The 52,043-nt window shown below is 37.1% G+C and overlaps 1 protein-coding gene and 6 long non-coding RNA genes across 8 annotated transcripts; 2 read left to right on the top strand and 5 right to left on the bottom strand.

Annotated features, from left to right (window-relative positions):
* Window positions 1-4,447: 4,447 nt before the first annotated feature.
* On the bottom strand, window positions 4,448-5,713 carry LOC116405445. Of its 2 annotated transcripts, none has more exons than XR_004218575.1 (3): window positions 5,619-5,713; window positions 5,359-5,421; window positions 4,448-4,524 (listed from the first exon to the last, which is right to left on the bottom strand). It is a non-coding gene; the product is annotated as an uncharacterized LOC116405445 (long non-coding RNA). The 2 variants fall into 2 exon arrangements; XR_004218574.1 differs by lacking the exon at window positions 4,448-4,524 and adding an exon at window positions 4,811-4,930.
* On the bottom strand, window positions 4,596-4,804 carry LOC116405446. Its single transcript, XR_004218576.1, has 2 exons — window positions 4,773-4,804; window positions 4,596-4,693 (listed from the first exon to the last, which is right to left on the bottom strand). It is a non-coding gene; the product is annotated as an uncharacterized LOC116405446 (long non-coding RNA).
* Window positions 5,714-7,694: 1,981 nt separating the features above from the next.
* On the top strand, window positions 7,695-8,766 carry LOC116405449. Its single transcript, XR_004218579.1, has 3 exons — window positions 7,695-7,837; window positions 8,492-8,561; window positions 8,643-8,766. It is a non-coding gene; the product is annotated as an uncharacterized LOC116405449 (long non-coding RNA).
* Window positions 8,767-11,755: 2,989 nt separating this feature from the next.
* LOC116405447 lies at window positions 11,756-13,977 on the bottom strand. The gene is made up of 2 exons (XR_004218577.1): window positions 13,787-13,977; window positions 11,756-12,307 (listed from the first exon to the last, which is right to left on the bottom strand). It is a non-coding gene; the product is annotated as an uncharacterized LOC116405447 (long non-coding RNA).
* Window positions 13,978-32,773: 18,796 nt separating this feature from the next.
* On the bottom strand, window positions 32,774-34,314 carry LOC116405448. Its single transcript, XR_004218578.1, has 2 exons — window positions 33,255-34,314; window positions 32,774-32,829 (listed from the first exon to the last, which is right to left on the bottom strand). It is a non-coding gene; the product is annotated as an uncharacterized LOC116405448 (long non-coding RNA).
* A 9,642-nt stretch (window positions 34,315-43,956) lies between these two features.
* On the top strand, window positions 43,957-44,475 carry LOC116405443 (pectinesterase inhibitor-like). Its single transcript, XM_031889455.1, has one exon. The coding sequence runs from the start codon at window positions 43,957-43,959 to the stop codon at window positions 44,473-44,475; it is 519 nt and encodes a 172-aa protein (XP_031745315.1).
* A 4,083-nt stretch (window positions 44,476-48,558) lies between these two features.
* Window positions 48,559-50,680, bottom strand: LOC116405441. The gene is made up of 2 exons (XR_004218573.1): window positions 49,155-50,680; window positions 48,559-48,914 (listed from the first exon to the last, which is right to left on the bottom strand). It is a non-coding gene; the product is annotated as an uncharacterized LOC116405441 (long non-coding RNA).
* Window positions 50,681-52,043: the final 1,363 nt, after the last annotated feature.

The following is a 52,043-nucleotide window of genomic DNA, read 5'->3' as shown; positions in this document are numbered from 1 at the left end:
CAAACTTAATTGCTTCATTCTAAAAATCTGCTCATTGGTACAGTATAAAACAATAAAAAGGATCTGAGTCAATGAACAAAAAGAAAATACATGAATAACAAAAGAAAAGAAAAGCCAATTACTTAAAATGAACAACCTTGCGATCTTGTTTAGAAGGCTTCCCAACAAAACACCTATCATCGACTCATTTTCAAGCAACATTAGTTCCCCTCCATTTTCCATGATAAAAAGTGCCAAAGGTGCCAAACCCCAATTCTCTTAATTCTTCAAGGTCACTATTGTTTATTACCCGAAGGAAAGAAGAAAAAGAAAAAGAAAAGGATGTTCGGATGGACAATTTAAACATAAAGTGCAACCTTAAGGTTGAAAATGGAAAACTAAGTATTACCTGCAAGCAGCCAAGGCCTTTTGACAGTGGAAAACCAAGATTTGCTTTACCTGAAAGTCTTGTCCTGCCATCGTGGGCAAACATGAAACAAGAATAATTATGGCAAAAAACGTGACATATTCCCGTTGAATAGCCAAATGAATGATGTGTATGTTGCATCTTGTTTTGGAGAATGTTCAACATTGTATTGGTGTCTTATTTACACTTTGTATAAATTAGTCAGATGTCTTGAATGGTGCTTTTGCATTGTTTTGTTTGCATTCCACTCTCAGATAATGGAAGACAATAAAAATAATCCTCTTGTTTTACTTGTGTTTTAGTATGCTTCCTTTTATCCATTGTTTGGAACTTTCCTTCAAATGGTTGAGCTTCCGGTGTCAAAGTACCATCACATTTGTTGTAATTTATTGAGGCTCTTTAGTTATTTTATTACTCTAGTTGAATGGCATAACTTTCGGTTAAATTTACATTCAAATCTAATCTTACTTTAACCACCAGTATATGTATGTATATGTGTAAACAAAATCTTGTAATATTGTGTTATCTTATTAACTATGTTGCGAAGTTTATGTAACATTTCACTAGATTGTACTTTTTTTAAAAATAGGATTTTTTTTCATAATTTTTCAAACACAACTAATATCTACTTGGACTCCTTGTAAATGGAGTGTATTCTTGATTAACTTAAATACTTAAATTTGTTTACAACACATATCAATTACTAAAATTTCATAATATCAAAATTCAACATATCCATAAGTTAAAAAACATATTTTGTAATAATACTCGAAATTTGGGATGGGTAGTCTGGGTTGTTAGTGTTGTCAGTGTTAGAATACCCCTAGTGGTTTGTGTAAAAAAAGTCTCCTTTTAAAAGTTGAAAGATGCCCTTAAACTTTCGAAAACGGTTCAAAAATACCATTGTCTTTGGTTTTAAATGAAAGTTGCTAAAGTTTTGTTTAAAAAATAATCATCAACTATTGAAAAGTTTTGTTTAAAAAATATTGATGAATTATTGAAAGTTCCATAAGTATCCATTTAAGCTTAAAAAAAATTCAAAAAAATGTTCATCAATCCAATTCATACACCTATTTTTTTACACTTATAATAAAAAGCCCATAAAAAGTAGAGAACTTGTGTAGAGAACTCTTCACTCTTGCCTGAAGCTACAATAGCCCGTAGAAAGTAGGAGAGTTAAGCTTGTTAGGTTAGAATGCGTTGGGTTCGCTTGGGATCAAAACTTGCATCAAAACTTTTCACTCACGGTCGAAGCCACAATAGCTGGTAGAAAGTAGGAGAGTTAAGCCTATTAAGTCATAATGCATCGGGTTCCTTCAGAATCAAACTTTCGTAGGAAACTCTTCACTCTCGACCGAAGCCACAATAACACGTAGAAAGTAGGAAAGATAAGGTGGTTAGGTCGGAATGCATCGGGTTCCTTCCATATTAGTATTTGCGTAGGGAACTCTTCACTCTTGGCGAAAGCAACAATTTTCTGAAGAAAGTAGGTGAGTTGAAGCGATTAGATCAGAATGGGATGGGTTCCTTCGGGATCAATACTTGCGTAGGGAACTTTTAAGTCTTGGGGGAAGCAAAAATAGTTCGTAGAAAGTCGAAGAGTTAAGCCAATTAGGTTAGAATGCATCGAGTTCCTTCAGGATTAAAATTTTCGTAGGGAACTCTTCACTCTTGGCCGAAGCAACAATAGCCCGTTGGAAGTAGAAAAGTTAAGCAAGTTGGGTCAAAATGCGCTTGGTTCTTTTATATATTACATGTTTATACCTTTTCAATTCAACACCTCTTTACTTTTCACTTGTCAATGTGTTATTAGTAGTTTAATTTAGCGATAAGTTATTGATAAGAAGTTCAGTTTATAATTCTCGTCGCATTAGTTAGGCTATGCTCATCGCTTAGCCAACGTCAATCGCCAACTACTCGAGAGGGCAAGTAGCAAGGATAAGGCTAATACGTGCAAGGGGGAGTTTTCACGACGAACTCCACCTTAGTGAGATAACTTCCATCATTTGTATACCGAGAGATGAAAAAGTGTGAACATTAGGCACCGAGAGGTTGTTGTCCTTAATTGCGATGCTCTATACGTTTTATAAGTGAAATCTTCTAGATATATCTCTCCTAAGCACACTTAATCATATGGATTCTGAGAGGTGACCATATGTGACGTTTAATGACTCTGAGAGGAGCACTTCTTAATTATAAGTTAGTTGAGCGAGATATATCCTATTAAAGTTTTCGTGTTACTTAATCGCATTATAACACAAAGACATTCCTTTGCTCTTTCTTGCATACAAGTTAGTTCCCATTTCTATTTTGTCATCCATATTCCCTTTTATAGAATCTCTAAGCGTAGATATCTAGTGGTAGTTTGTTCTTGTATTTCTTTTATACCATTCGTTATTCTTTAATTCTTTTATACTGCCTAGATGATAAGTAATACCTAAAATTAATATCTTGAATCAATTCCTTATGTTCGACCCGGGATCACCCCGGTAAACCTACCATTTCACTTGCACTTGGACAAGTAGTAAGAAAACTTGTACTCAAGAGGACTTAGTTGCCACACGATATGAAGGTCTAGTGAGCAATTCACATGCAGTTAACATGCTTAGTGATATATCGCCTAGATTGAGTATAATTTTCATTCACCATTTACTAACACTAAGTCCTGATTGTTGAAGAGAAACAACACCTCAATAACCGGAGCGATCGACTTCTATCTTTAGTTATTCGATCTTGAACCTTAATTGCACCGAGAGATGGCCTGGGATGAAACAAATTTACCTTTATTTTATTCAGTCTCGAGCATACATTGTCCTAAGATGCTACATTATGAAAGACTTCTGCCTTTAGTTATTCGATCTCAGGCCTTAATTGCACTGAAATGGCTCGGGATGAAAGAATTCTGTCTTTATTTTATTTAATCTTGGGCATACATTACATTGAGATGCTCCGAAATGAAATTTTTTTGCCTTTAGTTATTCGATCTCGACCTTAATTGCATCGAGATGACCCGTTATTAATAAATCACAACGAAGATATAAATCGCAAGGACGTCTATGGAATTTGTGAAAAAATAATCTCGCATCATGGACTTTTCTTATTTTGTTATACGAACCATAAATATTTTGGATTTTTCTACATTTATGTAAATTACTCTTAAATTAATCTAATTAATATTTAATTGGAAATCACCGCCACTTGGATATAGGAATACGGGAGCATCCCACATTCTCTAAATAACACCCACATATGGAAGTTATTATCTTAATTTAAATTAATGATCACAAATAGCAAAAAAGTTAAAACTATTTACAAAATATAGCAAAAAATTGAAACTATTTACAAAAAGACTCAAATGTGCTATAGAGAATTTAATTATTATGCTAATTAGTTTCAATTTAATTAGTATATTTGAAAATTCCACTTAAATTTGATTAACACTAAAATAATTAGTTAATATATATAATAATTATTTAAATCACATTTAATTAATATTTCATTTAAATCACATTTAAATGAACAACAAATACACTCTAAAGTCAACACCTAAAACACTACAATACAACACTTATTCATAAACTACTACAAGCAGAAAACCTCAAAATTAAAGTATGTACAACAAGTAGTACTAGAATCTCGTAGCTTATATATTAAAACAATTAGTATTAGTACTAGTAACTTATATACTACAAAAAAAGTGTAAAAGCTTACACAAATCGGCTAACAAAGCTTGCATATTTTGTTCGAATCTCGTCAATCTCCTCTTGCGTATATGCACTTTTTTGTATTAAACTACGTAAAAAGAAAGGTATGAAAAGAATAAGTTTAGATAATTTATGTAATTTGTAACATATAAAAAGTGAAAGTAGAAACTTACAAGGCTAGTGATGGGAGTACTAGAAATATGCACGATTTCATGTATATACTTTTGGACATAATACCCACACCCAACCGAATCCAATTGACGAGGACACGCATGTATATAAATTACATACAAATTATTCTTATGTTTCATTGAAAATAATTATGTGTCAATGCAAATTACCTTTATAGGTTTCCATTTCGGATTTGACCGATAATGTTGTAAATCATGCTTAGCTTGCCATGTTTTTAATCCTCTATACATTTGGAAACATTAGAATTAGAAGACAATGAAGTCAAATAAGAAGTAAATCATAAGTCACATTTATGACTCCATGGATGTCTTCGTTAACTTTACTTTGAAGAGAGTCCAAAACATAAACACAGTTCTCTCGAAGATCGATGACATGCAACATCCAATGAAAACTACAATAAACATCTTCAATGTGAGTATACATTTAACCTCAATGAAAAACATAATAATGTGTTAATCTTATTTATTTACCCAGTATTATACGGAATTAGAACTATTTGTTCCAAGGTGGCTTCTAACTGGTTGGCAAAATTTCTGGATCGGAGATCACGATCCTTGATATGTGATGTTATTTTTGCTTGGTCATAACAAAAAACTTGCTTCCACAATCACATTCATCCCAAAGATATCTAAGTAAAAGCAACCTTAGTTAAAAAGGAACAAAATAACTATAGCTATAGTATTGGACATAAAGATGAGTAAAAGATGTTTACTTACGTAATGTATGCTAGGATGCACATATAGCCTATTTCTACCATGCCGCAATAATGGAGCAAGTCCTAACGAGCTAAATAAATGAATTTGTTTTTACCGAATATTAGCTCGTTCATTAGGATGCGAACCATATCTACATCCTTCATATTGTTCACGACATGTCCATATAAGAGCTTAATGGTTCCATTAACATTTATGTAATTTGAAGAATACAGAACATCCTTTGGGGTTGAATGCTCCAAGCACAAACAAAATAATATCAAAACCTAAAATACAATCACAAATAAATATCAAAGCTTCAATAGCACATAAACAAGTCAACGAGGTCATTCAACAATATTACCTAATGCTTGATTTAAAGTCTCTATCTTGCCCTTCACTGGAATAGGTAAACTACAATCTCCTCCTATGAGCAAGTCCACCAAGATTTTAACATTGGGACCACCATTGCTATCATCAAGTACGGTTGCTATTGCAACAATATTATTAATTGTTCCTATAGCCAATTTGCACGGTGTTTACTTTACAAGTATTAAAAGCATCATTAAGAACAATTTATCCTATAAACATTAAAATTTTAAAAGTGACAACAAAGTTAATAACCTTCACTTCTTCGTTCATAGGTGTGTTGCCCAAATCCTCATCGGCATAGAGATCTATGTTAACACTTCTGATGGACGATCTCAAGTGATTATGACCCTTTTTCTAACTTTTGCTTTTTGAGTCATCTTCTACAACTTGAGAACTTGCAATTTTCTCTTTCCCTTTCACTGTCTTGAAATATAGTGATTGAGAGACAAAACCATCCATGCCACGTACACGTCCACCATGCTCTTTAGAGCCCAATGACTCAGTCAATATGTCCTCATCTCTATGTGTTTCAGCTAATGCATCTCATAGAACAATACAAGTATTCATCATTAACTAAGTTAACAAAAGATTAAATATTGTATATAAGTAAATCGCAAGCAAACTTACGATTCGAGAGACACAATCTCGAGTAGCATCATCAAAATAATCATTGTTTTTTCCTTTTCTTGCACACGCACACGCACACACCCACACACACACGTGCACACACACGAACACACGCATGAACGCATGCACACATCCACAGACACATGCACGCAAACACGCACGTCCATCCATACGGGCACATGCGCACTCACACACACGCACACCCACCTACACGGGCACATGCGCGTACAAGCACACACACGCGCACAAATGCGCATGCACACACGCGCGCTCACATGCACATGCACACACACGCTCACATGCGCACTTGCACACACGCACCGACACACATGCACGCACGCGCACCCACACGGGCACATGTGCACTCATACACACAAGCACACGTACACCCACCCACATTGGCACACGTGCACTCGCACACGCACATGCATACATCCACACACAAGCACGCCCATGCGCATGCACGCACACGAACACACGCATGAACGCACACACACATCCAGACACGCACGCGCACACACACACACATACATGTACGAACATACGCACACCCACCCACACAAACATATGCGCACTTGCACACATGCCACACACACCCACACACATGCACGCACACGCACATGCACACTCATGCACACGGACACATACGCACTAACACACACGAGCACACACACACCCACACTTTCACACGCACACACAAGCACACGCACGCGCACACGCATACGTACACACCCACATACATGCGCACATGCGCATGCACACACATCTACACACACATACACACATGCACACAAGCACACACACATACGCACACGCACATCAACCCACACGGGCAAACGTGCACTCGCACATATGCGCACACACACGCACACACGTACATATGCACAAAGATGTGAAAATGAATTAAATTTAAAAAACAATTACATTAATTGTGTTGAGAATGACTTTTAAACTATATTCATTTAACTTAATAACATTAATTAAATTATAATTTCTATTAATATTGATTTAAGAGTGTCATTAGTGTAATTATATCAATATAATGCGATCTTATCCAATTTTACCAACAAAAAACAAGTCAAATATGGACTAGTAAATCCACACTCTTTGTCATAAGAGATATAATAACGTTTTTATGGGCCATTTTAAAAAATGACAAAACAACTTTTTCTTTTGAATTTTAGCAAATAGGATTTTTTATCTGAAAAAGATACATCAACCCATAATAACACTACAACAAATCTGGGTTGTAGTGTCAGGTGAAAAAAATGAAAAATTGTCTTTATTGTCGTTTTTGAAAAGGTGGATCAAACCGACATTAATGATAAGGGTTTAATGTCGTTTTTAAATCGACATTAATGATTTTATTTTTTTAATTTTTTGTATTTTGTAAACACTGACATTAATGACCCCTCATTTTTAATTTCTTTTTAAAAAATTGTTAGGTTTTAAAAACTAAAATTTTCCTCTCTTTCTTACTTTTCTCTTTACTTTACTCTTTCTTACTTTTCTCTTTCTTACTCTACTCTTTCCCTATCAATTTTTCTTTTCTTTCTCTCCAAGTTGGTTTCTAATTTTCTTCTCTTCTCAATCTGTGACCCTAGATCGCGAACGGCAACCAATCTTCATCGTGCTTCCGCTGCAAAAATCCTTGGGTTTCTTCATTTGATTGTTAACTTGTGACTGCTAGGTAGCATTATTGATTATTAATTGTCTTTATTTTTTCAAATGTGCAGCCTTATTCATACTATCTTTTGTTAGAAAAATGAAAGAAGAGAAGACATAGAAATGAGCTTGGTAACTACCATTCTTGTAGGTGGATTTGCCAAAATGGAAAATGTAGAGTAAGTAATTTTGGTATAGCTATTTGGAGTGTTATGTGAAGCACAATATCTTCATAATGTAATGCGTTTTGGTTTTCGATTGAGATCAATCTTGGTAATTAATTGTTTTGAATTGTGTTTTATTTTATCTTTTAGTAGTAAATGTTTTTGTTTTCTTTAGTTTAGTTTGAGTATTAGTCTGTTTTGATATATTTGTAGGTTGCATCTATTTATCCATATATTTATCTTTGATCAATACCTAGCTAGTGGAGTCTCTTCTTTTTATGGGCTTCCTTATATTCCATGTTCTTTTACTATATATTTGAGATTTTCACCTTCCATAAATGAAATAAATTAACTATTTTCATTTGAAAAGAAAAACGATCCAATAGGAGTTTGTAAGATTATTTATCATCTCCATTGTTTAACTTTCTCTATAAAAACAATGTTGCTATTGATGGGTAAATTTATACAATTAAGAGTAAGAAGCCTATAGACTAGCATTGCTAAATTGAACATTCAAAATTTGCTTTGAACTAAGAGTCGAGGATGGTATAATTATTCTTTAGTTGTATTCCTCTTTTTCTTATAGATCTTTGAAGAACCAAATTAGGTTATTTTCTTCTTCTTAATGAGTTGTTTGATCAAAGCTTATTTTCTTCTTTATTTTTGCAGCACTTTTGGGTTGCCATTTCAATTGTCTTCTTTGTTGCTGCTACATTATTTACTCTACTGAAACTTTGTGGTAATTTTTAATTTTCCACATTTAGATTGCAGTCTGTTTAGTTTGATTTTAAATAATATGTACTAATTTTGCAAATTCTAGATTTAATCTTCCCCAGGTTGTAAAGTATATTTTGGTCTTAGATAGCCAGCCAAGCTAAGCTAAGTAGATGGAAGCAATTGTTGAAGTTGAAGATTGTGAAAGCGTTTAAGGTTTCTTATTTAAGTCTTGTATTAGGATCTAGTTTCATGTATTATTATAGAATGTATATACAAACGCAATATTAAGATTTCATTTTCTATATACAAATGTAAAAGAAAAATATTGTAGTTCCTAAAATAATATTAATTTTATTGATTTGTTGGTGTGAGAAAAAAATATTTATTTACACGTATCTAATGTCAGTTTATAAAAAATGAACAATAATGCAATAATTATATATATTTTTTTGTAAAAATAGATCCAAAAAACAAGACTTTAATGTCGGTTTAAAAACGATATCAAAGGCAAACCGACACTAAAGGTCAACAATAGCACCATAAAAAATGTCGGTTTTAAACCAACATCAATGACCATACCGACATTACTGATGCATTTGATATCGTTTTTAAACCGACATCAAAGCAAAAACGACATTAAAGGCCTTTAATAACGCTAGCATAGATGTCAGTTCCGAACTGACACCAAAGATCATTAATGTCGTTCCGAACTGACACCAAAGATCATTAATGTCGATTTTAAACCGATATTGAATGGCAAATTTCTTCTAGTGTAACCAAATTTATATAATTTGAGAATCAACATTTTAATAATTTTATTCAATCTTACTAACTTCAAAATAACCAAATTGAATTTGAATTTCAAAATAACAAAATTATAATTTAATAGTATTTGAGAATCTCAACGATAGATTTTGTATCAAAATAACCTTAATTGAATTTCAAAATTAAAAAATATCAACTTGTTCGATATATTTATCTCAAAATAATATTAATGACTTGAATATCAAGATAATTAAATTATTATTTTAAAATTGAAAGAAACTCAACATTAAGAAATATCAACTTGTTCGTATACAAGCACACGCGCACACGAGCACACACAGACACACACACACGTGCACATGCGCACACATGGACACGCTAGCGTACACGCACACTCACCCACACGCACACGCGCACACACACATATGCACAAAGATGTGTAAATGAATTAAGATTAAAAAACAATTACAATAATTATGTTTAGGAGTAAAAATCATGTTCATTTGACTTAAAAACATTAATTAAATTATAATTTCTATCAATATTGGTTTAAGAGTGTCATTATTTCAATATAATGCGGTTTTATGCAATTTTACCAACAAAAAATAAGTCGAATATGGACCTGTAGATCCACACTCTTTGTCCTAAGAGATATAACAACTTTTCTATGGGTTATTTTAAAAAATGGAAAAACTATTTTTTCTTTTGAATTTTAGCAAATAACATTTTTTGCACGTGCATGGTATTTTACAAAATATCCACCTTCTCCAACTGTAATTATTTAGTTTCTACGTTGTAATTAATTTATGTCATTTATCAGCTTTTAATTAATTTTTACTTGAAAAATATACATCAATCCATATTGCAACTTTTTTTTTAATATCTTGGGACTCAACTAATTGATTCAATATTTTAATAACTTTATTCAATCTTACTAATTTCAAAATAACCCAATTGAATTTAAATTTCAAAATAACCAAATTATTATTTTTCAGAATTTGAGAATCTCAACATAGATTTTGTATCAAAATAACCTTAATTGAATTCAAAATTAAAAAATATCAACTTGTTCGCTATTTTTATCTCAAAATAACATTAATGGCTTAAACATCAAGATAACGAAATTATTATTTTAAAATTGGAAGAATCTCATCACTAAAAAAATCAACATGTTCGCACACGCACGAACGATCATCACAACCCATAACTTTAAATTCTTCAAAAACAACAAAATTAAATCAAGACAGAAAAACAGAACAAGAACTCTAACCAACAATCACAAAAAAATCAACCTTAACTCTTGATCCTTGCCATCCATTGGGAGGTTCAACATTGGACATGATAGAGAATAATCGGTTCCCAACCGCAAGTTTCGGCATCGGAAAATATTTTCATAGGGAAATGAAAATTTTGGAAGTGGGTAGTGAAGAAAAATAAGGTTGAAATGATTTTGTTTGTAGAGTGGGCAAAGTTCTGGCCGGTGAGGAGAAAAGGGAACACATGGGGTTCGACTTACGGGGATTTTTCTTAATGATTGTTGGAAGAACAAAAAGATTATGAAGAGATTTAAGGGAAACAAAAAGAATGGAAAAATGTTAAATCCCAAAAGACTAAATGGTCAATTGAATGTTTAGGGAAGTTTGATCCGCCTGTTTTAGCAGTTTTCTTGCTTCTTTATGGAACTGTTGTAGAAAGAGTAGAACGAGGACATAGTTCACTTTTTTTCCTCTTTACAAAGTAACCAATGACTTAAAAGAAAGACATTGCACACTAAATGCCCATTAGAAAACAATATACATCGAAAAGAACAAAAAATATGCAAAAATTCAAAATGAAAGTGCAAGCAGAACAAAACGGACTTGATTCACCATGAACAGATAGAACAAGCTCCAAAACGGATTTTGCGTAGAATTCTGTCTCAGATTTGCAGTTTCCATGTTGACCAAAACTTTCCGAACAAAGGATTCAGCTTCCCATCAACATGCATCACCAACCTATAACTTTAAATTCTTCAAAAACAATGGAATTAAATCAAGGCAGAAAAAAACACAACAAGAATTCTAACCAACGATAACAAAAAAATCCACCTTAACCCTTAATCATTGTCGTCCAATGGGAGGTTCAACATTGGACATGATTGAGAACTATTGGTTCCCAGCCGCAAGTTTCGGCATCGACAAAGATTCTCCGAGGGAAATGATGATTTTGGAAATTGGTAGTGAAGAAAAATAAGGTTGAAAGAATTTTGTTTGGGGAGTTGACAAAATTGTAAACCGAACCCCATGTGTTTCATTTTTCTCCTCATCGGCCAGAATTTTGTCAACTCCCCAAACAAAATCCTGGCCGATGAGGAGAAAAATGAAACACATGGGGTTCGGTTTACAATGATTTTTCTTAATGATTGTTGGAAGAACAAAGAGATTTAAGGGTAACAAAAAGAATGGAAGAATGTTAAATCCCAAAAGACTAAATGGCCAATTGAATGCTTAAGGAAGTTTGATTTGCCTGTTTTAGCAGTTTTTTTGCTTTTTTATGTAAATGTTGTAGAAAGAGTAGAACAAGGACATAATTCACTTTTTTTTCTCTTTACAAAGTAACCAATGACTTAAAAGAAAGACATTGCACACTAAATGCCCATTAGAAAACAATATACATCGAAAAGAATAAAAAATATGCAAAAATTCAAAATGAAAGTGCAAGCAGAACAAAACGGACTTGATTCACCATGAACAGATAGAACAAGCTCCAAAACGGATTTTGAGTAGAATTTCGTCTCAGATTTGCAGTTTCCAGGTTTTCCAAAACGTTCCTAAGAAAGAATCAGCACAACCCACAACTTTAAATTCTTCAAAAACAATGAAATTAACTCAAAGCAGAAAAAAAAAGACAAAAACTCTAACCAACGATAACAAAAAAATAAACCTTAACCTTTGATCCTTGCAATCCATTTGGGGGTTCAGCACTGGACTTGATCGAGAACAATCAGCTCCCAGCCGCAGGTTTCTGCATGGACGAAGATTTTTCGAGGAGGGAAATCAAATTTTTGGAAATGGGTAGTAAAGAAAAATAAGGTTGAAAAGATTTTGTTTGGAGAGTGGGCAAAATTCTAGCTGGTGAGGAGAAAAGAAAAGACATGGGGTTCAGATTCGAGGGATTTTTCTTAATGATTGTTGGAAGAACAAAGAGATTGTGAGGAGATTTAAGGGTCATGACACAAATATTAAATCAAAAATGAAGAAATGGCCAATTGAATTTTAAAGAAAGTTTCACCTCCCTGTTTGCAGTTTTTTGCTTACTTACGGAAATGTTGTAGAAAGAGTACACGATGAAATAATTCACTTTGTATTTCTCTTTATAAAGTAACCAATGACTTAAAACAAACACATTGCACAACGAATCACCAACATAAAATAATATGCAATAGAAAAGAAAGACCCAACTAATGTGAAACTAGAAGACACACATGTCCTCTATTAAGGTAGAGTCGAGGTAATGTAGAAAAATTGATTGCCGAACAACCAATTTTTCTTAAATCACCTCAAAATTACCTTATAAACTATACCATTACTTTTTTCTGATATTCCAAACCACTTGCCAACTGAAATTTGCTTTTGACAGTATACAGTGCATTTCCTGAAATTGAATGCTCAATCAAGAAATTGGAAATGAAATTGGAAGTAGAAAAAAAATGGAAGGAAGAAAAATACCCAAAAAGTTCTTTGTATCATTATGAACCGAACGAACAAGCCCCAAAAAAGATGGGCAGTGGGATTCCCACTCAGATAAACTGCCTCCATGCTCACCAAAACATTCCTAACAAAGGATTCAGCTCCCTATCAACGATCATCACAACCCATATCTTTTAAATTCTTCAAAAACAATGCAATGAAATTAGAGCAGAAAAAAACAGAACAACAACTCTAAACAACGACAACTAAAAAATAAACCTTAACCCTTGATCCTTGCAATCCATTAGAACCGGCACTCGACAAGATCGAGAACAATCGATTCCCAGCTGCAGGTTTCAACATCGACAAAGAATTTCCGAGGGAAATGAAAATTTTGGAAATGGGTAGTGAAGTAAAATAAGGTTGAAACGATTTTGTTTGGAGAGTGAGAAAAATTATGGCCGGTTGGGAGAAAAGGGAAGACATGGAGTTCGATTTCTAGGGATTTTTCTTAATGATTGTTGGAAGAACAAAGAGATTGTGAGGAGATTTAAGGGTATCGTCACGAATGGCAGAATGTTAAATCACAAAAGACTATTGTTTTCTTGCTTCTTTATGGAAATGTTGTAGAAAGAGTAGAACGATGACATGGTTCACTTTGTTTTTCTATTTACAAAATAACCATTGACTTAAAAGGAAAGAATTTGCACCACAAATGACCATTAGAAAACAATATACATAAGAAAGAATAAAAAATACGCAGAAATTGAAAATGAAATTGAAAGTTGAAAATAAATGGAAGGAAGAAAAATACTCCAAAAGTTCCAAATGCATTACGATCAAGAGAAATTTGTATCAACATGAACTGATCGAATAAGCTCCAAAATGATTTTGCAGTGGGATTCCGACTCAGATAAGCAGTCTCCAGTCTTGCCAAAACGTTCCTAACAAAGGATCATCACGCCCATAACTTTAAATTCTTAAAAAACAATGGAATTGACTCAAAGCAGAACAAAACGAAAGAAAAACTCTAACCAACGATAAGAAGAAAATAAACCTTCACCCTTGATCCTTCCAATCCATTTGGGGGTTCAGCACTGGACATGATCGAGAACAATCAGTTTCCAGCTGCAGGTTTAGGCATGGACGAATATCTTCCAAGAAGGGAAACGAATTTTAGCGAAGTTTGATCTACCTGTTAGCAGTGTTCTTGTTTTTGTACGGAAATGTTGTAGAAAGAGTAGAACGATGAAATAAATCACTTTGTTTTTCTCTTTACAAAGTAACCAATGACTTAAGAAGAAGACATTGCACAACAAATGACCAATAGAAAATGATACGCAATAGAAAAGAATAAAAAAGAAAACAATATGCATTTTTGTTTTCAAATTCTTGGTCAAATCGCAATTCAGAAATGAAATTTGGTTCATTATCGACGATAATATGGTGAACTAAATAACATAAGTTTCAGAGTCATGGGAGAATAATAGCCTTGCTAATTGCTCAAACTCTGAATGTGAAGGCTTTTCCCATGTGAAGGAACCCAAAGAACCAGCCAAAGCAGCATGCTTCTTCCCAATGCAAGAACATTCAGTGTATCTTCTGATTATGTCCTGAATGCAGTAGGAAAAATGATATGAAGTTGTAATTCAAGCTAAGGTTTTGTTGCATAAACCAAAAACTTCGATGGATAAAACACAAAATGCATCCTGTTCCTACCTTATGCCTACTACATTGCTAACAATACACTTACTGCACTCTCAGAGAAGGAACCAGAAATGGTTCTTGATGATCTGTTAAAATCTTTTGATGAAAATGTAACTAGTGCAAAGAGCGTTGATGATTCTAAAACAGAGGCACCTCATGCTAACTCGGATGTGCAATGCTTCTCTGAAGATGAAAAAGTAAATGAAGTTTCGAAAGATGATGATTCTGTGGAGATTTCTGCTGAGAAAATCAATGAATCTGACAAATCTTCTCTGCCTACTGAAGACTTGGATGTTACTGAAGTTCACAAATCGAGCATTGCAGAAGAATTTGGTATGGAATTTGAATCTCAACAAAATGAGTCTACCTGTGAATTGAAACATAAAATTGAAGAAGATGTTGAAGAAGAAAACACACGTGAATAACTCTGCTGAAGAACTGTCTCTTCCCCACGAAAATGTGGAAGAAGAAACTGAAGTTGATGGAGATGATGCCTTGAGCAGTGATGAAGAATCTTTGGAAGTGAAAGACGATCAAGATGAAAATGATCAGATCCCACAACCGGAAATGTAGCATCAGATGCTGACATTGAAGGAGACAAGAAGGAAACAAAAATGGAGAAAAGTTCCGTTCAAGCTGAAGAAGATGATACAATTATCAATAAGTCCACGGAGGAGTTCCCCAAGAATGTTTCTGATGATTTGGTTGATGTCAAGATCCAATGGAAAATGGAAGAAGAAACTCTTCCTAAAGACATAAGTGTCGAAGCTATCGACTCACAACCAGAAATCCCAAATGCCATTGTTCAATGTGAGGAAGCTTTGGTGGAAATCACTATCACATCCTCCAACAACAATGCAGTTCAATCATTGGCAAACCAATTCCCTAGGCCAACAATAGAAGCCAAATCTCCCGTTGAAGAACAAACCATTAGTTTGCTAATGGACAACCCAGATGCTGAGGAAGAAGAAGCTGAAAAAGAACAGAACAAAGCAAAGTTCATTCAGTTAGTGGTGAAGAATGATAATACTAGCCTAAGGCAGCTGAGGAAGTTGTTCAAGGAAAAACTCCAACTTAACCATAAGAAGATGGAAAATAATAACATCAACACAAAAGTTGTTGGAGGTGGCGTGAAAGTGAGAACTGCTTTACAACCAGTGCCGGAAAACAGAATGACCGTGCATTAAAAGTCTAGAAAGAGAGAGCATTGTGCATGGTTCAAACTGTGGTTTGCCTCATGTTATTGATTTTGTGTTTGTTTTATTCTTTCCATGATGTATTTTGAGAGGATGGAAAAATGAGGTATATATATGTATACGTGTAAACAAAATCTTGTAATATTGTGTTATCTTATTAACTATGTTGTGAAGTTTATGTAACATTTCACTTGATTGTACTTTTTTTTAAAATAGGTCTTTTTTTTCATAATTTTTCAAACACAACTAATATCTACTTGGACTCCTTGTACTCCTTGTAAACGGAGTGTATTCTTGATTAACTTAAACACTTAAATTTTTTTACCACACATATCAATTACTAAAATTTCATAATATCAAAATTCAACATATCCATAAGTTAAAAAACATATTTGGTAATAATACTCGAAATTTGGGATGGGTAGTCTGGGTTGTTAGTGTTGTTAGTGTTGTCAGTGTTAGAATACCCCTAGTGGTTTGTGTCAAAAATGTCTCCTTTTAAAAGTTGAAAGATGCCCTTAAACTTTCGAAAACGGTTCAAAAATACCATTGTCTTTGGTTTTAGATGAAAGTCGCTAAAGTTTTGTTTAAAAAATAATCATCAACTATTGAAAAGTTCTGTTTAAAAAATATTGATGAATTATTGAAAGTTCCATAAATATCCTTTTAAGCTTAAAAAAAATTCAAAAAAAGTGTTCATCAATCCAATTCATACACCTATTTCTTTACACTTATAATAAAAAGCCCATAGAAAGTAGAGAACTTGTGTAGAGAACTTTTCACTCTTGCCTGAAGCTACAATAGCCCGTAGAAAGTAGGAGAGTTAAGCTTGTTAGGTTAGAATGCGTCGGGTTCGTTTGGGATCAAAACTTGCATCAGAACTCTTCACTCACGGTCGAAGCTACAATAGCTGGTAGAAAGTAGGAGAGGTAAGCCTATTAAGTCATAATGCATTGGGTTCTTTCAGGATCAAACTTTTGTAGGAAACTCTTCACTCTCGACCGAAGCCACAATAACTTGTAGAAAGTAGGAAAGATAAGTTGGTCAGGTCGAAATGCGTCGGGTTCCTTCTGTATTAGTATTTGCGTAGGGAACTCTTCACTCTTGGTGAAAGCAACAATTTCCTGTAGAAAGAAGGTGAGTTGAAGCGATTAAATCATAATGCGATGGGTTCCTTCGGGATCAATACTTGCGTAGGGAACTCTTAACTCTTGGTGGAAGCAAAAATAGCCCGTAGAAAGTCGAAGAGTTAAGCCAATTAGTTTAGAATGTGTCGAGTTCCTTCGGGTTCAAAATTTTCGTAGGGAACTCTTCACTCTTGGTCGAAGCAACAATGGCCGGTTGAAAGTAGAAGAGTTAAGCCAGTTAGGTCAGAATGCATGTTTGGTTCTTTAGATATCCGAACTTGCACAAGGAAATCTTTGGGATCAGAACTTGTGTCGGGAACTCTTGACTCTCGATTGAAGCCACAATAGCTCGTAGAAAGTAGGAGAATTAAGCCGGTTAGGTTAAAATGCATCGGGTTCTTTGGGATCATAACTTCTTCGACAACTCTTCACTCTCGGCCGAAGCCACAATAGCCCGTAGAAAGTACGGGAGTTAAGCCATTTATGTTAGAATGCATCGGGTTCCTCGAGAATCAGAACTTGCGTAGGAAACTCTTAACTCTTAGTCAAAGCAACAATAACGCATAGAAAGTCGGGGAGTTAAGCCGGTTAGGTCGGTATGCATCGGTTTCTTCGGAATCAAAATTTGCTTAGGGAACTCTTCACTTTTGGCTGAAGCAACAATAGCCCGTAGAAAGTAGGAGAGTTAAGCTGGTTAGGTCGGAATGCGTCGGGTTCACTTCGTATCAAAATTTTCGTAGGGAACTCTTCCCTCCTGGCCAAAGAAATAATTTCATATAGAAAGTAGGAGAGTTAAAGCGGTTAGATCAGAATGTGTCGGGTTCCTTCGGGATCCATACTTGCGTAAGGAACCCTTAACTCTTGGCTGAAGCAAAAAGAGCCTGTACAAAGTCGGATAGTTAAGCCAATTAGGTCAGAAATGCGTCGATTTCCTTCAGGATCAAAATTTTCGTAGGGAACTCTTCACTCTTGGCTGAAGCTTCAATAACCCGTTGGAAGTAAAAGAGTTAAGCCAGTTAGGTGAGAATGCGTTTAGATCTTTCGATATAAGAACTTGCGTAGGGAAATCTTCACTTATGGTCGAAGCAACAATAGCCCGTAGGAGGTAGGAGAATTAACTCGGATAGGTCAGACTGCATCAAGTTCCTTTAGGATCAGAACTTGTGTCGGGAACTCTTCACTCTCAGTTGAAGCCACAATAGCCCATAGTAAGTAGGAGAGTTAAGCCGAATATGTTAAAATGCATCGGGTTCCTTCCTGACCAGAAATTTCATGGAACTCTTCACTCTCGGCTAAAGCCACAATAGCCTGTAGAAAGTAGGAGAGTTAAGCCAGTTAGGTCAAAATGCATTTGGTTCCTTCGATATTAGAACTTGCATAAGGAACTCTTAACTCTTGGTCGAAGCAACAATAGCCCATAAAAAGGTTGAGAGTTAAGCCGGTTAGGTCGGAATGCGTCGGGTTCCTTCAGAATCAAAATTTGCGTAGGGAATGCTTTCTTGGCCGAAGCAACAATAACTTGTAGAAAGTAGGAGAGTTAAGCTGGTTAGGTCAAAATGTGTCAGGTTCCTTCAATATCAGAATTTGCATAGGGAACTCTTCCCTCTTGGCCGAAGCAATACTATAGAAAGTATGAGAGTTAAAGTGGTTAAATCATAATTCATTGGGTTCCATCGAGACCAATACTTTCGTAGGGAACCCTTAACTCTTGGTGGAAGCAAAAATAGCCTGTAGAAAGTAAGAGAATTAAGACGGTTAGGTCAGAATGCATCGAGTTCCTTTGAAATCAGAATTTTCGTAGGGAACTCTTTACTATTGGCCGAAGCAACAATAGCCCGTTGGAAGTAGAAAAGTTAAGCCCAGTTGGGTCAGAATGCATTTGGTTCTTTCGATATCAGAACTTGCATAGGAAAATCTTCACTCATGGTCAAAGCAATAATAGCTCGTAGAAAGTAATAGAGTTAAGCTGGTTAGGTTAGAATGCATCGAGTTCCTTTGGTATCATAACTTGTGTCAGGAACTTTTCCCTCTTAGCTGAAGCCACAATAGCCCATAGAAAGTATGAGAGCTAAGCAAAATAGGTTTAAAATGCGTCGGGTTCCTTCCAGATCAGAACTTGTGTTGGGAACTTTTCACCCTCGGTTGAAGCCACAATAGACCATAGAAAGTAGGAGAGTTAAGCCGAATAGGTTAAAATGCATCTAGTTCCCTCGAGATCAGTACTTTCATCAACAACTCTTCACTCTCGACTAAACCCACAATAGCCCGTAGAAAGTAGGAGAGTTAAATCGGTTAGGTCAGAATGCGTCGGGTTCCTTTAGGATCAGAACTTGCTTAGAGAACTCTTCACTCTTTGTCGAAGCCACAATAGCCCGTAGAAAGTAGGGGAGTTAAGACGGTTGGGTCAGAATGCATCGGGTTCCTTCAGAATAAGAACTTGCATATAGAACTCTTAACTCTTGGTCGAGGCAACATATAGGTCGTTGGAAGTAGAAGAGTTAAGCTAGTTCGGTCAAAATGCATTCGGTTCTTTCGATATTAGAACTTGCGTAGGAAAATCTTCACTCATGGTCGAAGCAACAATAGCCCATAAAAAGTAGAAGAGTTAAGCATATTAGGTCAGAATGTATAGAGTTCCTTTGAGATCAGAACTTGTGTCCGGAACTCTTCACTCACGGCCGAAGCCACAATAGCCCATAAAAAGTAAGAGAGTTAAGCCGATCAGGTTAGAATGCGTCTGGTTCCTTCGTGATCAGAACTTGTTGGTGAACTCTTCACTCTCGACCAAGCAACAATAGCCTGTAGAAATGTAGGAGAATTAAGTCGGATAGCTCAGAGTGCGTAGGGTTCCGTCCGGATCAAAACTTTCATAATGAAATCTTCACTTATGGTTGAAGCAACAATAACATGTAGAAAGTAGGAGAGTTAACCGCCGATTAGGTTAGAATGCGTCGAGTTGCTTTGGGATTAGAACTTGTGTGAGGAACTCTTCACTCTCGGCGCGGAAGCCACAGTAGCCCGTAGAAAGTAAAAAGAGTTAAGCTGGTTTGATTAAAATGAATCGGGTTCTTTTAGAATCAGAACTTGTTCGTGAACTCTTCACTCTCGGCTGAACCTACAGTAGCCCGTAAAATGTAGGAGAGTTAAGCCGAAAAGCTCAAAAGTGTGTCAGGTTCCTTCCGAATCAGAACTTTTATCGGGAACTCTTCACTCTCGGCTAAAGCCACAATACCCCATAGAAAGTACGAGAGTTAAGTCGGTTAGGCAAAAATGCATCGGGTTCCTTCGTGATCAAAACTAGCGTAGAGAACTTTTCACTCTTTGGTCGAAGCCATAATAACCCGTAGCATGTAGGAGAGTTAAGCTGGTTAGTTCAGAATGTGTTGGGTTCCTTCGAGATCAGAACTTGTGTGGAGAACTCTTCAATCTTTGTCGAAGCCATAATAACCGCATAGAAAGTAGGAGAGTTAAATCGATTAGGTCAGAGTGCATCGGGTTCCTTCGAGACATGAACGTGCATTAGGTACTCTTCACTCTTGGATGAAGCAATAACAGCCCATAGAAAGTTAGAGAGATAAGTCGATTAGGTCGCAATGCATCGGGTTCCTACGGGATCAAAACTTGCGTAGGGAACTTTTCACTTTTGGTTGTAGTAACTATAGCCGGTAGAAAGTAGGAGAGTTAAGCGGGTTAGGTCAAAATCCATCGGGTTCCTTTGAGTTCAGAACTTGCGTAAAGAACTTTTCACTTCGCCGAAGCCACAATAGGCCGTAGAAAGTAGGAAAGTCAAGCCGGTTAGGTCAGAATGCATCGGGTTCCTAAATTGCATAAGGAACTCTTCACTCTTGGTTGAAGCAACAATAGCCTGTAGAAAGTTGGATAGTTAAGCTAGTTAGGTCAGAATACGTCAGGTTCCTTCAGAATCAAAGCTTGCGTAGAGAACTCTTCTTTACTCTTGGCTGAAGCAACAATAACCGGTAGAAAGTAGGAGAGTTAAGCTGGTTAGGTTGGAATGTATCAAGTTCTTTACGTATCAGAATTCACATAGGGAACTTTTTACTCTTGGCCAAAGCATCAATTTCTGTAGAAAGTAGGAGAGTTAAAGTGGTTAGGTCAGAATGCGTCGGGTTCCTTCGGGATCGATAGTTGTATAGGTAACTCTTCACTCTTGGCCGAAGCAACAATAGCTAGTTGAAAGTAGAAGAGTTAAGCCAATTAGGTCAGAATGCGTTGGGTTCCTTCGATATCAGAACTTGCGTAGGAAAATATTCACTCACGGCCGAAGCAACAATAGCCTGTAGAATGTAGGAGAGTTAAGCCGATTAGGTCAAAATTCGTTGGGTTCTACGATATTCAACTTTTCCTTCCTTACACTTCTTTTTTTCTTGTTCATTTTATTGATATAATTTTTACCACAACTCATCAGATAGGAATTGATAACCATTTTCTTTTTTAGAACTGTTTTCTTTTTATTTTAAAAATTAAACATATATACAATGCTTGCACTTTTAAGATTAGTGGCGATTTAAGAAGAATGATGATGGTTCATTCGTGACTTTCATTTGTGGTTCTAGGCCTCTAAATTTTTTTTCAATTACAATACTATGACGTCAAATAACTGTCGCGAAAAGTATTATCCGAAAAGTTTCGCCTTTTCCCGCGCGTTTTTTTTCCTTTTGTGATAATTTTTTTTCCTCCCTCCATTTTGTGATATAAACAACTGTCGTAGTAGATAATTTTTGTTGTAGTGTTACTACATTTGGAACTTGACAAAAACCTGTGTGCTAGATGATCCCTTATATGACTAAATTTCTTTTTCCTAGTGTTTTTATTCACTTATAAAGTCATTTCAAACACAATACTATACATTTGATTTGTGAACTTTAGTCACTATGGTTTCTTTACCTATGCATTGCCAAATCAAGCACTATACCATAAAACTTCTAGGACTAACTTATGAATTGATCAATTAAAATGACATGATTTGCACTATAGACGCCTTTTGCACACCACTTAGGTTGGTTTAGCACTATAGTTCTTGTCTTATTTACCATTTTTGGTCGTTAATTCCTTCTTTGTTTTTCAATTTTTGGTAGTTTATGAGTTAAGAAAGCTCATACTTAAGCATTGTTTGATAGTCTTTACAGCCTAAGCACCTCTTGGACACTACATAGGTTGGTTGGCACTATAGTTGATGCACTTGCACACTTGGTTTCCATTTAAGGTCCTTAAGTCCTTTTTGGTCACTTTTTGGTAGGTTATGTGTTGGAAATTGATAAGAAACCCCTAGGCATTGGATCTAAGAATCATGTTAAACAACAAGACTCAAAGAACACAACCCCACTAGCCGCAAAACCAATTTGATTTCAACCCCTAAGATAGGCTACATACAAATTGCTTAGATGATCTAAGAAACCAAGGATCGAACAAAATTAGAAACTCCCATCAATCCTTAATCTTCAAAACACTCCACAAGTAAGGTAGATCAACTCTCACTTGAATGCTTCAAATGTTTGTGCATTCTATCACAACAGACAAGAACAAAATTCTACATTCTAGAATTTTCAGATTTCTTTCATCCCAAATTCTTCTTTTTAAATGTGGAAAAATTACAACCCTATTTATACTAATTAAAATATGAAATGAAAGGTCAAAACATTTAATTTGATAACCTTTCAACTAACATAATAACTAAAAACACATAAACATTATTTCTTAAACATTTAAATTTATGACTTTTGAGTTGCCCAAAATAACTCTTCAACTTCCAAGCATTGCATCTCCTTAACTTCTTCATTTGATTCAATCATGATTTCTTGATCCATATCAGGAATGCTCACAGTTAAACATTCTTGGTTTGTCTTTAAACCTTAGGCACCTTTTGGACACTACTTGGGTTGGTCTGGCACTATAGTTGTTGCTTTTGTGCACTTATTTTCATTTTGGGTCGTTAAGTCCTTTTTCTGACATTTTGGTAGATTTTGAGTTGAGAAAGCTCACACTTAAGCATTCTTTGGTTGTGTTTATATAATAGGCACGTTTTTTAAACTACTTAGGTTTGTTTGGCACTATAATTATTGCACATGCGCACTTGGTTGCCATTTCGGGTCGTTAAGTTATTTTTCAGGTATTTTGGTAGGATATGAGTCGACAAAGCTCACACTTACAAGTTCTTGGGTTGCATTTACAGCTTAGGCACTTTTTGGACACTACTTAGGTATGTTTCGCACTATAGTTGTTTCACTTAGGCACTTGGTTGCCAATTGGGGTCGTTAAGTCTTTTTTTTTTACATTTTTGTTTGTTATGAGTCGAGAAAGCTCACACTTAAATATTATTTGGTTGCGTTTATAGCTTACGCAACTTTTGGATACTACTTAGGTATGTTTGACATTTTATTTGTTGCTCTTGGGCACATGCTTGCCATTTCGAGTCGTTAAATCATTTTTTCTGACTTATCGGTAGGTTATGAGTCGGGAAAGCTCACACTTAAGCATTCTTTGGTTGTCTTTAAACCTTAGTCACCTTTTAGACACTAATTAGGTTGTTTTAACAGTATATTTGTTTAACTTACGCACTTGGTTGAAATTTTTGTTCATCAAGCCCTTTTTTGTGATTTTTTGGTAGCTTATGAGTTAAGAAAGCTCACACTTAAGCATTCAATGGTTGCCTTTACAACTTAACACCGTTTGGATAGTAGTTAGGTTGGTTTGACACTATAGTTATTGAATTTGGGCACTTGGTTGCCATTTCGGGTTGTTAAGTCATTTTTTTCTCATTTATTCGTAGCTTATGAGTTGGAAAAGCTCACAGTTAAGCATTGTTTGGTTGATTTTAAGCCTTATGCACCTTTTGGACACTAGTTAGGTTAGTTTGGCACTATATTTGTTGCACTTGGGCACTTGGTTGCAATTCGAGTCGTTAAGTCCTTTTTTCTAACATTTTGGTAGGTTATAAGTAGAGAAAGTTCACACTGAAGCATTCTTTGATTGCATTTACAACGTAGGCACCTTTTGGACACTACCTAGGTTGGTTTGGCATTATAGCTGTTGCACTTGGACACTTGATTTCCACTTCAGGTCGTTAAGTCCTTTTTCTCACATTTTTTAAAGTTATGATTTGGAAAATCTCACACTTAAGCATTTTTTTTGCTGTCTTTAAACCTTAGGAACCTTTTGGACATTAATAAGGTTTCTTTGGCACCATAGTTGTTGCACTTTGGCACTTGGTTGCAATTTCGGGTTGTTAAGTCCTTTTTTCTAACTTTTGTTAGGTTATGAGTCGGGAAAGCTAACACTTAAGCATTCTTTTGTTTCCTTTACAGCTTACGCACCTTGGTTTGGCACTATAGTTGTTGTACCTTGGCATTTGATTGTCATTCCGGGTTGTTAAATTCTTTTTTCTAACTTTTTAGTTGGTTATGAGTCTAGAAAGCTCACATTTAAGCATTCTTTGGTTTTCTTTAAAGCTTAGGCACCTTTTGGACACTACTTAGGTTTATTTGGCACTATAGTAGTTGCATTTGGGCACTTGGTTGCGATTTTAGGTTGTTCAGACCTTTTTTTCTCACTTTTTGGTAGCTTATGCATTGGAAAAGCTCACAGTTAAGCATCGTTTGGTTGTCTTTAAATCTTAGGCACATTTTGGACACTAGTTAGGTTTGTTTGGCACTATAGTGTTGCATCTGGACACTTGGATGCAATTTGTGTCGTTAAGTCCTTTTTTCTAATATTTGAGTAGGTTATGAGTAGAGAAAGCTAACACTTAAACATTCTTTGTGTTGGAATTTATGTCCTAAAACAGAACAAGAATTCTAACCAACGATAACAAAAAAATCCACCTTAACCCTTGATCCATGCCGTCCATTGGGAGGTACAGCACTGGACATGATTGAGAACTATCGGTTCCCAGCCGCAAGTTTCGACATCGACAAAGATTTTCCAAGGGAAATGAAAATTTTGGAAATGGGTAGTGAAGAAAAATAAGGTTGAAAGGATATTGTTTGGAGAGTGGACAAAATTATGACCGATGTGGAGAAAAGGGAACATATGGGGTTCGGTTTACAGGGACTTTTCTTAAGGATTGTTGGAATAACAAAGAGATTGTGAGGAGATTTAAGGGCAACGACAAGAATGGCAGAATGTTAAATCCCAAAAGACTAAATGGCCAATTGAATGTTTAAGTAGATTGATTTGCCTGATAGCTGTTTTCTTGCTTCTTTACGGAAATGGGGTAGAAAGAGTAGAACGATGACATAGTTCACTTTGTTTTTCTCTTTACAAAGTAGCCAATGACTTAAAAGAAAGACATTGCACAACAAGACCATTAGAAAATAATATACATAAGAAAGAATACAACGTAAGCAAAAATTGGAAGTAGAAAAGAAATGGAAGAAAAATACCCCAAAACTTCAAAATGCAATATGATCATAACAAATTTGTATCATCATGAACAGATCGAACAAACTCCAAAACAGATTTTGCAGTGGGCTTCCGACTCAAATAAACAGCCTCCATGCCCTTGGAAAATGAGACTGATGCCAAGCCTTCCTCAGCCAAGGCTATGGAGATTGAATCTGCAAATGTTGCTTCACCTTCACTTAGAGAAAGTGTTCCTGATCGGTGTAACAATAAGTCTGGACAGGGAAATAAGATTGGACAGGCAAAAAGGAAAGGCAACACAGTTAAAGAGGGGGCGGCATCATCTGCAGAAGTTTCAAAAAAATCATTGGATGGAATGGATGACTCAGGAGCAAAGCTCGATTCAGATGCTGAAGAGAAGGTTCCTGCTGGAGTTTCTGATGATGCTAAGGCTGCAGCTGAAGATGCAGGAGAAAGGGAAAGTGACACTACAAGTGATTTTGAAACTAAGACATTGAAGCAGTCTGTTAGGAAGGGTGATGGAACCAGCAAGAGTGGGGGGAGTTCTTTAAAACAATCAGAGGTCAAGAGAAAGAAGGGATCAGCTAAATCTATTTCTGGAAAAAACGTGAAAAGATTGTCAGGTGATGATGATAAAAAGGAAACCACACCTATGCTGAAACCAGCCTCCAAAAATTGGAAGTAAATCAAAGGATCAAGGCACTCTTGAAATTGGAAGTAAACTTGGTAGCACAGGTCCAAAAATCGCTGGCAAGTCGAAGAATGATGATGCCGAATCCAACAAGACTAGCAAATCTAAGGACGATGAGACATCCACACCTGTCGCTGTTGCAAAGTCCAACAAGCAAGATGTATCGAAGACGGGGAAGTCCAAACAAGAAACCCCAAAAACTCCTGTTTCAAAAGGCAAGTCTACCAAAACAGGCGATAAGTCTAATAATACCAATCTTTCCACCAAGGTTAAGTTCACATCTTCAAAAGCAAAAGAAAAAGAAAGTGGAGATGTGAAGCTGTGAGACCCCCAATCATACATACGTATGTTAGGAAGGGTAAGAAGGGAAACTCACCAACATGTAAGGAGAGAGAATGAGTGGGAAATAAAAGAATGTGCAGGTGGGTCCCACTGGGTAGGAATTTGAGGGTGAGTATAAATAGAATGATTGAGAAATAGGGATAGGTATCTTTTTGGTTATCTTTTAGAAAAGGGAGGCGGCAGCAGCCGATAGGAGAGGGGTATCCTTCTTGTGAAGGGTGCAGGTTTGTTCTTATTGTTCATTGTTCTTGTTTTCATTCCTTATTGTAGCTGTAACTTTGGGCTATATATATAAATAAAGGATCACAGGGTGCTGTCTCTGTTTAGCCATAGTTGGGTATTTTATTAAAAAGGGTGTAGAATCCTAACATTTGGTATCAGAGCCCGACAAAAAGAGAAAAAAAAACTGGGGGTGGTGACGCGTCGCATGGCACAAAGACAAATGGTGGAACGAATGGAAGGAACCGAGAAGGAGCTGCTGAGCATGAAAGAAATGCTACTGGAAATGAAGAAATCTATGGAAAGACTGACAGAGGAACTAAGAGAGAATCATAGCTATAAGAAAAGAGATGAATCCGGAACATCTGATGGATCCAGCATGAAGTTGAAAGGAAAAGTAGAAGAATCGGAAGTCTGTAATGAGGTAAATGGAAGCAATGTGGATCGAAGTAAGTACGCAAAGTTAGAAATGCCTATGTTCTTAGGTGAAAATCCAGAATCCTGGGTATATAGAGCAGAACATTTCTTTGAGATGAACAACCTGCCAGAAAACGAGAAGATCAGAGTGGCGGTGGTCAGTTTTGGGCAAGAGGAAGTGGACTGGTACAGGTGGACGCATAATAGGAAGAAAGTAGAGTCATGGGAAGATTTGAAAGGGAGGATGTTTGATTTCTTCAAGGACTCGGGACAAACAAGTCTAGTGGCACGCTTGATTAGGATTCAACAAGATGGATCCTACAGTGAGTATGTGAAGAAATTTGTCACATATTCAGCTCCCCTCCCTCACATGGAGGAAAGTGTGTTACGAGATGCTTTTCTGACCGGTCTGGAACCCAATCTTCAGGCAGAAGTCGTTAGTCGTTTCCCTCGAACATTGGAAGATTGTATGAGGGAGGCTCAACTAGTCAATGATCGGAATGTAGCAATGAAATTGACTAAGACCGAGGGCAGGACAGTGGACCAAAGAAAAAAGAAGAGTATGCAGGAAAAATCCAAGATGGAACAGACAAAGGCTACATGAGGAGGACAGATTTCCCCATAAAACAAGTAACTATACCTATTAAGGGTAGTTATCAAAAAAGTGAACCTCCTATCAAACGACTTTCAGACGCAGAATTCAGGTCCAGATTGGATAAGGGCCTATGTTTTAAATGCAATGAGAAATATACACCAGGGCACAGATGTAGAGTGAAGGAAAAAAGGGAGCTGATGTTATTTATCATGAATGAAGAGGAGAGCAAGGAAGAGGAAGGCAAGATGGAAGAGGAACCAGGGGAAACAGTGGAATTAAACCATCTGGATTTTGCTGAAGGGGAGGAAATAGAATTGAAGACAATCCATGGGATGGCATCGAAGGGAACGATGAAGCTGAAGGGAAATATAAAGGGCAAATGAGTGATAGTGCTGATTGATAGTGGAGCAACCCATAATTTTATACATAACCGGACAGTAAAGGAAAAGAACTTATATCTGGAAAAAGGTAACCCGTTTGCAGTTACAATTGGAGATGGCACCAAGTGTACAGGCAAGGGTGTTTGCAAGAGAGTGGAATTGGAACTACAAGGGGTGGTGGTGGTGGCTGATTTTTTTGCTATTGAGTTGGGAAATGTGGATGTAATATTGGGTATGCAGTGGCTGGATACAACAGGCACCATGAAGATTAGGCAAACAGAAAATTATCTTGAAAGGAGACCCATCCCTCATCCAAGCAGAATGTTCCCTGAAAACCATTGAGAAAACGTGGGAAAATGAAGATCAGGGTTTTCTGTTGGAATTCCAAAAGTATGAAGTAGACACGGAGGTGGAAGCGGAGCAGGAAATGAAAGGGGACGAGGAAGAGATTCCAATGATTAAAAATCTGTTACAACAGTATGCAGACATCTTTGAGGATCCAAAGAAACTACCCCCTAAGAGAGAAATAGATCACCGTATATTGGTTTTACCGAACCAAAGGCCCATCAATGTCAGACCATATAAATATGGTTATGTACAGAAGGAGGAAATTGAGAAATTGGTGGTGGAAATGCTGCAAGCAGGTGTGATACGTCCCAGTCATAGCCCTTACTCCATCCCTGTTTTATTGGTCAAAAAGAAAGATGGAGGGTGGCGCTTTTGTGTAGATTACCGGAAACTCAACCAAGTAACCATATCGGACAAATTTCCTATCCCAGTGATAGAAGAACTGCTGGATGAATTACATGGAGCCACGGTTTTCTCAAAACTAGATCTGAAGTCCGGTTACCATCAAATAAGGATGCAGAAGGAAGATGTTGAGAAGACCGCGTTCAGAACACATGAGGGTCACTATGAATTTCTGGTAATGCCCTTCGGTCTTACAAACGCACCAGCCACCTTCCAGTCCTTGATGAATCAGGTATTCAAACCTTTTTTAAGAAGGTGTGTATTGGTATTCTTCGATGATATACTTGTATATAGCAAGGATATATCAGAACATGAGAAACATCTAGGGATGGTATTTGCAGTGTTGAGGGATAACCATCTATTTGCAAATAAGAAGAAGTGTGTCATAGCTCACTCCAAAATCCAATATTTGGGGCATATAACTTCGAGTAAAGGAGTACAGGCTGATGAGGAGAAGATCAAAGACATGGTGAAATGGCCTCAGCCGAAAGATGTCACGGGTCTGAGAGGATTTCTGGGATTATCGGGCTATTATCGTAGGTTTGTGAAAGGATACGGAGAAATTGCAGCCCCCTTGACCAGATTGTTGCAAAAGAATTCTTTTGCGTGGGATGAACAAGCAACCGAGGCTTTTGAAAAATTAAAGATGGCCATGACTACTATCCCGATGCTAGCACTGCCGAATTGGGATCTACCTTTTTTAATCGAAACAGATGCTTCAGGGACAGGATTGGGAGCTGTACTTTCACAGAATGGTCACCCCATAGCCTTCTTCAGCCAGAAATTGTCGACACGAGCCCAGGCCAAGTCCATTTACGAAAGAGAACTGATGCCTGTAGTATTATCAGTGCAGAAATGGCGTCATTATCTATTAGGAAGGAAGTTTACAATTATCTCAGATCAAAAGGCATTGAAATTTCTCCTTGAGCAGAGGGAAGTACAACCCCAATTTCAGAAATGGCTGACCAAACTGCTGGGATACGATTTTGAAATATTATACCAACCTGGATTACAAAACAAAGCAGCAGATGCCCTTCCTAGGATGGAATATCCGCTGGAAGTAAACTCCTTGACGACAACTGGCATTGTAGACATGGAAGTGATAGACAAGGAAGTCAACCAAGATGAGGAATTACAGAAAACCATTAAAGAATTGAAACAGAATCCAGAGGGAATTAGCAAATTTAGCTGGGAGAATGGGAAACTGTTCTACAAGAAGAGAGTAGTATTATCAAAGAAGTCGTCAGTGATTCCCACATTGCTGCATACATTCCATGACTCCATCTTAGGAGGACACTCGGGATTCTTGAGGACATATAAAAGGATGAGCGGAGAGCTGTACTGGGAGGGAATGAAGGCTGATATTAAGAAATATGTGGAACAGTGTGAGATTTGTCAAAGAAACAAATATGAGGCGACGAAACCAGCAGGGGTATTACATCCACTTCCTGCTCCGGAAGCCATACTAGAAGAATGGTCAATGGATTTCATAGAAGGGTTACCGAAGGCAGGGGGAATGAATGTGATAATGGTGGTGGTAGACAGATTGAGCAAGTATGCTTATTTCATCACTATGAAGCACCCTTTCACAACTAAACAAGTGGCGACGACATTCATTGAAAAGATCATCAGCAAGCATGGGGTTCCAAAATCCATAGTATCCGACAGGGATAAAGTTTTCATTAGTCATTTTTGGAAGGAGTTATTTACAACTATGGGAACTAAACTGAAAAGAAGCACGGCATTCCACCCACAAACAGATGGGCAAACGGAAAGGGTAAACCAATGTCTGGAGACATACTTGAGATGCTTTTGCAATGAGCAACCTCAAAGGTGGCATAAGTTCATTCCATGGGCTGAACTGTGGTATAACACTACTTTCCATTCATCCATACGTTCCAACCCTTTCAAGATCGTATATGGAAGGCAACCACCCCCGATTCTATCCTACGGAACCCGAAAAACTCAGAATGATGAGGTAGAAATAATGCTCAAGGAGAGAGATCTGGCATTGAACGCCTTGAAGGAGAACCTTCAGTTAGCCCAAAACCGCATGAAGAAATGGGCAGACACCAAAAGAAGGGAATTGAAGTTCAAGGTGGGTGATGAAGTATACCTAAAGCTCAGACCTTATAGGCAGAGATCCTTAGCTCGGAAAAGGTGTGAAAAGCTGGCGCCAAAATTCTACGGGCCTTACACAATCATTGAAGAGATAGGAGAGGTGGCCTATAGATTGAAACTTCCACCAGAGGCGAGTATTCATGATGTGTTCCACATCTCACAGTTGAAGCTCAAGTTAGGTAAGCAGAAGGTTGTGCAGCAACAGCAACCTATGTTGACAACAGATTTCGAATTACAACTATGGCCAGAACAGGTATTGGGAATTCGCTGGAACAAAGAATTGGGAGCTAACGAATGGCTAGTCAAGTGGAAGAATTTACCAGAAACTGAAGCCACATGGGAAGCTGTCTATCAAATGAATCAACAGTTTCCCACATTCCACCTTGAGGACAAGGTGAATTTGGAACCGAGGGGTGTTGTGAGACCCCCAATCATACATACGTATGTTAGGAAGGGTAAGAAGGGAAACTCACCAACATGTAAGGAGAGAGAATGAGTGGGAAATAAAAGAATGTGCAGGTGGGTCCCACTGGGTAGGAATTTGAGGGTGAGTATAAATAGAATGATTGAGAAATAGGGATAGGTATCTTTTTGGTTATCTTTTAGAAAAGGGAGGCGGCAGCAGCCGATAGGAGAGGGGTATCCTTCTTGTGAAGGGTGCAGGTTTGTTCTTATTGTTCATTGTTCTTGTTTTCATTCCTTATTGTAGCTGTAACTTTGGGCTATATATATAAATAAAGGATCACAGGGTGCTGTCTCTGTTTAGCCATAGTTGGGTATTTTATTAAAAAGGGTGTAGAATCCTAACAGAAGCATTCATCAACTTCTGGGAAAACAATGGAGAACTCAAAGGGAAAGTCACTAAATTCATCCAATGATCAGGGCAGTGAATCCAAGTCAGGAAAGAAAAGAAGAAGAGAGTCAAAAGGTTGATAACCACGTCTATTCCAAAAAGGTTGGAGTTGTCTATTCTTGGCTCAGTTTGCACCACATATTTGCAAATTCTACTATGAGTAGTTCTTGGCAAACTTGATCTCTGGATCTGATGATGTCTCTCATTGGCACATTTTCGAGATTGTCGTATATTCTTAGTTAGGTAGGTTAGCAGCAATTATAGGAGTGTGGCAGTTCTCTTTGTAGTTGTTTGGCGCTATTCATGTCATCTGTGGGAGGTAAATGACCAATAAAAAATAATACGCAATAAAAGAGAATCAGAAAGAAAACAATATGCATTTTTGTTTTCAAATTCTTGGTGAAATCACAATTCAGAAATGAAATTTGGTTCATTCTCCACGATAATATGGTGACCTAAATAACATAAGTTTCAGAGTCATGGGAGATTAAAAGCCTTGCTAATTGCTCAAACTCTGAATGCAAAGGCTTTTCCCATGTGAAGGAACCCAGAGAACCAACCAAAGCAGCATGCTTAATCCCAATGCAAGAACATTCAGTGTATCTTCTGATTATGTCCTGAATGCAGTAGGAAAAATGATATGAAGTTGTAATTCAAGCTAAGGTTTTGTTGCATAAACCAAAAACTTAAATGGATAAAACACAAAATGCATCCTATTCCCACCTTATGCCTACTACATCGCTAACAATACACTTACTGCAGCACCCAGATACAGCTTGTAGCCAAATTTCAGAAGGAAAAAATATATTCAGATTTCTTCATATCGAGAATTCGGTAAAACGCACCTGAGTTTATTTACTCAACTAATCCACAACAATTTGTGATATGAACACTCTTGGCAGAGGTCCATTGACCCCATCACCATCGGCAGCAGCATTAGAAATGAGCTGTTTCCACCAACATATTACTACATTGAACCAAGCAAGGAAGGACCAAAAACAGTGTAAATGGGACGTATGGTTACTCCATTTTCCCTGTTGTTGGGTCCAAAACTACCCATCGCTCATTCCATTTCCTCAACTGCAAACATTGTAATAGAGAAAATCAGATTTGCTACAATGAAGGCTCATTGCCATAAAAAAATGCTGTCTAAGAACAGAAACGCAGAAAATAGAAGGCTGATCAAATGTGACCACAATTCTGCATATGCGCACTACAAAACAGTCTGAGAATACTATCACATCGACGGCCATATTCATAAACACAAATATGCCGACAGTTAGATCACGAACATGGGCATTTCTCACATTTCTAATCTCCTTGAAATCACAAATCCCGACGTCCTAATCTTAATAAGTACTTCTAGGTGATTTAATTAAGTCTTCAAATATCACTAAAACAGTCAGAACGATTTAAATGGAAGACCTAAAGACAGCGCAATTAAGCAGTAACCATCAATTCAAAACAAAAGGAAAGACAGAAAGAGTTGCAATGCGTTAGTTTACTGTTTCAGATCGCTTTAGAAGGGGACCCTGCAACAAATTCCGACCAGACCCAGAGGCCAGCTGCCGCTTGATCTTCTCCAAGCTGTCCCCGGCATCTTCCGCTCTCTCCACCAACAACAATCATAAATTAAAAACATGTCGAGCCAACAAAGATACACACCAGCAAACTTTTGAACATAGGACCCTCCTAAACCATCTACTCACTTTTGAACATTGGACCTCCTCAACTATCTACTCACTTTTGAACATACAACCTTGATAGAACACTGATGTACTGTTCCCTATTATATTGACATTTGAAACTCAAAGTTACAATAAAAAGAAAATTACAGAGAAATTACAAACAACAAGCAAAGAAACCCTCCTAATCCAAAACACAAATAAACACAATTCAAAATACTACAATTAAAACCAGAACAAGATCGTGAGCCCTCTGCTTCCCCTATCTCTCATGGAGTATTGCAGGCCCTTCCTTTTACTAAAAACTGCCTGCCCTTTCCCACCTCCCTCTCATCCATTTAACTTCCAGTTTTAGATAACTGTCATCTTTTTTAAGTAACTGTTGTTGGTTCCTAACGTGCCTTATTTTTCTTTCTTCTATTATAGGTAAACAACAATGGTGGCCTAACAGCCTCCTAAACTATCCACTCTAGACCATGTTAAATCACCAATTCATCCAAAAACTTACGAGGTAAATGTAATACTATATCTTCAACTTAAATATGCTTTTGACCATAACCAGTGGGTTTGCTGAAATTGAATGATCAATCCATAAAATAAAAATGAAGTTGGAAGTAGAAGAAATGGGAGGAAGAAAAATACCCCAAAAGTTCTAAAAGCGATATGATCTCAACAAATTGTATCATGATGAACAGATCGAACAAGCCCCAAAACAGATTTTGCAGTGGGATTCCGACTCGGTAAACTGACTCCATGCTCACCAAAACATTCCTAATAAAGGATTCAGCTTGCTATCAACATGCATCACAACCCATAACGTTAAATTCTTCAAAACCAATGCAATTAAATCAAAGCAGAAAAAAACAGAACAAGAACTCAAACCAACGATAACAAAAGAATAAACCTTAACCGTTGATCCTTGCAGTCCATTGGGAGGTTCAGCACCGGGGACATGATCGACAACAATCGATTCCCAGCTGCAGGTTTCGGTATCGACAAAGAATTTCCAAGGAAATGAAAATTTTGGAAATGGGTAGTCAAGAAAAATAAGGTTGAGAGGATTTTGTGTGGAGAGTGGGAAAAACTCCGGCTAGTGGGGAGAAAAGGGAAGACATGGGGTTCGGTTTACAGGGATTTTTCTTAATGATTGTTGGAAGAACAAAGAGGTTGTGAGGATATTTAAGGGAACCAAAAGAATGGCAGAATGTTTGATCTGGCTTGCTTCTTTATGGAAATGTCGTAGAAACAGTAGAACGATGACATAGTTCCCTTTGTTTTTCTATTCACCAAAAAACCAATGACTTAAAAGAAAGACATTGCACCACATATGAGCATTAGAAAACAATATACATAAGAAAGAATAAAAAATATGCAGAAATTGAAAACGAAATTGGAAGTAGAAAAAAAAAATGGAACGAAGAACAATACCCCAAAATTTCCAAATGCATTATGATTATAAAAAATTTGTATCAACATGAATTGATCGAATAAGCTCCAAAATGGATATTGCAGTGGGATTCCGACTCAGATAGGCAGTGTACAGTCTTGCCAAAACGTTCCTAAGAAAGGATCATCAAAACCCATAACTTTAAATTCTTCAAAAATAATGGAATTAAGTCAAGGCAGTACAATACAAAACAAAAACTCTAACCAACGATAAGAAAGAAATAAACCTTCACCCGTGATCCTTGCAGTCCATTCGGGGGTTCAGCACTGGACTTGATCGAGAACAATCAGTTCCAAGATGCAGGTTTCGACATAGACGATGATTTTCCAAAAAGCGAAATGAATTTTTTGGAAATAGGTTGTAAAGAAAAATAGGGTTGGAAAGATTTTGTTTCGAGAGTGGGCAAAATTCTGGCCGGCGTGGAGAAAAGGAAAGTCATGGGGCTCCGATTCTAGGGATCTTTTTCAATGATTGTTGGAAGAACAAAGAGTTTGTGAGGAGATTTAAGGGCAACGACAAGAATGGCACAATGTTAAATCCCAAAAGACTAAATGGCCAATTGAATGTTTAAGCAGATTGATATGCCTGTTAGGTGTTTTCTTGCTTCTTTATAGAAATGGGGTAGAAAGAGTAGAACGATAACATAGTTCACTTTGTTCTTCTCTGTACAAAGTAGCCAATGACTTAAAAGAAAGACATTGCTCAACGTGTGACCATTAAAAAATAATATACATACGAAAGAATAAAAAATAAGCAGAAATTGGAAGTAGAAAAGAACCAAAGAAAAATACCCAAAACTTCAAAATGCAATATGATCATAACAGATTGGTATCATCACGAACAGATCGGACAAACTCCAAAACAGATTTTGCAGTGGGCGTCCAACTAAAATAAACAGCATCCATGCTCGCCAAAACGTTCCCAAGAAAGGATTCAGCTCCCTACAAAAAACAATGTAACTAACTCAAGGTAAAAAAAAAAAACAGAACAAGAACACTAACCAACTTTTAAGGAATCAGTTCCCTGCCAACATGCATCACATCCCATAACTTTAATTTCTTCAAATACAAAGGATTTAACTCAAAGTAAAAAAAAAAACAGAACACGAACTCTAACCAACAAAAATAGAAAAACCAACCTTAACCCTTGATCCTTGCAGTCCATCGGGAGGTTCAGCACTGGACATGATCGAGAACGGTTCCCAGCCACAGGTTTGGCCATCAACAAAGATTTTCAGAGGGAAATGAAATTTTTGGAAATGGGTAGTGAACAAAAGTAAGGCTGAAATGATTTTGTTTGGAGAGTGGGCAAAATTCTGGCGAGTGAGGAGAAAAGGGAATACATGGGGTTCGGTTTACAGGGATTTTTCTTAACGATTGTTGGAAGAACAAAGAGATGTGAGGAGATTTAAGGGTAACGACACAAATGCAGAATGTTAAATCCAGAAAGGCGAAATGGCCAATTGAATATTTAAGAAAGTTTGATCTGCCTGCTAGCTGTTTTCTTGCTTCTTTATGGAAATGTTGCAGAAAGAGTAGAACGATGACATAGTGCATAATGTGTTTCTCTTTACAAAGTAACCAATGACTTACAAGAAAGACACCACACAACAAATGACCATTGGAAAACAATATACATATGAAAAACTAAAAAATTTGCAGAAATTGAAAATGAAATTGGAAGTAGAAAAGAAATGGAAGAAAAATACCCTAAAAGTTGCAAGTGCAATAGGATCATAACAGATTGGTATCATCACGAACAGATCGAACAAACTCCAAAACAGATTCTTGGAGGCTGGTTCTTTTCTTTGGGGTCCCTCTCCTTTTCGGTTTTGTAACAGCTGGTTGGTGTCTAGTGATTCTAATCAGATTATTGTTGAAACAGTGAGCAACTCTAACTTCCAGAGATGGGCTGGTTTCATTCTTCATGAGCAGTTGAGATCAGTTAAATTGGCAGTAAAAGCTTGGAATATTGCTGCGCAAGCTAAGGTAAAAAAAAAACAGAGAAATCCTTGATGTCAAAATTAGAAAAATATGATTCTGTGGCTGAGTTGATTGGATTAAATCAAGAAGAGTTGAATTCTAGAGCTGCTTTGCAAGCGGAATTACTTAGTATTTATCAAAACGAAGAGCGTAATTTTATTCAGAAGAGTAAACTCAATTGGCTTTCTTCGGGTGATGAGAATACGGGCTTCTTCCACCGGTTTCTAAATGCGAAAAAAAGAAGGAACCTCATAACTGAATTAAAAAATGATGATGGGGTTGTCTCGACTTCATTCCGCGACATTGAAAGGCTTATGCTGAAATTTTTTGAGTCACTTTATACCAGAATTCCGGGGGACAGATTCATCCCTATTAACAGTAATTGGTCTTGTGTTTCCTCAATTCAGAATGAGGCTCTTGTTACCCAATTTTCAGTGGAGGAGATCTTTAAGGCAGTAAAGGCACTTGGCAACAATAAAGCTCCGAGCCCGGATGGCTTCACAGTGAAGTTCCTAATCACCCAATGGTCTATTTTCAAGGATATCTTCAAATCACTAATGTCTGATTTCCACAGAAATGGAAGATTAAATGCTTGCATCCAAGAAAACTTCATTTGTTTAGTGCAGAAAAAAGACAATGTGACTCTAGTCAAGGATTTCCGTCCAATCAGCCTTACTACGTTAGCATACAAGGTTGTTGCAAAGGTTTTATCTGAACGTCTAAAACAAGTTATGGATGCAATTATAAGCTCCACTCAAAGCGCCTTTATTGAAGGTAGGCAAATTCTTGACCCAATATTAATTGCTAACGAGGCCGTGGAAGATTATAGGGAAAAACGGAAAAAAGGATGAATTTTAAAACTTGACTTGGAAAAAGCCTTCGATAGGGTGAATTGGAACTTTTTAGACAAAAATTTATCTTTGAAAAAGTTTAGTTCAAAATGGATATCATTGATAATGGGCTGCCTAAAAAATCCAAAGTATTCAGTCTTCATCAATGGTAAGCCTAGAGGCCGGATAATAGCATCTAGAGGTATCCGCCAAGGGGACCCCCTCTCCCCCTTTTTATTCCTCCTAGTAAGTGAGGTTTTAGGAGAAATCATAAACAAGCTTCATATTAACAGCCAGTTTGAAGGTTTCCTTGTTGGCAAAGACTTGATCCACCTCCCTTTGCTTCAATTTGTCGATGATACTCTTCTCTTTTTATTCCAGCTTCCGATTATATATTTAGGTCTCCCTTTGGGAGGCTACCCTCGACAAAAGTCTTTTTGGCAACCAGTCATTGATCGAATTCACAAGAAACTTGAAAGGTGGAAAAGATATAACATCTCTAGAGGCGGAGGACAAACCTTATGCAACTCAGTTCTGGTTAGCCTTCCTATATACTACCTACTTTATTTTCTGTACCTGAAAATGTGGCTGCCTCTTTGTTAAAGTGAGTTTTCGGAGTGAAGGAAAAGGTCTGCAATACTCCTTGAAAGACAGGGGAAGCAGAAGATTGGTGTTCTATATTCTGGTTTGCTTATTAGTATTTTGTTGTTCGGAATTTTGGATTAGGAGGTTTTCTTTGTTTGATGTTTGTGAATTATATGTAACGTGACTCATTTTCTGAGGTTCACGGTTTGCTTATGTTGTAAGTTGTGTTTGAATTGTCAATATAATAGAAACACTACATCAGTGTTCTATCGTGATGTCATCCTTGGAATGCAATGGCTGCACACGTTGGGGTAACTGAAGTGGATTGGCGGAAACTCACTTTAACTTTCATACAAAATGAAAAGAATGTTGTTATAAGGGGTGACCCGAGTTTGACAAAGACTAGAGTGAGTCTGTAACACATGATGGAGACATGGACACCATCTGATTACGGTTTCTTGACAAAATGTCGAGCTATGGAGGGAGGAATGACATTTACCGAACTATATGGAATTGATGATGTTCCTACATTTCAAGAGTTACTACCAGCAGACAATTTTGGCTATCCTAAAAATCCAGCAACAAAGAAGTGGGAAGTGCTTGTTAGTTGGAAAGGAATACCACCTCATGAGGCTACATGGGAGAATTGTTATGATTTTACACAAAAGCTTCCTCATTTCCCACCTTGAGAACAAGGTGTCTTTGGAGAGGGAGAGTAATGATAGACCACCAATTGCAATACAATATAGCAGAAGAAAGACAAGTCGAATTGCACGTGCACAGGTGATGGAATTGGAGGAAGTTTTTAAGAATTGGGCTGCCCTGAAAGAACGAATGCTTGTACAGTTTCGATCAATTCGAGAAGGAACTTTGGTTGGAAGATTTTTCTCAATCAAACAGAAAACGAATGTAGAAGAATATCGTAACCGATTTGATCGCTATTTAGCTCTAGTAGAATTTCTTCAAACGGTATAGTGATACCTGGAATTTTTCTAAAAGCTCTGATAGTTAGGGAACTCAACACATTCTACCTGACCGAACCAAGTTGGCTCTTTGTTTTTTTATGGGATTTTTCTAATGTATATTGCATGTGTTGTTTGTTTTTTTATAGCTCTTGATTGTCTCACCTTTTTACGTTTTACATTTGCAAGTCTCTCTTTTGTTTCTTTGGTATGCAATGTGGTAACAAGGTCTTGCTAGAACCGGTGGGCTAACCTTTCTATGGTTCTAAACTTAGTTTCTAAGTTTGACTGCTCCCTTCGGAGTGACAACAAGCCTCGTTTTCCCCCTACTATGGAACGGGGAGGATTCCTCCTCTTTTCAAAGCCCTCGTCAAACTCAATGCTAAGTTTGACTGCTCCCTTCGGAGTGACAACAAGCCTTGTTTTCCCCCTATTGTGGATCGGGGAGGATTCCTCCTCTTTTCAAAGCCCTCATCAAGCTCGATGCTAAGTTTAGAGTGCTAAGAGTAGGTGGTTTGGTTTTGGTTAGGCCAAAAGTAAAGTTTTCTGCTAAAAGCTCTGATAGTTAGGGAACTCAACACATTCTACTTGACCGAACCAAGTTGGCTCTTTGTTTTTTTATGGGATTTTTCTAATGTATATTACATGTGTTGTTTGTTTTTTTATAGCTCTTGATTGTCTCACCTTTTTACGTTTTGCATTTGCAAGTCTCTCTTTTGTTTCTTTGGTATGCAATGTGGTAACAAGGTCTTGCTAGAACCGGTGGGCTAACCTTTCTATGGTTCTAAACTTAGTTTCTAAGTTTGATTGCTCCCTTCGGAGTGACAACAAGCCTCGTTTTCCCCCTACTATGGAACGGGGAGGATTCCTCCTCTTTTCAAAGCCCTCGTCAAACTCAATGCTAGGTTTGACTGCTCGCTTCGGAGTGACAACAAGCCTTGTTTTCCCCCTAATGTGGATCGGGGAGGATTCCTCCTCTTTTCAAAGCCCTCATCAAGCTCGATGCTAAGTTTAGAACGCTAAGAGTAGGTGGTTTGGTTTTGGTTAGGCCAAAAGTAAAGTTTTCTGCTAAAAGCTCTGATAGTTAGGGAACTCAACACATTCTACTTGACCGAACCAAGTTGGCTCTTTGTTTTTTTATGGGATTTTTCTAATGTATATTACATGTGTTGTTTGTTTTTTTATAGCTCTTGATTGTCTCACCTTTTTACGTTTTGCATTTGCAAGTCTCTCTTTTGTTTCTTTGGTATGCAATGTGGTAACAAGGTCTTGCTAGAACCGGTGGGCTAACCTTTCTATGGTTCTAAACTTAGTTTCTAAGTTTGACTGCTCCCTTCGGAGTGACAACAAGCCTCGTTTTCCCCCTAATGTGGATCGGGGAGGATTCCTCCTCTTTTCAAAGCCCTCATCAAACTCGATGCTATGTTTAGAACGCTAAGAGTAGGTAGTCTGGTTTTGGTTAGGCCAAAAGTGAAGTTTTCCCCCATTTTTTATGGGCTTTTTCTAATGTATAATTGATATGTTGTTTGATTTTTTTATAGCTCTTGATTGTCTTACTGTTTTTATGTTTTGCATTGTCAAGTCTCTCTTTTCTTTCTTTGGTATGCAATGTGGTAACTAGGCCTTGCTAGAACCGGTGGGCTAACCTTTCTATGGTTCTACATTTAGTTACTAATTAAGTTTGATTGCTCCCTTCGAAGTGACAATAAGTTTTGTTAATGTCGACCCTTTTCTAAAGGGATTTAGTTCACTGTGGCTAGACAAGAGGCTTCTAACTCATGTTTGACAAGACAAACTTGTTAAAACCATCCCAGTTTCTAAAGAGTGCCTCCTATCCTTTGTTACTCTATCTAGGCTAGGTTTGGACTAAGTGCGTCATAGGTAAGTCACGACAAAGCAACAAAGGAAGACAAAGCTAGAAAAGTATCCATGCACTTATTTATTATACATGCAATCAAGCATTCACAACACACACACCATTTTCTCAATCATGCATTCACATCTCAATAAGAAATAGCTAAAAGGAGCTTAAAACAAAAAAGACAGCAGCTTATGCTCAAATTTCAGCACATATACTCATCAAAATTCAGAATTTCACATCATAAACCCGAGCTCAGTGCTCAAGGGTTGCCAATCATGCTTTTTATGCAAGATCTAATTAAGCTAAGAAGGTATAATGCTCATTATTGTATGGAAAGAATTCTGAAAAATTTTGAAATTTGGGCAAAATTTGAACCCCCAAGTTTACACTAAACATGCAAGCTAAGCAAGCTATTACCCACACCCACTCAAAAAATTGCTTTTTCTGTCCTAAAAGCTTTTGAAAATCAAAGTAAATGGAGAAAAATAAGGGGGGAACTTTGGACTCCCTGGAAGGATCGACATCCTTGACTTTTGTTTGAAGCTTGCATGGATAAACCTTTTCATTCCTTTTTCATGGATAAACATAAAAATTGATTTTTTTCTTTTATAACAGGCTGACTGACCTACAGGCTGGGGTGAACTGGCTGGCAAGGAGGAAGTGACATGCTACCACTAGGTTGTGTTAGGTGTGAACAATGGACAATGGTGGCTAGAAGTGAGGGAAGGGCTTTGTCAAAGGGTCGTGCAGGGCTGAACTCCAACTGTACAATATTAGTTTGTTCGCTTACTTTCTTTGTTTCACCCATATCAATGTCTGCAAAAATTCCCACAATATATAGAAATGGTAATAAAGATCCTTAAGTTCTTTGAGAAAAATCATAAATATAGCCACAAAATTTCTCCAATTATTTGTTACTTAAAAAAGTATAGAAATTGTCAACCAAGCTCAACTAACGCCTGTATGTATGTACTTAGAACCAAGAGGTCTCGGGTTTAAATCCCTCTACCCCGAATTTGTACTCATAAAAAGAAAAATACATAAATTACGTGAATGTGCACCTCATTCATAAATTGTATGAATGAGGTGCACATTCACGTAATTTATACGATGATGTGAGAAATGCTATGATTGTAATGGATGCTCATAGTTTGGCTCGTAGCAATAGAAAAGCTCGAATCTTATTCTCAAGTTGAGTCCTTTCTTCAGTGCAAAAAATGTGGTTTCCTGTCGGCTTGGGGAAAGATCAATTGCTGTCTCCACCTTGTTGACATTTCGCCCTGCATAATTATTGACAACGAGAAATAAATAGAAAGGTTATTCTACCATTTTTTTGGTTTTATGAGAACAAATTCAGAGAGCTAATTGCAAGCAATATTTGAAGTAAAGTTACACCTCCTGCGCCCCCAGATCTTGCAGTAGTCAGTTCAATGTCCTTCGGATCAATCACTACTTCAACTTCATCTGCCTAGATGCAATAATAACATAAGCTCAACAAATCAAGATAAACATAGCTGATCAAGATGCAAATGCAACGGAGAACAAAGTCAAATAAGAGAAATTATCATATCTAAATTGTTAACACTCCTACAGAGAAACAGTACGAACACTATGAATATCAACTATATATAAGGATAACTGTATAGTAATGCACTTGGATTTTCATGTTAAGGCACTGGTGTGATATGACAGAACATTTTAATCGGTCACTCCACATTAATCCATCATCTAGGTATTTTTAACAAAGAGATAGCTTTTCACATTATAATTGCTAATGGCAAAAATGGAGCACAATAGCATATCAGGGACCTATAAAGGAAATGGGGAAAGAATTAACATTAGACAACTGTCCAGGACAAACTTAGCAAATTCAGGTAATATTCTACCACACATTAGTCTGATTAACGCATGTAATTCTTATTTGACAAGTATCAGACAGTTCTTATTTCACAATTTATAGTGAACTTATGGAATAGTTTACCTCTAGCATGATGACTACTGTAGTCGTAGAAGTATGCATACGGCCCTGTGTTTCTGTTTGAGGAATACGTTGAACTCAATGAAAACCAGACTCTTATTTCGATTTACTGTAGACACGTTATCCTTTGATTTCTGTCACATAAGTTTCGTGTCCCCCCTTTTCAGCCAGAAAAGTAAACAACGAAAATTCTTCAATATATATACAGAAAGCACTAGGATATTGACTTCTGGGATGTCTGGAGGCACATACCTTAGAACTTGAAACAGGGAAAAACTTCCATGAATTCCGCTCACTGTATTTCTGGTACATACGGACATGTTATATAATTGGAAAGAATGAGTTAGAGAAGAAGAAACGACAATGTAGAAAAATGTATTTGAGAAAAGAAGGGGGTAAAATCAAAGCAGGACAGGAACGGAAGAGACATCAGAGTTTGGACTATGTAACTTGTAAGTTTTACAAAGCCTAACTATCCTATTCACTGTTCAATTTTCTATACACTTATAAGGCCTAAATTGTTGGTAAGAAAAGATTGGAGCATAGGTCACCTCTAATGGATTGATGAGAAAATTCAAAATTTAACATCTTAGTCGTATCTTATGAATAAAAATAAAAATAAACCCATCTTAGTTGTAATTATGTAAAAAAAAAAAAAAGACAATTAATGTGATTATTCATGAATTGATTTGGGTGGGCTATTTCAAGATAAAAGTACCAAAAAAAGACTAGAATGGGTTATTTAGTTATTTAATCACAACTGCCATTTCTCCTCCATAAGAAAAACAAACAATTTCTCTAAATTTCATCTATATATATATGTATTTATCAAATGAATCATATCAATAAGGACGGGAAACAACAAAGAAAAATTAAAATGGCCAATAACTCTTGTCTCATTATTATCTCTCTCGTTGGAGTTCTTTCGTTCACCATCATTTCAAATGTGGCATCATCTAATGACGTCGTTTCCACCATCTGTCCAAAAACCTCAAATCCACAATTTTGTTCAAGTGTGTTGAAATCTGCGGGCACTACAAATCTAAAAGGCTTGGCTGTATACACCTTAAACCTTGCTCATACAAATGCTGAAAAATCTTTGACTTTAGCCAACTCACTGGCAAAAACCGCCACCAATCCTCAACTTAAGCAACGATATTCGTCTTGTGCTGAGAGCTATGATGAAGCTATTGGTGACATTGAAAATGCCCAAAAGGACTTGGCACTTGGGGACTTTAATGGTGTCAATATTGTAACTTCTGGTGCCATGACTAATATTGGTGACTGTCAGGATAAGTTCGCACAGCCGCCTAAGGATACATCGTTGCTTTTGAAGAATGGCAAGACTCTAAATGATATATGCAGCATTATTTTGGTTATATCCAATCTTCTTTGAAGGCTATGTACTTGAAGATTTTAATCAATAAATAAAATGAAGTTTAATTTTTAAAATAATAACATTACAGTGGGATGGTGATCGGAATTGATTACTTTGGTTAAAATTTAAAATTAGATAAAAAAAATCAATTAATAGATAATTCCAACTAATCAAAATAACTAAATAAAAGACGAGATTTGAAAATATAATATCCTAATAGACACTAATAGACTTATATTAATAGATAATTTCCTGCCGATGAAAAATTACTAAAGTTGTACTATATTTTATAAATATTTTAAAACATTACATAAACACTAATTAAAGTTGGGTTTAGTAGCAAAAAGTTACAAATTTATGGACACCTTCTTTTAGGGAAAAAAATACAGAGTAATATTACCTTGACATGATGTAAACTAAATTTGTAATCAGCGTTGAAATCTCTACTATATTAAATGCGCTCGTGGAGAAAAAAAATTATATACATCTATTTTATTCTTAAATTGTCGAAAAAAATTTATATTACTTTTTGTGATCTAACGTAGTTGTGACTTTTCTATTGTAAGTGTCCATTTTAATGTTTGGAAAGAAGATTTTTCCAATTTTTTAGTTTACAAAATAAAGTTCTATATTTTAAAAAATAAAACCTTATGTTGAATATGTGTAACTAATATTGATAGGATGTGACTAGTTGATCTTCGAGATACGATGCATTCTGTTTAGAGTGGAGATGGTTGCACACACATCAAATTGGTGCATTGATTCCTCCAAACTTACATGTAAAATGTACGTGTAAAAGAAAAACAAAATAAACTCTTGCAGTTACACATTAGAAAAAAAAAACGTCACGAAATCCCAAAGTTCAAAAGAAAACAAACACACACAAAAGGGGATTTAATTGATTCAAAGTAGTAACGAATGGTGAAAAATTGCATCATTTCTTGTGATTTCACATTGACATATTAGAATAAAAAATTATCGTATTCTATATATTACAATATTGGATCAAATATTAATACATTAATTCAATTATTTAATTACTACAACAATGAATTTCTTTTTCTTTTTTAAATAATAATTTTACCATTAATATTGTATAATATTTGTTTATTATATGCTAAAGCATATTTAAAAATTAAATAGAATTAAGATATTTCACGTGAATATGTGCACGTGTTTCAATTGAAAAGATTGAAACAATAGTCACAAATGATTTTTTCATAAAACAAAACATTCGTAACCAAATCTAAATATGCACTTTCATAATAAAGGACCAAAACTCATATTGCGTAGAATTGAGCATGGTTTAAATGAAATTATTAAGAAAATACTTACACTTTACACCAGGTTTTTTGGCAACATATATAGTGAGAAAACTCAAAATTTACCCTCTTACTTGTATCTTTTCAATAAAAAAGTGCATCTTAGTTGTAATTATGTCAAAAAAAAAAAAAAAAAAGAACCAGTCAATTAACATGGTTATTCATTCATTGATTTGGGTGAACTTTTTGAAGATAAAAATTCCCTATTCTGGTGGTTGAGGAGCTTTTCGATGAATTAAATGGAGCAAACTGGTTTTCAAAGATTGATTTAAAGGCGGGGTTCCATCAGATCAAAATGTGTGGAGAAGACATCGAAAAAACAGCATTTCGAACACATGATGGAAACTATGAATTTATGGTTATGGCATTCGGCTTAACTAATGCCACATCCACTTTCCAAGCTCTAATGAACTCAATATTTAAACCATTTTTGCAGAAGTTCATATTAGTATTTTTCGACGACATATCTAATCTACAGTGAGAACTTGGAAAATCATCTGAAGCACATTGGGTTAGCATTGGAAATCCTGAGAAAGAATGAGTTATATGCAAACCAGAAGAAGTGCAGCTTCGCGCAAGAACGTATTGATTATTTGGGTCATATCATTTCAGGACAAGAAGTTGAAGTGAACCCCGAGAAAATCAGAGCAATCAGGGAATGGCCTATACCCAGTAATATAAGAGAGGTACGAGGATTACTAGGCCTCACCTGTTACTAAAGAAAGTTCGTTCAGCACTATGGCTTCATTGTCGCACCATTGACTCAACTACTTAGGAAAGGGGGATTCCAGTGGACTGAGGAGTCTAAGGAGGCACTCCAACAACTACAGAAAGCCATGATGACCCTGCCCGTTTTGGTGTTGCCTGATTTCAATGCCACCTTTGAAATGGAAACAGATGCATCGAGATATAGGGTAGGAGTCGTACTCGTCCAAGCCAAGCGCCCCATAGCATACTTTAGCCATACGTTAGCCTTAAGAGATAGGGCCAAGCCTGTATATGAAAGGGAATTAATGGCAGTAATCTTGCCTGTGCAACGATGGCGACCATATCTGTTGGAAAGAAAATTTATTGTGAAGACCGATCAGAAATCCTTGAAGTTCTTATTACAACAAAGAGTGATACAGCTTCAGTATCAGAAATGGGTAGCGAAGCTAACGGGATACTCATTTGAGGTGGTCTACAAACCCGGCTTGGAGAATAAAGCAGCAGACGCCTTGTCTTGGATGCCTCCTACAGTTAACCTCGGTAGCATAACAGCTCCTACATTGGTTGACATTCTGGTGATTAAAAAGGAAGTCGAAGCGGATGAAAAGTTGAGCAAAATAATGGAAGAACTACAAGCAATGGAAGAAGGAACAGAGGGTAAATTCTCCATCCGACAAGGTATGTTAAGATATAAGGATAAGTTTGTGCTGTCCAAAACATCTACATTGATACCCACAATCCTACATACTTACCATGATTCGGTACTTGGAGACCATTCTGGATTTTTATGCACATACAAACGACCAACTGGTGAGCTATATTGGGAAGGAATGAAGGCGGATGTTAAGAAGTATTGTGAGGAATGTGTAATATGTCAGAAGAACAACTCCCTAGCACTATCCCCCACCGGACTGCTGCTGTCCCTGGACAGTCCAAACAATATTTGGAGCGATATATCTATGGACTTTATCGAGGGCTTACCAAGATCGAATGGTTTCGAAGTCATCTTTGTAGTGGTGGACAGATTCAGCAAATATATTTGTTAAGGAGATTGTCCGACTTCATGGCTTTCCCAAATCGATAGTGTCCGACCGAGATAAGGTATTCTTGAGCAACTTTTGGCAAGAAATGTTCAAAATGGCAGGCACCCGATTAAATCGAAGCACCGCTTATCACCCTCAGTCGGATGGGAAAACTGAGGTGGTTAATAGGGGAGTGGAGACGTATCTGCGATGTTTTTGTGGAGAACGGCCTAAGGAATGGTCAAAATGGATACATTGGGCTGAATATTGGTACAACACTACTTTTTAGAGATCCGTAGGGGTCACTCCATTTCAGGCTATCTATGGACGTATGCCACCACCATTGATGTTTTATGGTGACCGGGACACACTCCAAACACTACCTTAAACGAATAGCTCAAGGCATGAGTTGAAATTCTGGGAGTCCTAAAAGAACACTAATTCGTTGCACAGACAAGATGAAAAATAACGTAGACTTGAAGCGTCATGATGTGGAGTATGCAGTTGGCGATATGGTCTTCCTGAAGATTAGGCCCTATAGACAGATCTCATTACGACAAAAGAAAAATGAGAAACTATCCCCCAAGTTCTTTGGGCCTTATACGATTGTGGAACGCATCATACTGGTTGCGTATAAGCTAGAGTTGCCAGCATCCGCTTCCATCCATCCAGTGTTTCATGTGTCCCAACTCAAAAAAATGGTTGGTGATCATCAACTTGTACAGACAGACATGCTGCCTTACGTTACTGAAACTCACGAGTAAATCTATACCGGAGGAAATATTTGGGTACTCGAAGAATAAAAGAGGAAGCTGTGAGGTTTTGATTAAATGGCAAGGTCTCCCTCCTCATGAGGCAACATGGGAAGATTATGACAAGCTCCAGTACAGCCTAGAAGCAAAAAGAAAGGCGTTAAACATAACACAGGCCGGCAAAATCATACTCAGAACAGAATATATTCTATACTGACATTATTTTAGATATGCTCAGAATCATGCTTCTGCCTCAAAAAGTCAAAATAAGCTAGAGAGAGAGAAAAAAAAGAGAGATGAACAAAAGGATTTTGGAACTTCCTCTTTGTGAGTGAGTGTGTGTGGCAGCTGTAAATTAATTTCCTATGAGTTTCCTTAACACCCAAATGTTGTAGGGTCAAGCGGATTATCCCGTGAGATTAGTCGAGGGTGTGTGAGCTGGCCTAGAATCTCACAAATATCAAGAAAAAGAAAACCTTGCCACCCATCCACTTTGCAACAAAGATTCATGAAATTAAGGGGTAAAAGGAAAAAGGTATAGAAGCGGATAGCATCTTGGCTTCTTATTAAAATGGAATAGTGTAACCAGACCTGGAATTTGTAAAGCATCCATCCCAGGTAATTCTTCCAATTTCAATCCTCCAACCCTCTTCCTAACACAAGTAAATTAGAGACAACTTATCAAATAGAAGACCAACAGTCAACATAGGAATAAAAGTGCACATTATCATGAGGTATGAACAAATAAATTAAAGATGTACATAAGTCGCTAAAATCATACTCAGAACAGAATATATTCTATACTGACATTATTTTAGATATGCTCAAAATCATGCTTTTGCCTCAAAAAGTCAAAATAAGTTAGAGAGAGAGAGAGAGAAAGAGAGATGTACCAAAGGATTTTGGAACTTCCTCTTTGTGAGTGTGTGTGTGTGTGTGTGGCAGCTGTTGTGGGGCACCTCTTCAACTTATACTGAGACAGTCTTGAAGCAAATAACTCCAATTCTTGGGGATCAGCAATTCTTTCCTGTTCTGCCGTCCAGACACGTACTACTCCATCTAAACAAGCTGTGACAATATCTCCATTTTCCAAAAACTTGGCATCCCAAACGCAACCAGGATGCTCAATGCTCTAGACACAAATTCCATCTGCAACAAAATAATCCAACTTCGTGATACTAAAATGCTATTAGGGTTTAGGGTTTATAAATAATTATAGTATAATAAACATAATTCAAATTTAAAAATCAAGCTACAAAAAAAAAAAAAAAAAACCCACTCTCTTAAAGAAATTCAATTCAACACATAAACTTTAGCCAACTTCAACACCCCTTCAGGGCTTCACCAGTCCTTCGCCTTTCCACTAAAAGTTAGTCATCTCTTCCCAACCAAATGCTCCATCAAACAGACTTCAAATAGATAGAGAAACATTTCTCATAAATACATGAAAGGTTCAACTCACAAACTCGGTTTGGCCACAGTGAAGGATCTTAAACGAAGCTCAGTATCTCAGAATTATGATAGAACACCACAGCAGTGTTCGTATATGTTGATATAATATGAAAACTTACACGAATTATTGAGACTCTTCGTGGATCAATAGAGTATTGATCGCGATTACAGATTCAAAGCAAAAATTACTCAAACTAATAGCAACCAAATAAAAGACTCAAGAACAATTCAAAGATGAACTTGGACCCTCTGCTTTCCCTCTCTCAAGGAGTAATGTAGATTTCCTTCCTCAAAGTTCCATACCCCCTCCCTCTGTAGCTTCCTTTCTTTTATCTCTTTCCTCTAACTCCCGGCCCTACCAAAGTGGTCCCCCCTGGTAGGTTCTTGTTTCACCTGCAAAAGATTCAACCCACACCCACACAAATACAAAGAATATTTCCAGCACACTCACAAACACACAGTACAATGGAGAGAAGCTGATATATGTGTGTATATATATTCAATATGGAATCATAAGCTTCAACCAAGTAAGAGGGCTGCTCTCTCCCCAATGAACAACGTTCATTCAAAATACATAATAACCAAGATAATCAGCCCTAGCAAAAAACGCCTATATATATATTCCCTTTCTGCTGCTGCCACGTGTTGTTAGGACCACTGGTCATCCTAACAACCATGTTGTCTAGGTGGAATTTTTATTTTTACCCCTCCTTTGGTAAACTTGGGTGATTGGAGGCCTAGTGTAACGGACATACTTGTCCAAGGTGTGTTTACCTATGGCCGTATGCTCCGATTAGCCCCAATTTATCTTGTCTTTATGTCTTGTATGTAGTTTAGGTAGTTGCTTTAAATTTCAAGTCGATATGCTTGGGTGTGACGTTTCGGCATTTTCATATGCAAGCCTACCAGAGATGAAAATGTTAAAAATGTACTATAGGGGAGGCATACCTGTTGAATCCCCGCCCAAGCCTTGTCGTACTCTTTGCAATCTATGCTTTCTTATTGCAATTGACAGTCTTCAATGCTTGTTTTAACAATGTTTTCAATCAATTTAATCATCTTTCACGTTTTCTAAAAATATTTTCCAAGAACGTGAGGGGAGGTTGAAGCATGTGTTAAAGTTGTCCGCGATTTGTGGATTTTGATCGGCTGACTTGTTCGTCGAGCTAGAACAAGTGCCGCACAATCGTTCACATCGTGTTTGAAGAATTACGATTGTGACAAGTGGTATCAGAGCCAGGTTGGCTAGTTGACAGTGCGTGACAGAAAGATGTCGGTGGCGAAACAGTCTAGCAAGACCCATGATGAGCGACTTGTGGGAATCGAAGAGCAGATGCTCTACCTGGTGGAAGTTCCTGATTCCATCCAGTTCTTGGAACAGCGGCTTGAGGATATTGCCAAGAAAGCTGATGGCATTGAAGCCGTGTCCGATCGCCTTGACGGACTACCCATCCAAGAGTTACTGACTAGAGTCGACACTCTAGAGTCCCGAGTAATGAAACGGGAAATGTCGCCTACGAGCTTGGGGCCAGTTCATCGGGCTCTATTGCCCAGATGGAAGAACGAGTTATGGAGCTTGATAACTCGCAAAAGAACATGTTGGAGATGATCAACGGCATGACAGAGGATTTTCGAGCAACCCTCGATGTCGTGAGGAATGAGCTCGCATAGGTAAACACGAGGGTGAACCTTACTATACGAGAACTAGCAAACCAGGCTCCAGCTGGAGGAGCCATTCCTGTGGGCAGAATCAAGGTTCCTGAGCCCAAGCCCTTCTGTGGGGCGAGAGATGCCAAGGCATTGGAAAACTTCATCTTTGATGTCGAGCAGTATTACAAAGCCACGAACACAATTACTGAAGAGGCCAAGGTGACGTTGGCAACCATGCATCTGTCAGAAGATGCGAAGTTATGGTGGAGGTCGATACATGGACATTCAAGAAGGGCGTTGCACAATCGACACGTGGGATGCCCTAAAAGGAGAACTTCGTTCGCAATTTTTCCCTGAGAATGTCGAAATTCTAGCCCGACGGAAGCTGCGTGAATTGAAGCACACGGGAAACATTCAGGACTACGTGAAACAGTTTGCGGGGGTGATGTTGGACATACGCGACATGACCGAGAAAGACAGTTTTATGTTTTGTCGAGGGCTTGAAGCCGTGGGCTAGGACCAAGTTGTATGAGAAACGAATTCAAGACCTCACGTCAGCATACGCAGTGGCTGAACGGTTGTTTGACTTATCTAGCGAATCTCAAGATGCAAGACGACATCAAGCTTCCTCCTCTGGAGGAAACAGAAACAACCGCCCAAATTCCCCGAAGACTGCAGAG

Source organism: Cucumis sativus, unplaced genomic scaffold (genome assembly GCF_000004075.3).
Source record: "Cucumis sativus cultivar 9930 unplaced genomic scaffold, Cucumber_9930_V3 scaffold104, whole genome shotgun sequence".
Taxonomy (NCBI): domain Eukaryota; kingdom Viridiplantae; phylum Streptophyta; class Magnoliopsida; order Cucurbitales; family Cucurbitaceae; genus Cucumis; species Cucumis sativus.
Note: the sequence above shows the minus strand (reverse complement) of the source record. Positions and strands in the feature narration are given on the sequence as shown.

Bases quoted from the DNA above. Each gene is read 5' to 3' on its own strand.
- LOC116405443 (XM_031889455.1), top strand. From the start codon at position 43,957: ATGGCCAATAACTCTTGTCTCATTATTATCTCTCTCGTTGGAGTTCTT.